Below are 63,041 nucleotides of genomic sequence, written 5' to 3'. Positions count from 1 at the left end.
TCTGTGTGTGTGCGCGCGCGTGCGTGCGTGCGTGCGTGTGTGTGTGTGTGTGTGTGTGTGTGTGTCTGTGTGTGTGCGTGTGCAGGGTGCAAACGGGGCCAGTGAGTAGGCGGCGAGTACACTACGCCGAGAAGCGATACATGGGCATGAAGCTTGAGCCGGTGTGCGCAACGACCTGCGCTACTGCACTAATAGCCTTGACAGAGCACTAGGTCCGGCTCGACAGGGCATGCAGCCCGCCGGTGGACGCCTGAATGTGCGCGACAGAGATGAACCCCGCGTCGTCGCCTCTGTAGCCTGGATAGAGCTCCACCAGTGCTCGTGATGAACCCCATGTATGTGTTGGTGATGGCGCTCTCCGTCTACTTTCTCCACCGGCTATCAGAGAGTAGAGATCACATTGTGGATTTGTGCTTTCTTCAGAGATGTGCTCCTGTCGTTGTTGGTTGTCGAATTTGTGATGCAATCCGTCCCTATGTCGATGTCTTAACCACTTCGTACTTCCGCACAATTAGCATAACAAAGCAGCTGCCGCAATTTACCCATTGATTTCTTGGAGTGATTCAAACCTAGGAAAGCCTGCTACTTGTGCAAGCAACAGGGTAAGAAGTTTCACTTTTCTTACTAATGCACCTCAATTCGTAAGGTTAGAACAATGTCAGATTACTTTACGTTGGTTTTCTAATTTCTACATATTCCTTTCTTACAGACTTTGCCTTCAAGCAATTCTAATTATCTAGGTAGTATGGAACGCAGGAAAATTATGTATCTATTTGGGTGTACTCGTGCTCTACTATGTCAAATTGAGGAGAAATAATTATTTTATTCACCCATCCTATTTTTTATCTATAATGATGATCATTTTTCCATGTTGTGATCTTTGCTCCAGTTGTGCTAATACCATGTTTATCATGTTTACCATGTTTTATCTTAAAAATTGGCTTCTATTTTGTTTCTAACCTATATATCATCATGGTTACTTTCTCCAAACATGATTTAGCTGCAGCATTGGTCAACTGGCTTGAACACAGCTCACATGAGTCATCGCCAAATGACCCTTTTCTGAAATTCACTGAGAGAGGAGTTACTCCATGTCAGTATGTACATACAGATGCAAGCAATGGATAAACTCATGCAAACCATGTCTATTAGGCCTTCAGTATATTTTGGAATGAGATGACACGTTGTATGACAGGTAACAAGCAACTGAAGCAAGAAGATTTTTGTAATTTCTTGGAAAGAATGAGCCCCTGAACCCAGGATGCATGGCGAAGGATCCAATATGTCAGGACCAATGAGGGAATTGCAGAGCTTCATATACAGTTGCCTTCTTCAAGTGTCTAGATTACATGAAACATGTTTCTTCAAGTGTCAACACACTACAGGAAATAAGTTTCTTATGAAAGTAGTCAAACCTGGATACCAATTCATTGGAACCATTATATTCCTTATAGAAGTAATGCAATATATTCTCTCTCTTATGCTTACTTGAAATACCGTTGTGGCTCTGTACTTTGCTTCTCATATTGCAAGGATAACACATTGTATGCCTATTCTCTCTCTTAGCTGTAGCAAGGATGGAGCGGGAAAGTGTGGTGGACCTTCTAACATTCATATTGTACATGTACGAGCTATGGGCCATTATTGTTTATCATATGAATTGTAAATGTAGTGACACTGAAGTTTATATCATATCCGCAACTTTCTTTATTTCAAAAGTGATGATATACTGACACATTATGTTGATCTACAAATCTGGTAGCCGTGACCTTGATATTCCCTGTAGAGCGAGCAAAAAAATAGAATAAAAAGGTTCATTAGAGAATTATTACAATTGGCGATTGAATGCAAGTGGCAGTGATTTTACATCTATGTGTGGGAGCTTGATGAAAGATTACTTGCAAAGTATATATACAAGTGAAAAATAACATTTATTTAGATGAGCTATTACCGGAGCAGATATATTGTATTTCTAGCTAAAGTTAACATTGCTATGCTAAATTATTTCACTATGCGACAACTCTAGGGAAAGAAACATACATATAAGCCTAATCTTAAATGTATGGAAATGTTGAAGCTTCAGCTCTGCGGTCCAGCTTTTGTGGAGGACCCGCACCATTTGGGACTTCTGTTGGATGAGGGGTTGGCCACGAACATAGCATAGGTCGACGGCGGGGAGGGGGTCTATGTTGGTGAAGAGGGTGACGCTAGGAAGCAGGCCAATGGTGTGAAAGAGGGTGATGGAGGGAGGAGGACGACGGGAGGAGAGGGAGGCAATGGCGGGGCGACGACACAAATAGAATTAAGGTGGAGGGCTGGTGGCTGGATAGTGGCGGGCTTGTGAGAATGGAACAATAGTGACGTCATCGATAGCGCTTTGTGGCGGACTTGTGAGAAGGAAACAATGCCGACGTCATGGATAGTGCTTCGACCGGGTTCATGGAAAGGAAAATACACAAGTATAAAGCCACTTGGCGATGGCACTATCATCGTAAATATATTAAGCTCTGTGATTTCGACTTCACGAAGATAAGCTTCGGCAACTTCACCAAATTGTACTATGAGAGGCCCCTGATTCGTGTAGTTGGTGAAGCATGGCGTTGAAGGAGATCCGAACAACCCCTAAACTAAAATTGTGCTCTTGGACATCAACATATCAAACTGAAAAAAGACTGATTGATGCGCCTAAGCAGTCAATGGTTGAATAAAATTTTGTAGGTCTACCTCATGATACTATCCATGTATTTCATCTTTAAGAAGTCATTCAAGTAACTTAATCATTTGTTTGATTCATTTAGCTGCATTGTCACCCATAGCAACGCACGGGCATATTTACTAGTAATAATAAAGCACGGATTGAGTCTCCGGGTTCGCCGTCACAATACGCTTCTTCCCATGAATTTACACTTTCAGCTATATTATTTTCTATATCCGAGGTGGTACTATTTTACCTGCGGTTGAGATTAAAGAGGACCTGACCCAAAACTTAACCGCGTCTGTGTGGGTATACGTTCGCACCAAGCCAGCTTAATTTGGGCCGAGCCGCCAGCCCATCACTGCTTTCTCCCCGTTCGTGCCTCCCTGTCCCTCACAATCTGGACTATTTTCTTGTCTTTCTTCAAAAAAGAAAAGAAAAAGAGTCGTACTCTCTTCCTAAAAAAAGTAAAACGATCCCCTCAAAAGAAAAACGATCAGGACTCTCGCTTCCAGTCAAGTCGAACCCTCCTAAAATACGCCGCTTGTGACGAGGAGAAATAGCAGGCGAGTTGCTGGACGAGGAGACATATAAGCCACGGCGAACGGAAGAGCCACGCCAAGGCTAATGGCGACGAAGCAACCATCATCATGATCCTCTCCCGCCCAGGCGTGAGATCACGTCCTTGCACGTGCCGAGGCCCGAGGCCAACACCAACGAGGCCCTCGATGTTGGGATCCCTTCTTCCCCGAGACCGCATCACAACACGAGGACCGCCGGCCGCACAGCGAGGCCAGAGCCAACCAAAGGCGGCGACCCGATCAGCAAGAGCAGTACAGAAAATTTGGTCCGTCCCGATCCTCACATGGATTCGTGTACGAGAAGGATTGGTCCAATATCACTCATGTTTTTCCCATGATCATACATTCTTCTTTTTCTGTGTGATCGTGGTTTTGTTACAGCCGCATCCAATCTGGTCTCCCTCCCTGATTAGATCGGTTCCTCCTCGATTATATATCTCCACAAATCAACACTTCCACAACTGTCTAGCCATTGACGTCGTCTTTCTCACTGCAAACGATGTCTCAAGTTATCTTCCCAAGCTGTCTTTCCGTTGGAACGGAACCACACGGCCGTCGGCCTTCGCTCTAGGTCGAGCTTCATCTGGACCAGACCAACCCGTGTGATTCCTCCGGCGGCCTTCTCCGCCACTCAGCGCCATCTTCGTTGGATGATCCCGCTCCCGCCTGAGCGCGTCCTCACTGTTGCTACCGGCCATCATAATCTCACGGCCTCCCATCCCCACAAAGCATCCTGGTATGGGAAGTGGGCAGCACACGGTCACAGAAGTGAGCGGCTTTGGCGCAGATCAACGGAGGCGCTGGTCGGGAGGGCGTGGTGTGGGCTCGCCAGAGGAGATGGACGGGGATGACCGGACGAGGACCGGCTGGTGTGGGGACGGCAGGGGAGGAGAGAGGGACGGCTGCTCTATATGTGCGCTGCTGATGTGCTGCTGTTAGCTGCACCATACTGCTGCTTCCCTGTTGTTTGTTGAGTGATGTTGTTGTTATTGCTGCTGCTAATTTGATGTGGAGGACGCGCAGGGATCGACGGGGAGCGACCGAGCGATTTATCTGTGACCTAAATTTGACAGGTAAAATTAAGCTGGTCTGTTGGCTGCTGGCTGACTTCATGTGATGCTATAGTGCGCTATGAAGAAGTAGCGAGGTTTACATACAGGACCATGAACCTTTTCATGTATTGGATTTTATGATAAAATATTGATTCCTTGACCCCATTCTTACGGTTTATTTGGCAATTGATATTGGGATATGTGGAACTACAATGTCTACTCGGTAAGTACCCTTACCGCGGTATCTTTTCTAAGTGCTAAATCACTTATTGCTAGCAAGAACTCCTTTTACCAGCAAAGCCAGTGTGCGAGTGTGTGCAGAGATGTCTCAACAGGAGAATAGCTCAGTCCTGAGCTATACATTTGATGGAGATGTCTACATAATTTGGACTTAAAATTACAGTGTAGAATTGCTTGCATCTTGCTAATTCAAATTTACTTACTATTTTGTAAACTCTATGACAACTCTAAACAGCATATGTTGTACAATGTTTTCCAAGAAGTTTATTTGGATTTGATTGTGTCACTTCAATGTGAGATGGTGGTAAATACTGGTCACTAAATAATATATCACAGTTGATGTTTAACTTTTGTAAGCTAGATCGCATGTATTGTATGTGCAATTTCAGAGACAATAACTAATTGTCATGCATACACATATTTTTTCTATTACAGCATATAGCAACTTAAAGGTTGTTGAGTGTTTTTTTTCCTTTCTCTTTCCATCCCACCCTTGGCGACGGACTTCCATGAAAGCTCTCGAACCTACGGTCATGCCAGTTTCCCAACCCGCATTTTCTTTCGTTGCAACGCACAACCGGTTTCTCATCCCATGTTTTCTCCCGGTGCAATGCACGGGCTCTTTTGCTAGTATTATTTTTTATAAATAATAAAGCACGGATTAACTTTGTCGGATTCACCGTCACAATACACTTCTTCCCGTGAATTTACGCTTTCGGTTTTTTTTATCTATATTATTTTCTACGTCCGAGGTGACACTATTCATGTTTACCGTCATCTAAATCAAGGCGCCTCCGATAAGTTTAATGTACGCACTCCCAACCCGTCCGTGTGCTGCGGCAGGTGGCCCAGCCCACCTATCCTCCTGATCCCGACGAGTCAGGCCAGGGCTGGCACGCACTCCAAACCTGCATGTGTGCTTCGGCTGGTGGCCCAGCCCAGCCATATATCCTGATCCTGAAGAGCCAGGTCGAGGCTGGTATTAGGTGATGTTGCCATGTTATTAAATTAATTATAAAGTTTGGTCAATTCACATGTTAAATAGTCCCACATCGCCAAACTTACATCCAATACATCCAATTTATATACATCTTTGATTTTTCTAGGTGTTAAGAAGCCATCTAGGAATAAGGAATGATCTTAAGGAAGGAAAAAGAGGCCAAAGGGAACAAAATAAAGGATGAATGAACTTCAAATTAGGAATGGATGGAACCGGAACGGAAGAAAAAAGGTCACTGTGGTGGCGTCCTCACCGGAGGAAGCAGAGGTGCGGGGCGGATGTCGGAGTAAGTGACCACGGGAAGCCTAGCTCTCCCTGGCCTTTCTGAAAAAATTACGAGCCGATCCGGCTCTCAAGGATCCAAGACATGGGGCCGCCTTTCCCTGGTCGCCTATTGGAAGGCGGCCCGACTTCAGCCCTCATGAAGAAAGCCGCGGGAGGGCCGGCTCCTAAGAGCCGGCTGCGAGAAGGCCGGTTCCCGTAAAGCGATCAAGACCGTACCCTCGAAGTCTGCATCCACCTAACGGCGATGTGAGGGGCGTGGCTACAGTGAAGCATGTCACCCCCGAATCCCGGAGCGCGCCTGGCACAATGCGCCGTACGGGTGGCCATGACCCGTTCGGCGCAGCACTGTTGCCACGTTGACCCTGATGTCATCCACGACGGGCTACCAGTACGGCCCACGGGCGGTGGGCCCCTTCGGGCAGAGAGACACCCGAAGGCGGCCTGGCCTCCCCCAGTCGGCCCAAGACGGAGCCGGCTTGCCACCCCCTCAAAGGAGACGCTCCATTAAGGAGACAAGACGTGGTGAGGCTACAGTGGTCACCCGCCGGACGGCAGCACCGTAGCCACGCTTAGCTCGGCGAAGCCCTCGTCACCAAGATTGAGCAACAACAACCAGCCACCGACAAGGCCCTGGACAGTGGGGCCTGCCTGTCGACCAAGGGGCCGGCAGCCGGTGGGACCCGCTAGCCGGCGGGCCCCAGCAGCCGGCGCAGAAGCCGGAGAGCGTAGACACAGACGGCTGGGCCCCGCGCCCAGCCGGATTACCGTTGTACCCCGGGGGGTAGGCCTATATAAACCCCCCGGAACACCCATGCAAAGTGTTGATCCCTGCTAGTTTTAGACACCACGTAGGAAGGAGAAGAGAGCAAGCAGAGCCCTTCTTCCTCCTCTCGCCAAACAGCTCAAGGAGCACCGTGTCGCTACTTGTTCATCGAGTGATCATGCGGAGACCCCGCAGAGCAGCAGTAGGGGTGTTATCTCCACGGAGAGCCCCGAAGCTGGGTAAGATTCGCCGGCGTGCATGTCTTCGCCTCATCCCATTTCTAGGCACCGGCGATGTTTTACTGGCTCCCACAATGATAAGCCACCCGTTGGCATATGTCGCACCTACCACCCGACATTTGGCGCCCACCATGGGGCTAGGTGCACCGTCGTCCGAAGACCTGTTCTGGACGGGAACCCTCTTCCTCCCCCGCGAGCGTAGCCAGCCCGGCACGCCCGATGGCGCTTGCCACGACGCGCTGCAAGGCGTCACCAACGCCTGCGCAGCGAGCAGCCTCGCCGATCTCCTCGACAAGACCCTCATCTCCGACGAGCTCGCCTCCGACGCGGGCACCGACCACCTCGTCAACCTCCTCGGCCGGCTCCATGTCTCCAGCGAGCCTGCCGTGGACTTGAAGTCGGTTGGCTCCATCGATCCGATGCCTGTCGACTCCGACACGGCCTCATTCGACACCTTCCCCACCAACATCACGATCTACAACGACCCGCTTCCCCGAGCCGATGGCTGCGACGTTGTCACCACCGAGGTGATGGTCATCGGCCACGACGGCGCAGCCGACGAGAGCGCCCACGACGCCCCGCACGCGGCGGTCCACGACTTGTCCATCCCCCTCCCGGCCGACGCCGACGCTGAAGCACTGGAGGCTCGCCGCCTCGCCCTCCTCGTGGAGGGCCGGAAGTTGGTTTCCATGAGACGCCTCGCTGAGGCCCACCGACACGAGGCCGACCGCGCCGCCTTTGGCACGCCGCCCCCAGGCGGGCCTAGCCGGGCCGGCGTTGTCAGACAGCGCGGCGCTGTCGTTGCCGACACGTTAGAGGTCGATCGCCCAGTCTACGCCACTCCACTCGAGAACCTGTGTGCCGCCCAGGCGGCCGTAGACGAGCTAGACGGACTGGGGGCCGAAGAACTCCCCCACATGACCCGACGCATCCAGCAGCTGATCGACGCAGCCGCGCAGCGGCACGAAGCCGACGCCCGCGCGGAAAGCCCTCCCCCGCGCCGAGATCACGGCGCGACGTCCCGGACGCCGACTGCGGGTAGAGACCGCGCGCGGCGCGAGAAAGAGCCGGCTGCCAGCCGAAGCCAAACCCGGATCTCCATCGAGCGAGACGCAGAAGGCCACCCTCGGGCCGTGGAGTGGCGGGGCAACCCGCCTCCGCCTCGGCCCCGTGGAGAGAGATATACCACCCCACCGCCTGTTGCGCATCCGACTCTCAGCGGACGGCTAGGTCGCCGCGAAGGAGCCGGCGAGAACGACGCCCGCCATCGGATCGACCGCCTGGCGCGATCCCTGGCGCTGGAAGAAGAAGACGATGTCGGTCCGCCTTGCTTCGGCCCTCGCATCCGCGACGAGCCCTTCCCCAAAGGGTTCTCGCTCCCAAGAGACATGCCCAAGTATAACGGTTCCGTGAAGCCGGAAGATTGGTTGATCGACTACTCCACGGCGGTTAGCATAGCCAACGGCAACCGGCGCGTTGCCGTGAAGTACATGCCCCTCATGCTGCAAGGCACGGCGCGGACCTGGCTCAACAGCCTCAAACCACACAGCATCAACAGCTGGCTAGATTTCACAGAAGTTTTCGTCCGCAACTTCATCAGCACCTACAAGTGGGCTCCCAAGCCCAGACAGCTCTCCTTGTGCGTACAAGGCCCCGCCGAGTCAACTCGCGACTACCTCACGCGTTGGGTCGAGCTCCGCAACTCTTGCGAAGGGGTGCACGAGGTGCAAGCCATAGAATACTTCACTGCCGGGTGCCGAGAGGGCACCCTCCTCAAGCACAAGCTCCTCTGCGACGAGCCGACTACCCTCGACGAGCTTCTGGACATAGCGGACAAGTACGCTACCGCCGACTCCTCAATGAAGACCAAGCTCTGGGTAGACGCGTCCGGAAAAGTACTCAACCCGGCGCCCAAGACGCCGGCTCGGGATTCCGTCCGACGCCCACACTCGGACGACCACAAGCGCAAGGGCCCCGCGCCGCCTCCTGCCAGTCGGCAGGTGGCCACAGTCGAAGACGTGCCGCCCGAAGGGCGGCCCGCGCCCAAGAAAACCAAGGGCGGCAGGCCGGCTTGGCAGCCGGCCTTCTCCTACGAGCAAACTCTCGACGCCCCATGCAAGTTCCACAGCGGCGCGAAGCCGTCCAACCACACAACCCGGAAGTGCCATTGGCTCACCCGAATCTCCAAAGGCGAAGGGCTCGCGCCGCCTCCGCCTGCCGGTCCGCCGCCTCCGACTCCGCAGCCGCCGGCCGCTCGGCCCGCAGTCGGAGCCGTGCATGATGAGTTCCCCGACGAGCATGCCGCCTATATCGTCTTTACAAGCCAGCCCGAAGACCGGCGCAGCAAACGCCGAGAGAACCAGGAAGTCAGCATGGTTGCTGCCAACCCCGCCGAGCACATGCACTGGTTAGAAAAACCTATCAGCTGGAGCCGGGCCGACCACCCAGAGATGATGCCATCTCCCGGCTCTTATGCATTGGTTCTGGATGCCACCCTTGCAACGGATAGACGCGCCGCTCGCTTCTCCCGTGTGTTGATAGACGGCGGGAGCAGCATCAACATCTTGTACCGCGACACCCTGGAGAAGCTGGACGTCAAGACAAAGCAACTCATACCTACTCGGACAGTATTCCATGGCATCGTACCCGGCCTGTCCTGCGCCCCCATTGGCAAGATCAAGATTGATGTACTTTTTGGGGACAAGGAGCATTTCCGCCGGGAAGCGATCTGGTTTGAAGTGGTGGACCTGGAGAGCCCTTACCATGCATTTCTTGGCCGACCTGCCTTGGCCAAATTCATGGCAGTTCCCCACTATGCATACCTCAAGATGAAGATACCAAGCACCAAAGGCGTCATCACCGTAGCCGGCGATTACAAGAAGTCCTCCGAGTGCGCAGTAGCCAGCAGCCGGCTGGCCGAGTCCCTTGTGATTGCCGAAGAGAAGAAGATGTTGGACCGGGTCGTGGCCATGGCCGGCAAGCAGTCGACCCTGTCCCCCGATCCCAAGGAGCATGATGCCCAAGAATCTTTCCAGCCGGCCAAGGAGACGAAGAAGATACCTCTTGACCCCGAGCACCCAGAGAGGTTTGCCGTCATCGGGTCAAACCTAAACAGCAAATAGGAAGGCGAGCTCGCCGACTTCCTCCGTGAGAATCGGGACATCTTTGCATGGTCCTCCAAGGACATGCCGGGTGTTCCGAAGGAATTCGCCGAGCACAAATTACACGTCCAAGAAGACGCCAAACCAGTCAAACAACCCCTCCGCTGACTGTCGGAGGAGAAATGCAGGATTGTGGGAGAGGAGATAGCCCGGCTTCTGGCAGCCGGCTTCATTATGGAAGTTTTCTTTCCAGAGTGGCTCGCCAACCCGGTCCTCGTGCTAAAGAAGAACAACAAGTGGCGCATGTGTATAGACTACACGAGCCTCAACAAGGCCTGCCCCAAAGATCCCTTCGCCCTGCCAAGGATTGACCAAGTGATAGACTCCACGACCGGATGCGAGCTATTGAGTTTCTTGGATTCTTACTCAGGGTATCACCAGATAAAGTTAGATCCGGCTGACCGCCTGAAGACCGCCTTCATCACGCCATTCGGAGCCTTCTGCTACTTGATTATGACATTCGGCTTGAGAAATGCCGGTGCCACTTTTCAGCGTTGCATGCAGAAGTGCCTCCTCAAGCAACTCGGCAGAAATGCCCACGTCTACGTAGACGACATTGTGGTGAAGATGGAGAAGCGCGGCACCTTGCTGGAAGACCTCAAGGAAACATTTGAGAACCTACGCCGGTTCCAAATCAAGCTTAACCCCGAGAAATGCGTGTTCGGAGTGCCAGCCAGCCAGCTCCTAGGCTTCCTGGTCTCCGAACGCGGCATCAAATGCAACCCAGTAAAGATCAAGGCCATTGAGAGAATGGCGATTCCCACCAAACTTCGAGACGTCCAGAAGTTTACCGGATGCTTGGCCTCCCTGAACCGCTTCATCAGCCGGCTCGGAGAGAAAGCTCTTCCTCTCTACCGCCTCATGAAGAAGACCAACCACTTCGAGTGGAATGACCAAGCCGATCAAGCTTTTCACGAGCTGAAGAAGATGCTGGCCACGCCGCCTGTCCTGGCGGCGCCGACTGAGAAAGAGCCCATGCTCCTCTACATTGCCGCAACCAGCCGAGTGGTCAGCACCGTCATCGTAGTCCAACGCCCAGAAGAAGGCCGAGCCCAGCCGGTCCAGAGGCCGATGTACTATTTGAGCGAGGTGCTGTCTACCTCGAAGCAGAACTACCCGCACTACCAGAAGATGTGCTACGGCGTGTACTTCACCGCCAAGAAGCTGAAGCCCTACTTCCAAGAACATTCCATCACGGTTGTATGCACCACCCCGCTGGCCGAGATCATAGGCAGCCGGGATGCATCCGGCCGGGTGGCGAAATAGGCCATCGAGCTGGCCCCTTACGCGATCTTCTACCAGCCTCGTACCGCCATCAAATCCCAAGCATTGGCCGACTTCCTCGTCGACTGGGCCGAGACCCAGTACCTGTCGCCGGCTCCCGACTCCACTCATTGGCACATGCACTTCGATGGGTTCAAGATGCGCACCGGCTTGGGAGCCGGCATCGTCCTCACCTCTCCAAAAGGCGACAAGCTCAGATACACGCTGCAAATCCACTTTGCCGCCTCCAACAATGTAGCCGAGTATGAGGCACTCATACACGGGCTCCGGCTTGCCAAAGAGCTCGGCATTCGCCGGATCCTATGTTATGGCGACTCAGACTTGGTGGTCCAACAATCATCCGGCGACTGGGACGCCAAGGACGCAAATATGGAAAGCTACCGCTTCCTCGTTCAGCAGATCAGTGGGTATTTTGAAGGATGCGAGTTCCTCCACGTACCGCGAGCCGACAACAAACCAGCTGATGCTCTGGCTCGAATAGGATCCACCCGGCAAGCAATACCAATCGGCGTCTCTCTACAACGCCTCCTCAAGCCGTCTATCAAGCCGTCTCCAGAGTCCGATTCCATCTTCGTGCCGCCTGACCCCGACGCGGCCGGGTCCGGCTCGAAGAGCCAAGCAGGTGGCCCGGCGACTTCGATAGTCGGCCAGGGGGTATCAGCAGGCGGCTCGGGGACTTCCGTAGTTACGCCCGACCCGGGGACTGCCTCACCCGGCTCGGGGACTGCGGTAGTCGGCCCGGAAACTACACCAACACAACAGGCGGCGGCCGACTCCAGCATTTCACCGCCCAGCCCGCCCGCCCTGGTCGCAGTAGCCGTTTTGGCAATAGAAGAAGTTGCAGCTTCGTCATGGGCTCAATCCATCCTCAACTTCCTAATAAACCAAGATCTGTCGGCTGACGAAGTAGAGGCAAGACAAGTACAACGCCGAGTCGGAGCATACACAATCGTCAACAGAGAGCTCGTCAGGCGCAGTGTCACTGGAGTCCTCCAGCGATGCGTCGAGCAAGAGAAGGGCATTGCAATCCTCAGAGACATCCACCAAGGAGAATGCGGCCACCATGCGGCCTCAAGATCACTCGTCGCCAAAGCCTTCCGCCATGGTTTCTTTTGGCCGACTGCTTTGGATGACGCCAAGGAGTTAGTCAAACATTGCAAAGGGTGCCAACTCTTCAGCTCCAAGCAACACATGCCGGCTTCAGCACTCAAGACCATTCCCCTCACTTGGCCCTTCGCCATTTGGGGACTGGACATGGTGGGTCCATTCAAGACGGCGCGCGGCGGCATGACACATCTGCTTTTCGCCATGGACAAATTCATCAAATGGATTGAAGCAAAGCCGATCAAGAAGCTGAATGGGCCGACTGCCATCACATTTATCGCAGATATAACAACTCGGTACGGCGTGCCACACAGCATCATCACCGACAATGGCACAAATTTCGCCAAGGGAGCCTTGGCACGTTTCTGTGGGACGCAAGGCATCCGGTTGGATCTAGCATCCGTCGCCCACCCGTAGTCAAACGGCTAGGTCGAGCGAGCCAACGGCCTCATCCTTTCCGGCATCAAGCCCCGACTGATCGTACCACTGGAGCGTTCAGCCGGCTGTTGGCTCGATGAGCTGCCGGCTGTCCTCTAGAGTCTGCGCACTACACCAAACTAGTCAACCGGCTTCACCCCTTTCTTCCTCGTGTATGGCGCCGAGGCGGTCATCCCAACTGACATCGAGTTCGACTCGCCTCGAGTAACCATGTACACGGAAGCGGAGGCCAAGGAAGCACGAGAAGACGGCGTCGACCTGCTGGAAGAAAGCCAGCTGTTAGCCCTCAGCCGGTCCGCCATCTATCAGCAGGGCCTGCACCGCTACCACAGCCGGAAGGTCAAGCCAAGATCCTTCCAAGAGGGCGATCTTGTGCTCTGGCTGATCCAGCGAACAGCCGGCCAGCACAAGCTCTCGGCCCCTTGGGAGGGCCCCTTTGTCATCAGCAGAGCCTTAGGCAATGACTCCTACTACCTGATCGACGCGCAGAAGCCGAAGGCACGAAAGAGAGACGACTCCGGCAAAGAGTCAGAACGACCATGGAACGCCAACCTCCTCCGAAGGTTTTACAGCTGAAATACAGTACGTATCACGCTAACTTTTGTACTAAGTACGAGACAATAGGGCCCCCGAGGAGAGCTCGGGGACTGCCATCTTTTGTCTATAAATCAAAAGTATCATATGGCCTTGTCATTGCATTCACTTTTTTCCGTCCGGCACCGGGTTCGACTAGTCGACCCGGGGACTGGCCGCCTGGAGTTATATTAGAAGTCCTACCCGCAGTCAGACAAGTAGTGTGCCGGCTCCCAAGCCTTCTCTTGCCAAAAGTCGCAGTTCGAAGAACCGGCTGTCCGGCTGACAAGAGTTAAGGGCAGGAATGGGTGCCCACACGAAAAACGGCTAGGGACTAACCGACTAATATAACAAAAGCCAGTTTTTCTCCCACCGCCGACCGGCTACCAGAGTAGCCGGCCGGCCGGCTTCCATTCACTTCACTTCAATCCAAGAAAGCTCGAGTACTTGCCTCCCCAAATGGGGAAGGCGGCAAAGGAAACAGCCTAAGGATAAAAAGCATACGTGAATGGAAACCAAACATGCACAAGTTAATATTTACATAAAAGACCTTCAAAAGGCCAGCATTCAACATAGTTTGGATACACCCTCAGTGGGTGGAACTGCAGAAGCTTAATAAAATTGTTCAGAAGGCAACAGGCAGGAAAAAACAAGGACGGCAGATTAAGCCGGCGGAGCGACTGACGAGCCGGGCAGGTCGGTGGAGACGGCAGTGCCGGCTGGAGGAGCGGCCGGCTGGCGAACCTCAGCATGATCACCGCCTCCCGCAAAGGGCGCGCTTGCGCGCGCCCCGTTGCTGGAGGCACGGTCAGGTTGAGGCTGGCTGGCTGTCCCACCGGCCGGCTCGACGTCTTCGCTTTCCTCTCCTTCGTCGTCTTCGCCTTCGTCGCTGGAGGCGATTTCTTCTGCCGAGTCTTCACCCGCCGCCGGGTCCAGCCCGAACCACTCCTCCAGCTGGGCAACGCCATCATCATTAATCTCGGGAGCGAAGACGCCAATGTCAGTACACTCGGCGATTGTCGATGCGCGCTGGGCGATAGCCGGCCGCACCTCCGCTAGCTCTTCGTCAGCCTCCAGCCGCCAGGTGCGCAGCTGGTCCAGGTTCAGCCCCAGATACCAAGCTCGGACGAACACCAGCGCCCGCCCAGCTCCAAGCCGGGCCGCCGACGCCTTCGAGGCCTCGAAGCGGCCAACCGCAACCTCCAGCCAGTCGGCAGTCCGACTCGGGGTGCGGGGAATCGTCTCGCTTGGCCAGAGGGCGGCCAACACCTGTGCTCCGGCGCGCTGGAGGCGGCGGAGCATACGATGAGCCGGCTGGAGCCGCGCTTGGACCGCCAAGAGTTGCTCTTCGAGCGACCGACTCGCTCCGGCGCGACTTCAGCCCCCGCCTGCCGGCGCGCTTCGCGATGGGCCTCGATAGTTTGGGCGGCGAAGACGGAGTAGCCAGAAAAGTAGTCTGCATAGAGAATAAAAAGCAGCTCAAGTCAGAACACAAGTCAGGCGGCAAGGGGCAGGCAAGGAGCGAGAAAGGCGGCTTACCGTCGATTAAATCCTCAATACGGCCGAAGCCTTCATTCAGCGCTTGCCTGGTCTCAGCCCAGCCCGCCGCTTCAGTCTCGAACTCGGCCTTCAGGGCGGCTTCGTTATCCTGCGCCTTCTTCAGAGCCGCCTTGTGGCTCTCCTCCTGGTCAGCCAGCTTCTTGGCCAGGCGGTCACGCTCCAGGACCAAGGCGTCGTACTCGGTTTCCTTGGCACAAAGGGCGGCCTGCGCCTCGCTGAGCTGCCCCCTTAAGTCGGCATTGGCTTCTGTGAGCACGAAAGACAAAAGAAAAACCAGTAAGGTGAAGTCATCAGGAAAGATCCGACCCGACTGCTCAGAAGTCGGCCCGAATCTCGGGGACTACACCCAGTGGGTGCGCTGACGCGCCCCCACAAGAGATGAACGAAATCAAGTACGTACTCCGGCTGCTGATCAGGTCTTCGGCTCTCCGACCCAGCTCCTGAGCCTGGGAGTTGAAGGCGGCAGCGCGGAGGTTATGATACTCCTGGAAGATTAGACAGGAGGTGAGAATAAGGTAGTCGTCAAGGAAGATCCGACCCGACTGCTCAGCAGTCGGCCCGAATCTTGGGGACTACACCCAGTGGGTGCGCTGACGCGCCCCCACGGAAGAAATCAAGAGAACAAAACAACCAAAGATAGAAGACTCACCCGGATGACGGCCCGTGTCGCGAGGAACTCCTGGGTGTATTGCTGCAACGAGGCGGCTTGGGTCTGAAGCCGGTTCCGAACCTCTTGGGCCGCCACATTCAGCTTGCCCGTCCTGCCGCTGGGAGTCCACTCGGACGTGCCGGTGCTGGCCGCCTCCAAGGCCTCCGCCGTCTGGCTGGCACCCGTAGCTCGGTGCGGCTTCGGCGCAGCGGTGCCTCCCCCTGCGCGCCGGCGCATTGCCGGCTGCACCTCGAGGCCGGCTCCTGCTTCCGGCTCACCCCCGGCCGGCTGCTCTGGCGCCGCAGCCAACTGGCCGCCTTGGCCCGCTCCGGTTGGCGCTGCCGACGGCGCCCCCTCCACGAAGATCACGGAGTCCTCCCTCCGCTCCATCACCGGCGGTTCTTGGTCGACCTCCTCCAGCGGAGGCACAGGAATGTTGGGGGCCATGGCGCGGAGGGGAATGGCTAGCAGCGGAGGCTGGTTGTGCGAAGCCTCCGCCTCCTTCTCCGCAGCTGCCGCCTCCGCCCGGGCCTTGGCTGCTGCATCGGCCCGCTCCTTCGTCGCCTGGGCGGCCCTTTGCTCCGCCGCCTCCCGCTCCTCCCGCACCTCTCGTGCGTTCCCGCTCCGTGGCCTCCCTGAGGTCAGCGCGGGGATCCACGCGGCGGGAGCCCGAAGACCCTCCAGTCGGCCCGACTACGGAGCCGCCCGGACCCCGCTCAAGGGAAAGCGGTGCCCTGTCCGGCGAGCAAAGAAAGGTTTAGAAGAGTTTTCAATCGAAAAGAACAACAAAAAATATGTGGCCAAGCATTCGACGACTTACGCTGAGATCGCCTACGGCTGCTTCACCGCCTTGCGGAAGCGGGCCGCCTTCGCGGCCGCCTCATCTCGCTTGGTCGCCGCTGCGGAAGCCTTGGACTTCTTCGGCCGGCTGCCGAAGAGGATCGACACGGCGCGACGCTTCTGGGCGCCGCCGCCAGCAGCCGGCGCGGCGGACGAGCTCGTGCCTTGATGATCAGGCGTCGGCTGGCGGCGCGGGGCGACTTCGACCTCGGCATCATCCGGCCAGTTCTCGAAGCCGGCCGTGAGCCCCGCGCCTCCGGCCTCGTCGCTTTCCCCCACGATGGCGTCTTCCATGGTGGCCGCTCCCAAGTCCGGGTCGTCGACGTCGTCCACCGTGCGGTCAGGGACGAGCTGGCGCTCTATCCCTACGGCCCCGGTCGTCGGCGGAAGGAGAGGGTTCTGCTAGGGCAAACCGACTGATCAGAGGCCGGCTATCATGAGGCCGACTACCAAAGGAAGAAAAGAAGAAAGAACTTACGGCAGGCGGAGGGTTGGCGCGGGAATACGGCTCCTTGCCGTATCGCCAATCCTTGGCGAGCTTGCAGTTGGAGATATAGTTCACCATGTAGGAGACCTCCGCATGAGGCATCTCCCTGGTGCTCAGCCGGCTTGGGTCGAAGCGGCCGCTCATCTGACAAACCATGTGAGGCCGGCTTTGGAGGGGAAGAACCCGGCGCTCCACGAAGGCGGCCACCAAGTCGGCTCCGGTCAGGCCCTCCGACTGGATCATCACCCGAAGCGGGGAGACGGCTGCGTTCCCGGCCTGAGACAACGACCTGGCCCGGTAGCTCCACGAAGGTCGCCTCCCAGCCGGCGGGCCGGCTTCATAAGCCGGCAGGTTGACGTAGTCGCCTTGCTGCGCGACATTCTTCACGTAAAAGTATGACTTCTGCTAGAGCTTCACCGACTGGATCAGCGGGATGGGCGGGAACGGGTTGTTCTCGGTCGCCCGCCTCATGGCAATAAAGGCTCCGCAAGGGGCGGGCACGCCCGCGACGACGGTGCCGAGCTTGCTTTGGAAGAATTCCGCCCAGAGCTCGAGCGTGGGAGGACCCCAAGGAAGCCTTCCCACAGCATGACGAAGGCCGATAGCAGCATCACCGCGTTGGGCGTGAGGTGATGCGGCTGAAGGTTGTAGAATTCGAGGAAGGCTCGGAGGAACCCGCTCGCCGGAAGGCCGAAGCCGCGCAGGCAGTGCGAGCGGAAGATCACCTGCTCGCCCTCCTCCGGTGCCGGCGAAATCTCCTTCTCCGGCGCTAGACGAACCCGAACGAAGTCCTCGCCGGGCAGGCGTCGTGTCTGGCGGAGGAACGCGACGTAGTCCTCATGGACGTTGGAGCCATCCCACAAGCTTGACAGCGCCATGGGGCAGCGCGGCGAGAAGCAAGACGATGCGGCGACGGAACGAAACGACGGCGGAACGGCGCGGCAAAGAGCTGCTGCGGGGAAGAGAAGGAGAAGGAGGGCGAGAAGGGGCGGAGTGAGGGAGAGCGCGCGAGCCTCTACCGCTCCCCCTCCTCCTCCTACTTATAGACCGCGCGGTGGAGCCGAGGAGGCGCGGCATGGGGGAACGTGGGGATCAACTACGCCCACTCCCCCACGTCCCGCGATTATTGTGCCTTGATGGCAGAATAAAACCGCCGCGGGAAGGCGAGCGGTCCATGTGGGCCGCGGAAGATCCGCGCTCGGACCGAGACCTGCGAGTGGCGGGCCCGGGCCTGCGGCGGCGTCCCGTCGCGCGCGTGCGTTGGCAGGATTTCCTCCCCACGTGGCCCGCGTTCCCGCCTACGAGAAACGAAGCTTTTCCGAAGACGGCGCGCACAAGCAAAGCCGGCCCCTCAGGATAGGAAGCTGACCAAGCTTCTCGTCCCTTTATCAGCCTCGAAGCTCGCCCAGCTTCGGGGACTACTGTCGGAGTAAGTGACCACGGGTAGCCTAGCCGGCTCCCCCTGGCCTTTCTGAAAAAATTACGAGCCGATCCGGCTCTCAAGGATCCAAGACATGGGGCCGCCTTCCCCTGGGCGGCTATCTCCCAGGCCGGCTATTGGAAGGCGGCCCGACTTCAGCCCTCATGAAGAAAGCCGCGGGAGGGCCGGCTCCTAAAAGCCGGCTGCGAGAAGGCCGACTCCAAGGAGCCGGCTCCCATAAAGCGATCAAGACCGTACCCTCGAAGTCTGCATCCACCTAACGGCGATGTGACGGGGCGTGGCTACAGTGAAGCCTGCCACCCCTGAATCTCGGAGCGCGCCTGGCACAGTGAGGCCATGACCCGTTCGGCGCAGCACTGTTGCCACGTTGACCCTGATGTCATCCACGACGGGCTACCAGTATGGCCCACGGGCGGTGGGCCCCTTCGGGCAGAGAGACACCCGAAGGCGGCCTGGCCTCCCCCAGTCGGCCCAAGACGGAGCCGGCTCTCTCCAGCCGGCTTGCCACCCCCTCGAAGGAGACGCCCCATTAAGGAGACAAGACGCGGTGAGGCTACAGTGGTCACCCGCCGGACGGCAGCACTGTAGCCATGCTTACCTCGGCGAAGCCCACGTCACCAAGATTGAGCAACAACAACCAGCCACCGACAAGGCCCTGGACAGTGGGGCCTGCCTGTCGACCAAGGGGCCGGCAGTCGGTGGGACCCGCTAGCCGGCGGGCCCCAGCAGCCGACGCAGAAGCCGGAGAGCGTAAACACAGACGGCTGGGCCCCGCGCCCAGCTGGATTACCGTTGTACCTCCGGGGGGTAGGCCTATATAAACCCCCCGGAACACCCATGCAAAGTGTTGATCCCTGCTAGTTTTAGACACCACGTAGGGAGGAGAAGAGAGCAAGCAGAGCCCTTCTTCCTCCTCTCGCCAAACAGCTCAAGGAGCACCGTGTCGCTACTTGTTCATCAAGTGATCATGCGGAGACCCCGCAGAGCAGCAGTAGGGGTGTTATCTCCTCGGAGAGCACCGAAGCTGGGTAAGATTCGCCGGCGTGCATGTCTTCGCCTCATCCCGTTTCCAGGCACCAGCGATGTTTTACTGGCTCCCACAATGATAAGCCACCCGTTGGCATATGTCGCACCTACCACCCGACAGCGGAGAAGAAGAGCAACGCTGTGTGGATAAGAGGGAGCTCTCTTGGTGTGGATTTTTGATGCTTTGCTTTCTTTTTTAATGGTTGTTGAACCGACCAGAAGCTGCTGGATCAACTATGTGTGCTACAAATTGCAAAAAAAAAGTTCTAAATGAGCACCGGCTATATAATTTTTTTCTTCTGAATTTACTTCATGTTGTTTGTTGTTACTGTCATAGTTTAATGTTCATGCCTACCACATCTTATCATTATCAAATAAAATAATTAAAAGTGAGTGAAATATTGGAATTAAAAGTGCACTAATCCTGATCCCAACGAGGCCCGGTGATGTTGTCTAGGGAAGTGGCCATGTTGGCGTGAGGGGTGTCCTCCTACTACTGTAGACAACATGTCAACAAAAGAGCGCCAAGCATTATAAACTCTTTACCTTTCGGCCATCATATTTTTGAAGTGGGAAATTATAAATATGAATATAGTGATTGCCAGATATAGGAACTAATATATGATCTACTGAAGCGGTTACATGTATGCGAATGATGCGCAAGCCACTGATCTACCAGATCGATAAATGTTCAGATTTCTGTATTTATTTTTTACGCAGGGTTGTTGAATATCAACAACTTATTATACATAATCCAATTTCTTTTGAGCCGGTGAAGGAGTAGGTTTTATTAACAAAGAAGAAGATTACAAGCTTTTGAAATACAATGGGATCTTTTGGAATACAATGGGATCTTTGTAAAGTGGATCCTTACGAGTCTTACAACCAATTTGATTGGAAAATCTAATTATTTGACCATGACCTGCAACTCTTCAATAACACAAGGAGTCTTTTTTTTTGAGAATCTCACAAAGCTTTATTACTGAATCATAATGTTCATAGGTACAAAAAGAAGATCGCCGGGTTGTCCTAGCCAAGTGTGTCGGCCAAACCCTAAAGATAACACATGCTTTGCGAGATTATGGGCCTCCGTATTGGAGGTCCTATACTCATGAGTAAACGAACATGAAATAAAGGTAGTTGCTCTAGCCTTGATTTCCTCGACAATGGCTCCAAATTCCGCTAAGCTTCCCTGTCTGATTGCATCTACCATCACCTTGCAATCAGAGGCAACAAGTAAATGGTTGATATAGAGATCTTCTGAAAGTGCTAATGCCTCCCGAACAGCTAGTGCTTCTAGCACCTGGGGGTTGTGCAGTCCTCTGAAAACGAGAGCTGACGCTCCCATGAACAAACCTCTCTCATCCCTGCAAACCACACCAACTGCGCCAAACGTACCTGGGCGTGACACGGCCGCGTCCACATTGAGTTTGTAGTAATCTGTTGGTGGTGGAATCCACGTACGGGGTCGTGGTACTGCTATCCCATGTGCTTCCTCCTTCTTCTTCAAAAACTCTATGTCTGATAAGTAAGCTTTGATGAAGTTGTCAGTGGCAAACGGAGTCTGGTATATATCCTCATGTATAGCTTTCCGTCTTGCACTCCAAATCGCCCATAAAGTAACAATCATCAACTGAAATTGCTCCGGTGGAAGAGAGTCATTCATGGCAAAGAGCCACAGCCGTGCGTCAGGTTCTGAGGTTGCCCACATGTGCTCGACCATCTCGGCTTCTGAAAGTGCCCACACACACCTAGACACATTACACTCCAGCAAAGAATGCCGCCAGCTATCCTGCCCTCCGCATAGGGAGCAAGCACTCGTAGTGGCCATATGACGATGGTTTAGGACATCTCCCGTAGGGAGTGAGTGTTGCGCCAATCGCCAAGTAAAAAAGCGCAGTTTCGGTGGCACTGACATGTTCCATAGCGAGTTCCACCCCCTCATCTCATGTTCAGAGTTGGAAGGATCCTCCCTTTCCTCCAGCCATGCCTCGCGCCCAATCTTGATCTTGACAATCATCTTATAAGCTGACCGTACAGAAAAACGCCCCCTTGGATCATCATTCCACGCCCAGAAATCGTCCACAAGCCGTGTACAGAGCGATATTTGCAAGATCGCCTCCACATCAATGGGTATGAACACCTTTCTAAGCAAGTCCTCTCGCCACGCAGCTCTAGTGTGGTCGATCAGATCAGAAACCAGTTGCGGTGGGTCAGCAACTAAGGAGGCTACCGGCTTCATCATTTCGTCCCTTGGGATCCAACTATGTTGCCATATGTTCGTGGTAGTTCCATCACCAATACGCCGGATAGCTCCTTGGGTGATAATATCTCTCCCATCAAGTATAGATCGCCACACCTGAGAAGGATGTGGACCTAGTTGAGCTTCAAGGACTGTACATTGTGGAAAATATGATGCTTTAAGGATCTGTGCACTAAGAGAGGAGGGATCATTCAATAATCTCCAAATTTGCCGAGACAAAAGTGCCAAGTTGAAGATTTCTATATCCCAAAAGCCAAGTCCTCCCAAACTTTTCGGTCGGGTCATCAAATCCCAAGCTACCCAACATGGTTTCCTCTTGCCTCTCTTGCTCCCCCACCAAAACTGACGAATGAGTGACGTAATGCTTCCACAAAGGCCTCGAGGTAATCTGAAGCAAGACATCGAAAACACTGGTAAAGCTTGAGCCACAGATTTTATGAGAACCTCCTTTCCTGCCACTGATAAAAGTTTCTCCATCCATCCCTTTATCCTTTCCCAAACTCTGTCTCGTAAATATTTGAAGGTGCCATTTTTGGACTGTCCAACATCGGTCGGCAGACCCAAATACTTTTCACTCAAAGACTCATTCTGCACATTAAGTATATTCTTTATCTCCACCCTAAGGGTCTCCGGGCATCCCTTACTGAAAAATATGGACGATTTATCATAGTTTACCCTTTGGCCCGAAGCCAAGCAATATGCATCAAGTAGGTTTGAAACCTCATTTGCCCCCTGGACACTAGACTTGAAAAGCAGCAGGCTGTCATCTGCAAACAAAAGGTGGTTCACTACCGGAGCCGTGGGCGCCACCTTTATGCCACCGAGCACTAATGACTGAGAACTGTGTTTTAAAAGGCACGAAAGGCCCTCCGCTGCAATCAAGAATAAGTAAGGGGAAATAGGATCTCCCTGCCTGATACCCCTGGAAGGTGAGAAGCTCTCTAATCTTTCTCCATTAAACAAGACCGAGAATGAAACAGAAGTGATCATGCTCATAACTGTATGGATCCAATCTGGTGCAAAGCCAAGCTTAACCATAATTGCCTTTAGATAAGGCCACTCTAGTCTGTCATATGCCTTCATCATATCAAGCTTAAGTGCACAAAAACTGTTTGTCTTGGATCTGTTTCTCTTCATGAAGTGCAAACATTCATACGCACAAATAATATTATCCGTGATCAACCTCCCGGGAACAAAGGCTGATTGCTCCTTTGAGATAATATCTGGCAATATCAACTTCAATCTATTCGACACCACTTTAGAAGCTATTTTATAAATCACATTGCAAAGGCTGATAGGCCTAAACTGGGTAAGGAGAGTGGGATTTTGTACCTTGGGTATCAACACGAGTACCGTATCATTAATGCTTGCAGCAGTCTCCTCTCCACGGACGATCTGAAGCACCACTTTAGTTACTTCATCCCCACAAATATCCCAGTGGCGCTGATAGAAGTGTGCAGGAAAACCATCTGGCCCCGGTGCCTTCGTAGGAAACATCTGAAACAGGGCCTGCTTTACTTCCTCATTTGTGTAAGGAGCGCAAAGCGAAGCATTCATCTCTAGTGTCACTTTACGAGGCACATGTTGTAATACATCATCTACCCCCTGTACACCTTCCGTCGTGTACAAGGTTTTATAGAAATCTGTCACAAGTTGTTTCATCTCAGCCTTGTCCTCTACTCTTATACCCAACGCATTGTGTAGGGCTCGAATCATATTCTTCCTACGCCGCATATTTGCTCTCATGTGAAAAAAATTTGTGTTGCGATCACCCGCAGTCAGCCACTGTATGCGCGATCTTTGTCTCCACATTAACTCCTCCCTATGATAGAGCTCAACCAGTCGTTCATTCAACTTTTGCTCAAGGTGATTTGGAGCAGTCCTAGACGGAACACTCCGAAGCCTCTCTAGCTCCGCTTTTGCCTTCTTGATCTCCTTCCTAACACTTCCAAAAGTTGCATCCTCCCATGCCGAGAGGTTCTTTGACAGAAGCTCCAATTTTCTGCGAATCCCCTCAACTCCTTGATCCGCTTGCAGTTCGCTCCATCCTGAGCTGATAGTGTCACGCCATGATTCATGTGACTCCCACATCACTTCGTACCGGAAGCTCGGTTTAGGGCGTGGTAAAACCTCTTCAAACTGCACGAGTATTGGTCCATGATCCGAGGACGCCGAAGTTAAGTTGTAACCTTGGCCATAGGGAAAAGAGCCGCCCAATCAGCTGTGGCCATCCCTCTGTCAAGCCTCACGTGGGTGTAGGATCCCCCGGTCACTTTTTTCTCAAAGGTCCAAAATCTGCCATGATAGCCCAAGTCCATCAACATGCAAACATCAACCGCATCCCGGAAACCTTGTATTTGTGCATTACTCCGATTAGCAGCTCCCTCATGTTCATCAGGACGTAAAACTTCGTTAAAATCGCCCAAACACAGCCAAGGGAGGTTGCTGAAAGACGCCAACCCCTTTAGGAGATCCCATGTTTGGTGTCTCAGTTGTGTCTGGGCCTCGCCATACACGCATGTCAACCTCCATGGGTCTTTCCCTTCCTCTACCACCTTTGCATCAATATGATAAACAGAATCACCCAAGATCTCAACCTTTATTGTATTATTCCAAAAAATCCCTATTCGGCCTAGGTCCGGCTCCTCGGGATGCAACTGGGCCATTTTTTCGGCGCCGGCGCGAAAAAATCGTCTGAGAAGGCCTTTCTGGGGCGCGGCTGGAGATGCTCTTAGCTTTTGGGAGGGTCCTTGCCTCCTTGGCCATGTCTACTGGAACCGCTTGTTTAACTTCAAACCCTGTAGGATGCAGAAAAATCAGTATTACGCCCAACTCAGAAACTTCGCAGTGGTTGCATCCGGAAATACCTAAGTTGCTAATTAGTACCACAGTACAGCAGTGCCGTTGCTTATGGAAGTCGTAGCAAGCTAGCCCGTTCTAGGCAAACAGTCTCAGCAAACTTGGTAAGGCAAGCCCTGCTTGCTCCCCCAGCATACTTATGAGCGTCAAACAATACGGCTGGCGTGATAGCACAATGCTGAATAAAGTCTCCACACACGTCTGCAATGTGCTCCTTCCTTTGCATGATGATGGGCTGCGCCCCCAAACATAAAACCTAGCCGGTCCCATTGTATCTTCTTCCTTCTGAACCTTAGCACTTCCTTGATTGATGGAAATGATAGAGAAAACCGGGTGGCTAGGCAGTTTCTGCATTGGAAGGCTCAGCTCCAACCTTCCACTTCTCAAATTCTGCAACACTCAACAGAAATGAGCTTGCGTTTCGATGCCCCCCACCTCCGAATTCCTGGAAACAGAATCAAACGCAATACTTAACAGCAGTCTTGACGCACACCCATTCGCAAGCTAAGGTAGTTCAACACTGGAGATCCATAAGCAGAAAAGGTACCTGGGAGATAGAAGTCGTGTCTTCTTGTCCCAAACTTCTCAGGCTGATTTTTAGCATCTCGTCGTTATTCAACTCGGGGACTTTATATACTACAGCGCCAATAGCTCTGAGAAAAATAGAGCGCAACTGGCATTATAAACTGAGACAACATGGTGCAGTGAAGTCGAAATTATATCTTAGATAATGAATAAGAAATAATGCAGAAGAGAGACCATGGGTTCAATAGACAAATTGGGGAATGTGAAACTTGCCTCAGATTGGAATTCCGACTCTTGTTAGCGAGCTGATTTCCGAGTTCGCTTCTCAGCATTGAAATAGCATCAGCATTGACAGCCTAAGGGACAACAGAACCAGTACTATTGATGATAATGAAGAAACAAAGACAGTAAAAAGCTTATCCTAAGTTAAGAGGACCAGACATTAGAATGTGTGTGGATAAACAAAATATCCACTGAAGGATTCCTGTTTAAATTTATCAGTTGATACAAAAAAAAAATTCTTGAAGGGCCAGAATCTGAAGGGGTTATCTGCAGAACCCTTCCTACCAGATGCACTTCCACATCACAAAGCTTTGGCAGATTGATTAGTACCATTTATCTTCAGCACAAGGGTAAGATGTGCTCAACAGTACGATCATAAGCCAAATAGACATCTCTAACAATACAGGAAACATATCATTTGGACGAAACACACTGCCAATCATAAAGGAGAATGTTGATATTCTACTATAAATCAAACTAACCACATCAATCAGGTAGAAAAATAGATTTTACCCGAGATAAATAATTACTAACAGATAATGGAAGTTAATGTTATGACAGTTGTGATTACGCAACAATAATTCCAGTGCGTCTTTATGTAGTACCACACTTTCAATCTTTCACATACATCACCATGGGATGTTGACATAACATGGAGAAAACTTATCGCACATAGAACAAAAGTTCACAGAGAATAATCAAGAAACAAACAGAGGATAGGGATATTTATTTTACCAGACAATTCCCAAACTGGCCACATCCTAGTGCAATTTCAAAGGACTTCTGCAAACAATCATCAATTAATGTTTGCTTCTGCGATAATGTTACTTGTCCCCGAGAAATGACTTGCTCGGGATCCAACTCCAGCAACTGCAATCAGACCAGCACAGTTTTACAGAAAGGTAATGGTAATAAGCTTTAGAAGTACAAAAGGAATATCAGTATCTAAGGTATGTCAGCTGATGTCAGTGCTTTCCGACATCTCTACAATAAAGGATGTAATCATCAAGCACTAGAAGTTAAATTATCAGTCAAGATTCAACTGGTCCGGCTCGGCCCGTTGGACGGTGGACCGCACCTTGCTTTTGTTACCATCTGGGTAACCGGACGGCCCTGAAAACCTTCAGGGTCCAACAGGCGCAAACCCCTTCGAACCTCGGGTCAAACCGCACCTAGCTCACCAGAATACTTCCACCGCGTGATGGGTGGAGCATGGAGCAAGGCACGCCGCTGGCCACCGGAATAAACTCGTCGGAGAGGGCCGCTCACCCCTGCCGACTGCCGTCTTCTCCATGATCTGCCTCTCCTTTTCCCGGTCAGTCTCTGGGCTCCCCACCGCCAGAGCAGGTTAGCCGTCAGTCGCCGGGACTCCGCGACGCGCGGGGGTGCTCGCAGCTGGGGAGTGCCTCCACGGAGTAGATTAGAAAAACCAGTTTCAAGCAAGATCTGATACCCTTGACGGACTCCCAGGAATGAGAGAGCAAGTACAAGGACAATCTTATTTTCTAAGTCCCCATGTACAGCATCAATTAAACCTCCTACCAGTTTCTTTGTCATCTTCTTCTCCTGGTGTATAGAACCAGCCAACAAGTTGAACTGCAGCCATAGCCGAGCAAACAACAGCAGCATGTACTAGCTAGGGGCAGACCTACGAACCTAAAGGTGCCCCATTATCCTGAGAGACGAGGTGCGGGCCGAACCTTTAACCTAAATTATCCTAATAGGTTCAGAGATGGTAACAACAGCAGCAGCGTTCTCTAAGTTTTATCACACTATGTTGGGTCGACACAGTGCAGCCCAACTACCCAAACCAGGTTCCATGGATGGAGCACGTCGCTCGCCCATGGCAAATGCACTCGCACTGCGCAAGCCTGCTTCCTTCTGTTGTAATCCTCCCATTGTATACTCACGTATAAATACCTTGTCAGTAATGAATATAGGTACACGATGATTTACACTATTAATCTTGCTATCTGACAACCTCTTCCACTCTTCCGCCATGTCCAGCGACCCCAATGCTCGCAACCTCAGCGGCAGCTGCCAAAGTTCCTCCAGTCATGGCTTTCCCTGCTGCTCCCATGATGAATATGTTGGCCTCTCTCGGTGACGCCTTCACATCGAGCATGACGGCATCACTTCCTCTCACTGCATCTGTCACCAACTCCGACGTGCGTGCCAGCCCTAGCAAGCCGTCCATGCACCACATCAACATGACCTACTACATCGACTTCAAGCTCAATCTATCAGCAAACAACTACTCCAAGTGGTGTCGACTCATGTACTTCGTCCTCTCCAAATACAATGTGTAGAACCACGTCCAAGTGGAGATGGATCCACAGCAAGAGAGCGCCGAGTGGCGCCATGATGACATCACCATTGTCCTCTGGTTCTACACCACCATCTCCGACAAGCTCTTTGACGTCGTCAAGTGGCCTCTCCATCGCCGCCTACTGCCGGCGGCTGAAGTCCCTCGCCGCCGTAGACAAAGCCGCGTTGGACAAAACCCTATGCTACAGATGATCCATGGGCTCAACCGACGTTTCCAGGTGATGGACACTGTGCTCCCTATGCACATCCCTTTCTCAACCTTCATGCGAGTTCTCTCATGTCTTCTGCTTGAAGAGATCACACTCATTTAGTGTGAACGTGGCGAGAGCTCCTGCCGTTATCATGGAGGAGCTCTCTACGCGTTCACACTCGATAAGAATGATGTTAATCTCTTCAAGCACACGCGAGTCTCACCTGCACAAAGGTCGGGAAAGGGATCTGCATAAGGAGCACCGTGACCATCCCTGGAAACGTTGGTTGCGTTCTCAGATCATCTGCAGCGTGAGGGTTTGTCCAACACGGGTTCGTCGGCATCGGCAACGGACTTTAGTCGGCGACTGTAGGGGACGATTAGAGGTCGCCCTGGACAGTGGCGCAAAACTCCGAATTGAGATGGATAGCACGCCATGGCTGGTTGTCGCAGAAGAAGGTGTGAAGTTGATTCCACATGCGGTACGTTGTGTTGTGTGGAGACATGACAACGTCAAATAGCTCGTGGGAGATGGTGGCGTAGAACTAGAGAACAACGGTGATGTCGTGATGGCGCCACTCAACGCTCTCTATCCGTGTACAGTATCTGGAGAAGACGGGGTACATGGCTTGACGGTACTTGGAGTGGTTGTTCACCACCGGATCTAGTAGATGATGTTGATGTGGTGTATGGATGGTGGGGGCATGCTAGGGCCAATGCGCAGGTCTGAGCTGGTGACTCCCTTGGCGAGAGGAAGGGGCGCCGTCATGCCCGATGTGAAGGCGTCACCAAGAGAGGCCAGCAGGTTCACCATGGGAGCAGCAGGGGAAGTAGTGATTGGAGGAACTTCAGCAATTGTGGCCATAATGTCAGCAAAAAGTCACTGAGGTTGCTATCAATCACTGGACATGATGAAAGAGTGGAAGAGGTTGTAAGCTCTAATACCAAGAAGTGTACTCACCGTGTACCTATATTCATCAAACAAGGTATTATACATGAGTATCCAACCGGAGGATTTTAACAAAAGGAGGTATGTGTGCTACGTGCACGCAGAGCATGGCGTGACGTGAGCACGCTGGCGTGGGCGATCGGTGTGCTCCATCCATGTCGCCCGGTTCAATAGTTGGGCTGCACTGTGTCTATTCGTCCAACAACCCTCATGCACTAAAAGATAAATTATCAGGAAACAACACCATTTCTAAGTTTGATCAAGGTATGATGCTAAGTTGTGAATGAGTGTTCAAGCAATTATTTCACTAAACAGCAACCTGAAGTGGTTATCATATAACTAAAATAACAAAGACCAATATTCAATGCAATATAGAGTGATAAAAGATGGTGAACATCCATGTTCAAGTGAAAGGAGGAAGTGCTACTGCAGAAAACCATACTACTACTAACAAGTAAATCATCACCTGATCAAATAACTTCCCATTTGAATTGACATTAAATTCAATGTTCAGATCTTTGAGGCCACTGCTGAAGGCCTTGCTATTCGGAATAGTCCATCTCCACAGATCTCCATCCTCAATAAACTTGAAAAGCTTGTGCACCATTTCAAGCTTGTTTTCAGGTAGATATTTCATTTCAGTTACAGAATTACCACTTCCATGATTCCGTGAAGTACTAGCTTCTGTTAATAACTTGTTCCTAAAGTAGTCGAATGCAATTGTTGCTCCACTGCGTTGCATGTCAATCACCTTATTCACGTTTTCTCCAAGTGTGGCACTCCCACACAGACTTTCCATGGCAGTCTTATGATGGTCTAAGATTGTTACACTGAAAAGGGTAAAACGATGTAAGTGTCCCCAAGCGACATTCTCCCAACTGAAAACATGGTAATAAATCAAGGTTGTGTGCATCAATCGATGAAGAGGCCAGGGGCATGCCTCCTTTTTGAAAAGAAAAAGAGTGACAATCTCACACAACTTTCGGGAGAAGCCTTATGATGGTCCAAGATTGTTACAGTGGAAAAGATAAACAACTATAAGTACCCTAGTATTACCAAGAAAATATTATAGTGCACAGCTTCACAGTTCCACAATATTCAAAATATTGAAGGCCACAGTGTGTTACAAACATTTGAGAATGCCCTGCTAGTGTGCATAAAATTAGGAAGAATCACATCCAAATGAATCTAAGATTAACCACACGGTTCACATCAAACAATGTAAATAATGCAACATAAAGGGAAACGGTCAGAGATGAATCTTTACAGACCTCTGAACTTTCGGGGCTATATCAGCAACAAAACCAGGAGGCCCTACGAAGTCAAGAAGGTAAACGTCTTCGATTTCATCAAACGGAAGACCATCGCTCCTGCAAAAGGAAACCCATAAGATCAAGGTTATAACAGGAGAAACACAATATCGTCGTTTTTCTTTTAAGGTACAAGATCATCGCTTTCGGTCTGCTCTGCCAAGGCTTGCATAGCATGACAACAAACACTAATGAGTTCTGCGTGATATTTTCGACCATTCCAATCAGCCACGACTAATGATGTATTGAAATTTAAAGGAAGATACTCCATCCAGTTCAGACTATGCCCAACTTTGTCTCAAGATAATATGACTCCAGAGCATGGGTCCTTCTTATGTGAAATATAATTTCTAACTTGAGATGATTTTTTTGGTCGGGATACAGATTGCACAAAAAATTGGCATGCATCTAGCTTAAACGACCTAACGACGCCAGGATTTGCCAAAGTGAAACTACACCTGAACACTGCAAAGGTAACGCCGTAACGCCCTATCAAATCTTACTAACACTGACTGTCAAAGTGAGCACCTGAAAAGAGCGTGAACCGTACAGATTTGATATCGTGCATTGATCTTATGGTAGGTCAGGTCTGAAGTTCGGAAAGACTACCTGATGGGGTCATAGACGGTGTTGGGGAAGAAGCGGACGGGGAGGGCGGCGGCGGAGAAGTAGAGGTGGGCGGCGAGCGCGGCGAATGCGCCGTCCGGGCACGGGTAGTGGTACAGCACGGCCGATACCTTCCGCGCGGAACCGGCGGCGCCGGCCATATGTATTGCGGCGCCGAGGCGGATGGCGAGCTTAGACGGGAAAAGCGGCGCGGCTGGGGCGGCGCGGCGGGCGGTTGAGTGGGTTTCCTGGTTTCGTGGTTTTGGCAACGACGAAAATAACGTAGCTCCAGTAAATAAATCTTTCCGTAAAGTCATTTTACGGGATGACCGTCTAATTTGGAGAATTTTTCTAAAAGCATCTCTAACAGACCCCGTATAATTTTGCCAGGCCGTGTTTTTTTGCGGGTTTTACGGGACGGTCAAAAAATCCGACTCAACCAGGTCCGGTAAAAACGGCCCAGCCCATAAAGATTCCGCGATTCCGGTATATATGCGGGCTCCGCAACGATTTAGGGTTCCCATCCTTCTTTTCCACATCCATCTTCAGTGACCGCTGTGTTACTTTCATTCCGGCATCAAATCGAGCGACTTTCGGCGTCGTTTTTCGGCGAGGTTAGGCACCCGAGGCGAGAGGAGATATCGTGCGCGAGATCCGGGAGGGGTGGCCGAGGGGGGCTCGGCGATGACCCACCCCGCAAGTGCCGCCACGACGCGGTGGCCGGTAGCTCCTCCCTCCGCCCGCTACTGGAGGAATGGCGGAAGGAGCAGACGTGCATCTGTGGCGCCCGCTCCCGCAGCGCTGGCGCACGGGCGTGGAGAAATTTCAACCGGCTCGACCGCATATTCTCCCCCACGCTCAAGCGTCTCCGAGCGGCGGAGAATGTGTGGTTCGAGGCCAAGGTGGTCGCCGCCGTCGAAGATGAAGCTCCAGGCGTGCACATCCTGGTGTTGTTCGAGGAGTACAAGCTCGCGCAAGTCCTCTCCAACACCCTCATGTACCACCACCTCCATGGCAACCCGCCTCGTGACGACGAAGATGACGGCGATGAGTAGATCTAATATGCTAATATGCACCCTGTTTAAGTATGAACTATTTAATTTCCATTCGTATTAAGTATGAATCCTGGTATGCTATGTTTGAACTATGGTGATCTAGTTTGAGCGTGAATTGCAAGTTGAATATGCAGTATCGATATGAAGGATCTATTCTGACTAAGCGTTCAACGTCCAGCAAAAATTGTTTCAGGATACCGTAAATGAGTTTTGCGAGATTGCCGGTTGCGGGATCGGCTAGAGATGCTCTAACATCTATTTTTCTTCATTCCCTTAAAACTTTTTTATAAATATTATTTTGGTATTGTTTTTTTTTTGAAAAAAAAAGGCAAAACCTTCGGCCTGTGCATCAATCGATGCATGCAGCCATCTTATTAAAAATAGAGTAGCAAAGTCTTAGGGTCACAAGAGACCCATAATCATAGTGCAAAACAAAATAAAACATAAAAAAGATGCCACATCCGGCGATACAGAGCAGACTACGATGCTTGTACACCTAGCCTATTATCAACTCGTCATCCAAATCGGCTGAAGATAGCCCGTGCTACCGTCTCCCAACAGTTGCATCCAATTACCAAAAGCACTCTGGAGTCCACGTGAGTGAGTAATGACCACATACGGATTTCTGGTATTCCATATCACCCAAAGTAGTGCACATATCCTTATCCGAATATGTTTCCTTGTATGTAAGTCCACTCCATTGAGCCGCGTCACAAATAACGTGTTTATACTCGTTGGGGGATGGACGTTAAAATCTATACGAATTGAGCGCCATAATAGTTTTGCAAGTGGACACTTGAGAAATAGGTGTTTAATCGTTTCATTGTGATCACAAAAACAACATCTGAAGTTACCGATCCAACTTCTTTTTAGCAAGTTATCTTTGGTCAATAAGACTCCTTTGTGAACGAACCACATGAAAATCTTAATTCGGAGCGGAAATTTAATCTTTCAAGTGTATAATGACCTAGGCAGTGGCCCGGAATCAATTAAGTCCAGATACATAGATTTCACTGAAAATATCCCGTTCGCAACTAACTTCCAGTGAATCGTATCCTCATGGTCAGTTGAACTTCCATCAACCCGCGGACAAGATGCAGCCACTCGTTTCAACGTTCCCCCACTAGGGATCTCCTAATTTGGATATTAAGCGGTACCAAATTTAATATTATGGCGACATATTCTTCCTTTCGTTGCACAATATTATAAAGTGATTGATATTGTAGAGCCAGAGGCACCTCCCCTAGCCATGTATCCTCCCAGAATCTAGTAGTGATCCCTTTACCTACAGTGAACTTCACCCGTTGGAAGAAGGTGACCTTTGTCCTCATTAACCCTTTCCAAAAAGGTGAGTCTATAGGTCTAGCTGTAACTTGGGCCAAAGTCTTAGTGCGTAAGTACTTATTCCGCAATATTTGTACCCACATACCCTCGGTCTCCATTGACAGCCTGTATAGCCATTTGCTAAGCAAGCATATGTTCTTTACCTCTAAGTTCTCGATCCCTAGCCCACCTTGGACCTTTGGTCTGCAGATAATATCCCATCGGGCCAATTGGTATTTCTTCTTAGCCTCATCACTTTTCCAAAAGAAGTGCTACCTGCGTTGGTTTTCCCCAAAGAGGAAGGGATGATGCAGCAAAGTAGCGTAAGTATTTTCCTTAGTTTTTGAGAACCAAGGTATCAATCCAGTAGGAGGCTACACGTGAGTCCCTCGTACCTGCACAAAACAAATAAATCCTCGCAACCAACGCAAATAGGGTTGTCAATCCCTATAGGGCCACCTACGAGAGTGAGATCTGATAGATATGATAACATAAGATTTTTGGTATTTTTATGATAAAGATGCAAAGTAAAATAAAAGCAAAGTAAATAGAAAAGTAAATAACTAAGTAGTAGGAGATTGATATGATAAAGATAGACACAGGGGCCATAGGTTTCACTAGTGGCTTCTCTCGAGAGCATAAATATTCTACAGTGGGTGAACAAATTACTGTTGAGAAATTGACAGAATTGAGCATAGTTATGAGAATATCTAGGTATGATCATGTATATAGGCATCACGTCCGAGACAAGTAGACCGACTCCTGCCTGCATCTACTACTATTACTCCACTCATCGACCGCTATCCAGCATGCATCTAGAGTATTAAGTTAAAAACAGAGTAACGCCTTAAGCAAGATGACATGATGTAGAGGAATAGACTCATGCAATATGAAGAAAACCCCATCTTGTTATCCTCGATGGCAAAAATACAATACGTGCTTGTTGGGGAACGTAGTAATTTCAAAAAAATTCCTACGCACACGCAAGATCATGGTGATGCATAGCAACGAGAGGGGAGAGTGGTGTCTACGTACCCTCGTAGACCGGCAACGGAAGTGTTGACACAACGTAGAGGAAGTAGTCGTACGTCTTCCCGATCCGACCGATCCAAATACCGAACGTACGACACCTCCGAGTTCTGCACACGTTTAACTCGGTGACGTCCCTCGAGTTCCGATCCAGCAAAACGTTGAGGGAGAGTTTCGTCAGCACGACGGTGATGATGTTCTACCGACGCAGGGCTTCACCTAAGCACCGCTACGATATGACCGAGGTGGAATATGGTGGAAGGGGGCACCGCACACGGCTAAGGAACGGTCACGAGGATCAACTTGTGTGTCATGGGGTGCCCCTTGCCTCAGTATATAAAGGAGGGAGAGGGGGAGGTGCAGCCGGCCCTATGGGTGCGCTTGGAGGAGTCCTACTCCAATCGGGAGTAGGACTCCCCCCTCTTGCCTTGTTGGAAAAGGAAGGAGGAAGGGAGAAAGAGGAAAGCCCCCCCCCCTTCCTTGTCCTATTCGGACTAGGGGGGAGGGGGCGCGCGGCCTGCCCTGGCCGGCCCTCCTCTTCTCCCTTATGGCCCATGTAGGCCCAATAACCCCCGGGGGATTCCGGTAACCCTCCGGTACTCCGATAAAATCCCGATTTCACCTGGAACGTTTCCGATATCCAAATATAGGCTTCCAGTATATCAATCTTTATGTCTCGACCATTTCGAGACTCCTCGTCATGTACGTGATCACATCCGGGACTCCGAACAACCTTTGGTACATCAAAACACAAAAACCCTAATTACGATCGTCACTGAACTTTAAGCGTGCGGACCCTACGGGTTCGAGAACTATGTAGACATGACCGAGACACTTCTCCGGTAAATAACCAATAGCGGAACATGGATGCTCATATTGGCTCCTACATATTCTACGAAGATCTTTATCGGTCAGACCGCATAACAACATACGTTGTTCCCTTTGTCATCGGTATGTTACTTGCCCGAGATTCGATCGTCGGTATCTCAATACCTAGTTCAATCTCGTTACCGGCAAGTCTCTTTACTCGTTCCGTAATACATCATCCTACAACTAACTTATTAGTTGCAATGCTTGCAAGGCTTGAGTGATGTGCATTACCGAGAGGGCCCAGAGATACCTCCCCGACAATCGGAGTGACAAATCCTAATCTCGAAATACGCCAACCCAACAAGTACCTTCAGAGACACCGGTAGAGCACCTCTATAATCACCCAGTTACGTTGTGATGTTTGGTAGCACACAAAGTGTTCCTCCAGTAACCGGGAGTTGCATAATCTCATAGTCATAGGCACATGTATAAGTTATGAAGAAAGCAATAGCAACAAACTAAACGATCAAGTGCTAAGCCAACGGAATGGGTCAAGTCAATCACATCATTCTCCTAATGATGTGATCCCATTAATCAAATGAAAACTCATGTCTATGGTTAGGAAACATAACCATCTTTGATTAACGAGCTAGTCAAGTAGAGGCATACTAGCGACTCTCTGTTTTTGTCTATGTATTCACACATGTATTATGTTTCCGGTTAATACAATTCTAGCATGAATAATAAACATTTATCATGATATAAGGAAATAAATAATAACTTTATTATTGCCTCTAGGGCATATTTCCTTCAGTCTCCCACTTGCACTAGAGTCAATAATCTAGATTACACAGTAATGATTCTAACACCCATGGAGCCTTGGTGCTGATCATGTTTTGCTCGTGGAAGAGGCTTAGTCAGCAGGTCTGCAACATTCAGATCCGTATGTATCTTGCAAATTTCTATGTCTCCCACTTGGACTAAATCCCGAATGGAATTGAAGCGTCTCTTGATGTGTTTGGTTCTCTTGTGAAATCTGGATTCCTTCGCCAAGGCAATTGCACCAGTATTATCACAAAAGATTTTCATTGGACCCGATGCACTAGGTATGACACCTAGATCGGATATGAACTCCTTCATCCAGACTCCTTCATTTGCTGCAGCTATGTACTCCGCTTCACATGTAGATCTCGCCACGACGCCTTGTTTAGAACTGCACCAACTGACAGCTCCACCGTTCAGTAAAAACACGTATCTGGTTTGCGATTTAGAATCGTCCGGATTAGTGTCAAAGCTTGCATCAACGTAACCATTTACGATGAGCTCTTTGTCATCTCCATATACGAGAAACATATCCTTAGTACTTTTCAGGTATTTCAGGATGTTCTTGACCGCTGTCCAGTGATCCACTCCTGGATTACTTGGTACCTCCCTGCTAGACTTATAGCAAGGCACACATCAGGTCTGGTACACAGCATTGCATACATGATAGAGCCTATGGCTGAAGCATAGGGAACATCTTTCATTTTCTCTCTATCTTCTGCGGTGGTCGGACATTGAGTCTTACTCAACTTCACACCTTGTAACACAGGCAAGAACCCTTTCTTTGCTTGATCCATTTTGAACTTCTTCAAAACCTTGTCAAGGTATGTGCTTTGTGAAAGTCCAATTAAGCGTTTTGATCTATCTCTATAGATCTTAATGCCCAATATGTAAGCAGCTTCACCGAGGTCTTTCATTGAAAAACTGTTATTCAAGTATCCCTTTATGCTATCCAGAAATTCTATATCATTTCCAATCAATAATATGTCATCCACATATAATATCAGAAATGCTACAGAGCTCCCACTCACTTTCTTGTAAATACAGGCTTCTCCAAAAGTCTATACAAAACCAAATGCTTTGATCACACTATCAAAGCGTTTATTCCAACTCCGAGAGGCTTGCACCAGTCCATAAATGGATCGCTGGAGCTTGCACACTTTGTTAGCTCCCTTTGGATCGACAAAACCTTCTGGTTGCATCATATACAACTCTTCTTCCAGAAATCCATTCAGGAATGCAGTTTTGACATCCATTTGACAAATTTCATAATCATAAAATGCGGCAATTGCTAACATGATTCGGACAGACTTAAGCATCGCTAGGGGTGAGAAGGTCTCATCGTAGTCAATCCCTTGAACTTGTCGAAAACCTTTTGCAACAAGTCGAGCTTTGTAGACAGTAACATTACCGTCGGCGTCAGTCTTCTTCTTGAAGATCCATTTATTCTCAACTGTTTGCCGATTAACGGGCAAGTCAACCAAAGTCCACACTTTGTTCTCATACATGGATCCCATCTCAGATTTCATGGCTTTTGGCCATTTTGCGGAATCTGGGCTCACCATCGCTTCTTCATAGTTCGTAGGTTCATCATGATCTAGTAGCATGACTTCCAGAACAGGATTACCGTACCACTCTGGTGCGGATCTTACTCTAGTTGATCTACGAGGTTCAGTAGTAACTTGATCTGAAGTTTCATGATCATTATCATTAGCTTCATCACTAATTGGTGTAGGTGTCACAGAAACCGGTTTCTGTGATGTACTACTTTCCAATAAGGGAGCAGGTACAGTTACCTCATCAAGTTCTACTTTTCTCCCACTCACTTCTTTCGAGAGAAACTCCTTCTCTAGAAAAACTCCAAATTTAGCAACAAAAGTTTTGCCTTCGGATCTGTGATAGAAGGTGTACCCAACTGTCTCCTTTGGGTATCCTATGAAGATACATTTCTCCGATTTGGGTTCGAGCTTATCAGGTTGAAGCTTTTTCACATAAGCATCGCAGCCCCAAACTTTCAAAAACGGCAGCTTTGGTTTCTTGCCAAACCACAGTTCATAAGGCGTCGTCTCAACGGATTTCGATGGTGTTCTATTTAACGTGAATGCAGCCGTCTCTAAAGCATAACCCCAAAACGATAACGATAAATCAGTAAGAGACATCATAGATCGCACCATATCTAATAAAGTATGATTACGACGTTCGGACACACCATTACGTTGTGGTGTTCCGGGTGGCGTGAGTTGTGAAACTATTCCTCATTGTTTCAAATGTAGACCAAACTCGTAACTCAAATATTCTCCTCCACGATCAGATCGTAGAAACTTTATTTTCTTGTTACGATGATTTTCAACTTCACTCTGAAATTCTTTGAACTTTTCAAATGTTTCAGACTTATGTTTCATTAAGTAGACATACCCATATCTGCTTAAATCATCTGTGAAGGTGAGAAAATAACGATATCCGCCACGAGCCTCAACATTCATTGGACCACATACATCTGTATGTATGATTTCCAACAAATCCGTTAGCTCTCTCCATAGTACCAGAGAACGACGTTTTAGTCATCTTACCCATGAGGCACAGTTCGCAAGTACCAAGTGATTCATAATCAAGTAGTTCCAAAAGTCCATTAGTATGGAGTTTCTTCATGCGCTTTACACCGATATAACCTAAACGGCAGTGCCACAAATAAGTTACACTATCATTATCAACTCTGCATCTTTTGATTTCAACATTATGAATATGTGTATCACTACTATCGAGATTCATCAAAAAATAGACCACTCTTCAAGGGTGCATGACCATAAAAGATATTACTCATATAAATAGAACAACCATTATTCTCTGATTTAAATGAATAACCGTCTCGCATCAAACAAGATCCAGATATAATGTTCATGCTCAACTCTGGCACCAAATAACAATTATTTAGGTCTAATACTAATCCCGAAGGTAGATGTAGAGGTAGCGTGCCGACCACGATCACATCGACTTTGGAACCATTTCCCACGCGCATCGTCACCTCGTCCTTAGTCAATCTTCGCTTAATACGTAGCCCCTGTTTCGAGTTGCAAATGTTAGCAACAAAACCAGTATCAAATACCCAGGTGCTACTGCGAGCATTAGTAAGGTACACATCAATAACATGTATATCACATATACCTTTGTTCACTTTGCCATCCTTCTTATCCGCCAAATACTTGGGGCAGTTCCGCTTCCAGTGACCAGTCTGCTTGCAGTAGAAGCACTCAGTCTCAGGCTTAGGTCCAGACTTGGGTATCTTCTCCTGAGCAGCAACTTGTTTGCTATTCTTCTTGAAGTTTCCTTTCTTCTTTCCTTTGCCCTTTTTCTTGAAACTGGTGGTCTTATTGACCATCAACACTTGATGCTCCTTCTTGATTTCTACCTCCGCGGCTTTTAGCATCGCGAAGAGCTCAGGAATAGTTTTATTCATCCCTTGCATATTATAGTTCATCACGAAGCTTTTGTAGCTTGGTGGCAGTGATTGAAGAACTCTATCAATGACACTATCAACAGGAAGATTAACCCCCAATTGAGTCAAGTGATTATGATACCCAAACATTTTGAGTATATGTTCACTGACAGAACTATTCTCCTCCATCTTGCAGCTATAGAACTTATTGGAGACTTCATATCTCTCAATCCGTGCATTTGCTTGAAATATTAACTTCAACTCCTGGAACATCTCATATGCTCCATGATGTTCAAAATGTCGTTGAAGACCCGGTTCTAAGCCGTAAAGCATGGCACACTGAACTATCGAGTAGTCATCATCTTTGCTCTGCCAGACGTTCATAACATCTGGTGTCGCTCCTGCAGCAGGCTTGGCACTTAGCGGTGCTTCTAGGACGTAATTCTTCTGTGCAGCAATGAGGATAATCCTCAAGTTACGGACCCAGTCCATGTAATTGCTACCATCATCTTTCAACTTTGCTTTCTCAAGGAACACATTAAAATTCAACGGAACAACAACACGAGCCATCTATCTACAATCAAACATAGACAAGCAAGATACTATCAGGTACTAAGTTCATGATAACTTTAAGTTCAATTAATCATATTACTTAAGAACTCCCACTTAGAAAGATATCCCTCTAATCCTCCAAGTGATCACGTGATCCAAATCAACTAAACCATGTTCGATCATCACGTGAGATGGAGTAGTATCAATGGTGAACATCAATATGTTGATCATATCTACTATATGATTCATGCTCGACCTTTCGGTCTCCGTGTTCCGAGGCCATATCTGTTATATGCTAGGCTCGTCAAGTTAAACCTGAGTATTCCGCGTGTGCAACTGTTTTGCACCCGTTGTATTTGAACGTAGAGCCTATCACACCCGATCATCACGTGGTGTCTCAGCACGAAGAACTTTCGCAACAGTGCATACTCAGGGAGAACACTTATACTTTGATAATTTAGTGAGGGATCATCTTATAATGCTATCGTCAATCAAAGCAAGATAAGATGCATAAAAGATAAACATCACATGCAATCAATATAAGTGATATGATATGGCCATCATCATCTTGTGCTTGTGATCTCCATCTCCGAAGCACCTTCATGATCACCATCGTCACCGGCGCGACACCTTGATCACCATCGTAGCATCGTTGTCGTCTCGCCAATTTTATGCTTCCACGACTATCGCTACCGCTTAGTGATAAAGTAAAGCATTACAGCGCAATTGCATTGCATACAATAAAGCGACAACCATATGGCTCCTGCCAGTTGCCGATAACTCGGTTACAAAACATGATCATTTCATACAATAAAATTTAGCATCATGTCTTGACCATATCACATCACAACATGCCCTGCAGAAACAAGTTAGACGTCCTCTACTTTGTTGTTGCAAGTTTTACGTGGCTGCTACGGGCTTAGCAAGAACCGTTCTTACCTACGCATCAAAACCACAATGATAGTTTGTCAAGTTGGTGTTGTTTTAACCTTCGCAAGGACCGGGCGTAGCCACACTTGGTTCAACTAAAGTTGGAGAAACTGACACCCGCCAGCCACCTGTGTGCAAAGCACGTCGGTAGAACCAGTCTCATGTAAGCGTACGCGTAATGTCGGTCTGGGCCGCTTCATCCAACAATACCGCCGAACCAAAGTATGACATGCTGGTAAGCAGTATGACTTATATCGCCCACAACTCACTTGTGTTCTACTCGTGCACAACATCAACACATAAAACCTAGGCTCGGATACCACTATTGGGGAACGTAGTAATTTCAAAAAAATTCCTACGCACACGCAAGATCATGGTGATGCATAGCAACGAGAGGGGAGAGTGTTGTCTACGTACCCTCGTAGACCGGCAACGGAAGTGTTGACACAACATAGAGGAAGTAGTTGTACGTCTTCCCGATCCGACCGATCCAAGTACCGAACGTACGTCACCTCCGAGTTCTGCACACGTTCAACTCAGTGACGTCCCTCGAGTTCCGATCCAGCAAAATGTTGAGGGAGAGTTTCGTCAGCACGACGGCGTGATGACGGTGATGATGTTCTATCGACGCAGGGCTTCGCCTAAGCACCGCTACTATATGACCGAGGTGGAATATGGTGGAAGGGGGCACCACACACAGCTAAGGAACGATCACGAGGATCAACTTGTGTGTCATGGGGTGCCCCCTTGCCTTAGTATATAAAGGAGGGAGAGGGGGAGGTGCGACCGGCCCTATGGGTGCGCCTGGAGGAGTCCTACTCCAACCGGGAGTAGGACTCCCCCCTCTCGCCTTGTTGGAAAAGGAAGGAGGAAGGGAGAAAGAAGAAAGGGGGGCACCGCGCCTCCTTCCTTGTTCTATTCGGACTAGGGGGGAGGGGGCACGCGGCCTGCCCTGGCCGGCCCTCCTCTTCTCCCTTATGGCCCATGTAGGCCCAATAACCCCCGGGGGGGGGGGTTCCGGTAACCCCCCAGTACTCCGGTAAAATCCCGATTTCACCCGGAACGTTTCCGATATCCAAATATAGGCTTCCAATATATCAATCTTTATGTCTCGACCATTTCGAGACTCCTCGTCATGTCCGTGATCACATCCGGGACTCCGAACAACCTTTGGTACATCAAAACACAAAAACCCTAATTACGATCGTCACCGAACTTTAAGCGTGCGGACCCTACGGGTTCGAGAACTATGTAGACATGACCGAGACACTTCTCCGGTCAATAACCAATAGCGGAACCTGGATGCTCATATTGGCTCCTACATATTCTATGAAGATCTTTATCAGTCAGAGCGCATAACAACATACATTGTTCCCTTTGTCATCGATATGTTACTTGCCCGAGATTCGATCGTCGGTATCTCAATACCTAGTTCAATCTCGTTACCAGCAAGTCTCTTTACTCGTTCCCTAATACATCATCCTGCAACTAACTTATTAGTTGCAATGCTTGCAAGGCTTGAGTGATGTGCATTACCGAGAGGGCCCAGAGATACCTCCCCGACAATCGGAGTGAAAAATCCTAATCTCAAAATACGCCAACCCAACAAGTACCTTCGGAGACACCTGTAGAGCACCTTTATAATCACCCAGTTACTTGTGACGTTTGGTAGCACACAAAGTGTTCCTCCGGTAACCGGGAGTTACATAATCTCATAGTCATAGGCACATGTATAAGTTATGAAGAAAGCAATAGCAACAAACTAAACGATCAAGTGCTAAGCCAATGGAATGGGTCAAGTCAATCACATCATTCTCCTAATGATGTGATCCCGTTAATCAAATGACAACTCATGTCTATGGTTAGGAAACATAACCATCTTTGATTAACGAGCTAGTCAAGTAGAGGCATACTAGTGACTCTCTATTTTTGTCTATGTATTAACACATGTATTATGTTTCCGGTTAATACAATTCTAGCATGAATAATAAACATTTATCATGACATAAGGAAATAAATAATAACTTTATTATTGCCTCTAGGGCATATTTCCTTCAGTGCCTTGCTGCCCTTACTGTCACCGGGAAAGGACACCGCAAGATTGAACACAAAGCTAAGCACTTCTCCCATTGCAAGAAAGATCAATCTAGTAGGCCAAACCAAACTGATAATTCGAAGAGACTTGCAAAGATAACCAATCATACATAAAAGAATTCAGAGAAGATTCAAATATTATTCATAGATAGACTTGATCATAAACCCACAATTCATCGGTCTCAACAAACACACCGCAAAAAGAAGATTGCATCGAATAGATCTCCAAAAGAGAGGGGGAGAACATTGTATTGAGATCCAAAAAGAGAGAAGAAGCCATCTAGCTACTAACTATGGACCCGTAGGTCTGAAGTAAACTACTCACACTTCATCGGAGAGGCTATGGTGTTGATGTAGAAGCCCTCCGTGATCGATGCCCCCTCCGACGGAGCTCCGGAACAGGCCCCAAGATGGGATCTCGTGGATACAGAAAGTTACTGCGGTGGAATTAGGGTTTTGGCTCATGTTCTGATCGTTTGGGATACGTGGGTATATATAGGAGGAAGAAGTATGTCGGTGGAGCAATAGGGGCCCCACGAGGGTGGAGGGCACGCCTGGGGGGGGGGGGGGCAGGCGCGCCCCCCTACCTCGTGGCCTCCTGTTAGTTGGCTTGACGTAGGGTCCAAGTCTCCTGAGTTGTATTCGGTGACAAAATCACGTTCCCGAAGGTTTCATTCCGTTTGGACTCTGTTTGATATTCCTTTTCTTCGAAACCCTAAAATAGGCAAAAAAAACAGCAATTCTGGGCTGGGCCTCCGGTTAATAGGTTAGTCCCAAAAATAATATAAAAGTGGATAATAAAGCCCAATAATGTCCAAAACAGTAGATAATATAGCATGGAGCAATAAAAAATTATAGATACGTTGGAGACGTATCAAGCATCCCCAAGCTTAATTCCTGCCCGTCCTCGAGTAGGTAAATGATAAAAACAGAATTTTTGATGCGGAGTGCTACTTGGCATAATTTTAATGTAATTCTTCTTAATTGTGGTATGAATATTCAAATTCGAAAGATTCAAGACAAAAGTTCATATTGACATAAAAATGATAATACTTCAAGCATACTAACTAAGAAATTATGTCTTCTCAAAATAACATGGCCAAAGAAAGTTCATCCCTACAAAATCATATGGTTTAGTCATGTTTCATTTTCGTCACACAAGAATGCTATCATCATGCACAACCCCGATGACAAGCCAAGCAATTGTTTCATACTTTAGTAATCTCAAACCTATAAACTTTCACGCAATATATGAGCGCGAGCCATGGACATAGCACTATAGGTGGAATAGAATATAATGAGGGGGGTTATGTGGAGAAGACAAAAAGGAGGAAGTCTCACATCAACGAGGCTAATCAATGGGCTATGGAGATGCCCACCGATTGATGTTAATGCAAGGAGTAGGGATTGCCATGCAACGGATGCACTAGAGCTATAAATGTATGAAAGCTCAACAAAAGAAACTAGTGGGTGTGCATCCAACTTGCTTGCTCACGAAGACCTAGGGCACTTGAGGAGGCCCATTGTCGGAATATACAAGCCAAGTTCTATAATTAAAAATTCCCACTAGTATATGAAAGTGATAACATGAGAGACTCTCTACTATGAATATCATGGTGCTAATTTGAAGCACAAGTGTGGCAAAGGATAGTAACATTGTCCCTTCTCTCTTTTTCTCTCATTTTTTGGGCCTTTTCTTTTTTATGGCCTTTCTCCCTTTTTTGGGCCTTCTCTTTTTTATGGCCTTTCCTCTTTTTTTATATATATTCCTCACTTGGGACAATGCTCTAGAAAATGATGATCATCACACTTCTATTTTTTTACAACTCAATGATTACAACTCACTACTAGAACAAAAGATGACTCTATATGAATGCCTTCGGCGGTGTAGCGGGATATGCAATGAACCAAGAGTGACATGTATGAAAGAATTATGAACGGTGGCTTTGCCAAAAATACTATGTCAACTACATGATCATGCTAAGCAATATGACAATGATGAATGTGTCATGATGAACGGAATGATGGAAAGTTGCATGGCAATATATCTCGGAATGGCTATGGGAATGCCATAATAGGTAGGTATGGTGGCTGTTTTGAGGAAGATATAAGGAGGTTTATGTGTGAAAGAGTGTATCATATCACGGGGTTTGGATGCACCAGCGAAGTTTGCGCCAACTCTCAATGTGAGAAAGGGCAATGCACGGTACCGAAGAGGCTAGCAAGGATGGAAGGGTGAGAGTGCGTATAATCCATGGACTCAACATTAGTCATAAAGAACTCACATACTTATTGCAAAAATCTACTAGTCATCAGAAACCTCGGTACTACGCGCATGCTCCTAGGGGGATAGACCTAGGTAGGAAAAGACCATCGCTCGTCCCCGACCGCCACTCATAAGGAAGACAATCAAATAACACCTCATGTTTCAAATTTGTTGCATAACGTTCACCATACGTGCATGCTATGGGACTTGCAAACCTCAACACATGTATTTCTCAATTTCACAACTACTCAACTAGCACGAGTTTGATATTATTACCTCCATGTCTCAAAACAATCATCAAGCATCAAACTTCTCTTAGTATTCGACACACTCATAGGGAAGTTTTATTATTAATCTTGCATACCAAGCATATTAGGATTTTAAGTAAATTACCATGCTATTTAAGACTCTCAAAATAATCTAAGTGAAGCATGAGAGATCAATAGTTTCTATAAAACAAATCCACCACCACGCTCTAAAAGATATAAGTGAAGCACTAGAATAAAATTATATAGCTCAAAAGATATAAGCGAAGCACATAGAGTATTCTAACAAATTCCAAATCACATATGGCTCTCTAAAAAGGTGTGTATGGCAAGGATGATTGTGGTAAACTAATAAGCAAAGACTCAAATCATACAAGACTCTCCAAGCAAAACACATATCATGTGGTAAATAAAAATATAGCTCCAAGTAAAGTTACCGATAGTAGTAGACGAAAGAGGGGATGCCTTCCGGGGCATCCCCAAGCTTTGGATTTTAGGTGTCCTTAGATTATCTTGGGGGTGCCATGGGCATCCCCAAGCTTAGGCTATTGCCACTCCTTGTTCCATAATCCATCAAATCTTTACCCAAAACTTGAAAACTTCACAACACAAAACTTAAAGTAGAAAATCTCGTGAGCTCCGTTAGCGAAAGAAAACAAAAGACCACTTCAAGGTACTGTAATGAACTCATTATTTATTTATATGGGTGTTATACCTACTGTATTCCAACTTATCTATGGTTTATAAACTAATTTACTAGCCATAGATTCATCAAAATAAGCAAACAACACACGAAAAACAGAATCTGTCAAAAACAGAACAGTCTGTAGTAACATGTAGCTAGCGCAAGATCTGGAACCCGAAAAGTTCTAAAATAAATTGATGGACGTGAGGAATTTATCTATTAATAATCTGCAAAAAGAATTAACTAAATAACACTTTCCAAATATAAATGACAGCAGTTCTCGTGAACGCTAAAGTTTCTGTTTTTTACAGCAAGTTCGACAAGACTTTCCCCAAGTCTTCCTAACAGTTCTACTTGGCACAAACACTAATTAAACACAAAAAACACAACCAAAACAGAGGCTAGATAATTTATTTATTACCAAGCATGAGCAAAAAGCAAGGAATAAAAATAAAATTGGGTTGCCTCCCAACAAGCGCTATCGTTTAACGCCCCTAGCTAGGCATAACAAGCAAGAATAGATCTAGGTATTGTCATCTTTGGTAGGCAATCCATAAGTGGCTCTCATAATAGATTCATAAGGTAATTTAATTTTCTTTCTAGGAAAGTGTTCCATGCCTTTCCTTGACGGAAATTGGAATCTAATATTTCCTTCCTTCATATGAATAATTGCACCAATCATTCTAAGGAAAGGTCTACCAAGAATAATAGGACATGAAGGATTGCAATCTATGTCAAGAACAATAAAATCTACGGGCACATAATTCCTATTTGCAACAATAAGAACATCATTAATTCTTCCCATAGGTTTCTTAATAGTGGAATCCGCAAGGTGCAAGTTTAGAGAGCAATCATCAAAATCACGGAAACCTAACAAATCACACAAATTCTTTGGAATCGTGGAAACACTAGCACCCAAATCACATAAAGCATAGCATTCATGATCTTTAATTTTAATTTTAATAGTTGGTTCCCACTCATCATAAAGTTTTCTAGGGATAGAAACTTCCAATTCGAGTTTTTCTTCATAAGATTGCATCAAGGCATCAACGATATGTTTAGTAAACGCTTTATTTTTGACTATAAGCATGAGGAGAATTTAGCACGGATTGCAACAAGGAAATACAATCAATCAAAGAGAAATTTTCATAGTTAATTTCCTTGAAATCCATAATGGTGGGTTTAGCAACATCTAGGGTTTTAATTTCTTCAATCCCACTTTTATCAAATTTAGCATCAAGATCAAAAGATTCAGAATTCTTGGAACGCCTTCTAGGTAAAGGTGGATCATATTCAGTCCCATCATTATTAAGATCATATTGCAAAACAAAGATTTAATAGGGGACACATCAATAACTTTTAGATCTTCATCATTATTTTCATAGAAACTCGGTTTAGCGGCCATATTATTAACTAAGGTAGCTTGCTTATCCGAAATTTCAGCAGTTAATTTCTCAAGATGAGCAAGTTGGGATCTTAAACCATCAAATTCTTTAGACATATCATCAAGTTCTTTATTCATAAAACCCATAAAACTTTTCTGTTCTTTAAGCTCGTTTCTGAAGAAACTATTATGCTCAGATTGCAAAACCATGATACTCCTAACATTGCTTTCGATCTCTACTAATCTTTTAAGGTGAATATCACCAAATTTAGTATTATCTTGAGCCATCGCGACAAACAAGTAAACTAACCCACAAGCAAAAAAAAGCGAGCGGACAAAAAGGGCAAATAGAGAGAGAGAGGGCGAATAAAACGGCAAGGGTGAATTGGGGGGAGAGGAAAATGAGAGGCAAATGGAAAATAATGTAATGCGGGAGATAAGGGTATGTGATGGGTACTTGGTATGTTAACTTTTGCGTAGACCTCCCTGGCAACGGCGCCAGAAATCCTTCTTGCTACCTCTTTTAGCACTGCGTTGGTTTTCCCCGAAGCGGAAGGGATGATGCAGCAAAGTAGCGTAAGTATTTCCCTCGGTTTTTGAGAACCAAGGTATCAATCCAGTAGGAGGCTACACGCGAGTCCCTCGTACCTGCACAAAACAAATAAGTCCTCGCAACCAACGCAAATAGGGGTTGTCAATCCCTATAGGGCCACTTACGAGAGTGAGATCTGATAGATATGATAAGATAATTTTTTGGTATTTTTATGATAAAGATGCAAAGTAAAATAAAAGCAAAGTAAATAGCAAAGTAAATAACTAAGCAGTAGGAGATTGATATGATAACGATAGACTCGGGGGCCATAGGTTTCACTAGTGGCTTCTCTCGAGAGCATAAGTATTCTACGGCGGGTGAACAAATTACTGTTGAGCAATTGACAGAATTGAGCATAGTTATGAGAATATCTAGGTATGATCATGTATATAGGCATCACGTCCGAGACAAGTAGACCGACTCCTGCCTGCATCTACTACTATTACTCCACTCATCGACCGCTATCCATCATGCATCTAGAGTATTAAGTTAAAAACAGGGTAACGCCTTAAGCAAGATGACATGATGTAGAGGGATAGACTCATGCAATATGAAGAAAACCCCATCTTGTTATACTCGATGGCAACAATACAATACATGCCTTGCTGCCCTTACTGTCACCGGGAAAGGACACCGCAAGATTGAACCCAAAGCTAAGCACTTCTCCCATTGCAAGAAAGATCAATCTAGTAGGCCAAACCAAACTAATAATTCGAAGAGACTTGCAAAGATAACCAATCATACATAAAAGAATTCAGAGAGGATTTAAATATTATTCATAGATAGACTTGATCATAAACCCACAATTCATCGGTCTCAACAAACACACCGCAAAAAGAAGATTACATCGAATAGAACTCCACAAGAGAGGGGGAGAACATTGTATTGAGATCCAAAAAGAGAGAAGAAGCCATCTAGCTACTAACTATGGACCCGTAGGTCTGAAGTAAACTACTCACACTTCATCGGAGAGGCTATGGTGTTGATGTAGAAGCCCTCCGTGATCGATGCCCCCTCCGGCGGAGCTCCGGAACAGGCCCCAAGATGGGATCTCGTGCATACAGAAAGTTACGACGGTGGAATTAGGGTTTTGGCTCCTGTTCTGATCGTTTGGGGGTACGTGGGTATATATAGGAGGAAGAAGTACGTCGGTGGAGCAATAGGGGCCCCACGAGGGTGGAGGGCGCGCCCCCCTACCTCGTGGCCTCCTGTTAGTTGGCTTGACATAGGGTCCAAGTCTCCTGGGTTGTATTCGGTGAGAAAATCACGTTCCCGAAGGTTTCATTCCGTTTGGACTCCGTTTGATATTCCTTTTCTTCGAAACCCTAAAACAGGCAAAAAACAGCAATTCTGGGCTGGGCCTCCGATTAATAGGTTAGTCCCAAAAATAATATAAAAGTGGATAATAAAGCCCAATAATGCCCAAAATAGTAGATAATATAGCATGGAGCAATCAAAAATTATAAATACGTTGGAGACGTATCAAGAAGCGGGATCGATAGAAGTTTAATCTTTTCTGCACTCCTACCGGCACTTCAAAGAAAGACATAAGGAGCATTGGGAAGCTCGTCAAAACCTAATTTATCAAAACCAGCCGACCTTCATAAGACATTAGCTTGCCCTTCTAGCAGCTTAATCTTTTTTCAAATCTACCTTCTATACATTTCCATTCCTTGTTCATTAAACGCCTATGGTGGATTGGGATCCCTAGGTAACTATTGTTGGGGAACGTAGCATGCAATTTCAAAAAATTTCTATGCTCACGCAAGATCTATCTAGGAGATGCATAGCAACGGGAGGGGGAGAGTGTGTCTACGTACCCTCATAGACCAAAAGCGGAAGCGTTTAACAACGCGGTTGATGTAGTCGAACTTCTTCTCGTTCCGACTGATCAAGCACCGAACATATGGCACCTCCGAGTTCTGTACACGTTTAGCTCGATGACGTCCCTCAAACTCTTGATCCAGCAAAGTGTCAAGGGAGAGTTCCGTCAGCACGATGGCGTGGTTATGGTGATGGTGAAGTGATCCGTGCAGGATTCGCCTAAGCACTATGAAGATATGACCGGAGGCATAGACTGTAGAGGGGGGCGCCGCACACGGCTAACAATTGTTGGTGTGTCTTCTAGCGGTGCCCCCCTTCATATATATAGGTTGGAGGGGAGGAGAGACAGCTAAGGGGGTGCCCCAAGTAGGAGGAATCCTACTTGGGGTCCTCCCAATTCGGCCTCCCCCTTTCCTATTCCTATTCGGAGTAGGAAGGGAAGAGGAGGAAGGGGGAATCCTATTCCCTTTTTCCTTTCCTCCTTCCCCTTTTCTACTGTAAATTGGCCAGCCCATGTGGGAGGATCTCACCAGCCCCTTTGTGGCTGGTGTGTTTCCCCTCTTGGCCCATAAGGCCCATATCTTTTGTCGGGGGTGCCTGGAACCCCTTCCGGTGACCCGATATGTACCCGGTACCCTTCGGAACACTTCTAGTGTCCGAATACCATCGTCCTATATATCAATCTTTACCTCTCGACCATTTCGAGACTCCTCGTCATGCCCATGATCTCATCCGGGACTTCGAACAACATTCGGTCACCAAATCACATAACTCATATAATACAAAATCGTCATCGGACGTTAAGCATGCGGACCCTACGGGTTCGAGAACTATGTAGACATGACCGAGACACTTCTCCGGTCAATAACCAATAGCGGAACCTGGATGCTCATATTGGCTCCTACATATTCTACGAAGATCTTTATCGGTCAAACCGTTATGACAACATATGTTATTCCCTTTGTCATCGATATGTTACTTGCCCGAGATTCGATCGTCGGTATCTTCATACCTAGTTCAATATCGTTACCGGCAAGTCTCTTTACTCATTCTGTAATACATCATCCTGCAACTAACTCATTAGTCACTTTACTTGCAAGGCTTCTTCTGATGTGCATTACCGAGAGGGCCCAGAGATACCTCTCCGATACTCGGAGTGACAAATCCTAATCTCGATTCACGCCAACCCAACAAGACACCTTCGAAGATACCTGTAGAGCATCTTTATAACCACCCAGTTACATTATGACGTTTGATAGCACACAAGGCATTCCTCCGGTATTCGGGAGTTGCATAATCTCATAGTCGAAGGAATATGTATTTGACATGAAGAAAGCGATAGCAATAAAACTAAACGATCAATATGCTATGCTAACGGATGGGTCTTGTCCATCACATCATTCTCCTAATGATGTGATCCTGTTCATCAAATGACAACACATGTCCATGGTTAGGAAACTTAACCATCTTTGATTAACGAGCTAGTCTAGTAGAGGCTACTAGGGACACAATGTTTTGTCTATGTATCCACACATGTATCAAGTTTTCGGTTAATACAATTCTAGCATGAATAATAAACATTTATCATGATATAAGGAAATATTAAATAACAACTTTATTATTGCCTCTATGGCATATTTCCTTCAACTATCAGTAAGGAACCCATTTTGCAGTCGAACAAATGGCTGTACTTATCTTGTTCCTATTTTGCTCTCCCGAAATAAAACATTTTGCTTTTGATAAAATTTATTTTTAGTCCAGACAATTTCTCAAATAGGCAAATCACAAGCTTCATATTCCTGGCTTTTGAGAGCTCACGCTCCATGAAAATAATGGTATTGTTAGCGTATTGTAGAATGGATACCCCCTCTTTACCACGTGGGGAACTAGTCCTCCTACTTGGCCATTCTCTTTAGCCCGACCGATGAGGACTGCCAACATATCTGCTACTATGTTGAACAGCACAGGAGACATGGAGTCCCCCCTGTATTAGCCCCTTGTGTGTCTGAAAATAATGCCTCGTGTCATCATTTACTTTTATCCCAACACTACCCTTCTGTATGAATGCATCCACCTCAGATCTCCAGGACTCATTGAACTCCTTCGTACGTAAGGCTGATTGGTTGTATCTGTGTTGATTTTTCCCCGAAGAGGAGAGGATGATGCAGCACAACAACGGTAAGTATTTTCCCCAATTATGAAACCAAGGTTATCAATCCAGTAGAAGAATCAAGCAACACTATGTAAACAACACCTGAACACAAATAACAAATACTTGCAACCAATGCAGAAGAGGGGTTGTCAATCCCTAATCGGTATTGAGATAGATTAAATCACATGAGATTGGATAAATAGATCTTGCTAAAACACAAACTAAAACAAGTGAAGGAAAAGTGCAGCAAGGTATTTTTAGGTTTTTGGAATAATAGATCTAAAAATAATATGATAGGAAATAGACCCGGGGGTCGTAGATTTCACTAGTGGTTTCTCTCGAGAAAGTAGAATATGGTGGGTAAAGAAATTGTTGTTGGGCAACTAATAGAAGAACAAATAATTATGAAGATATCCAAGGCAGTGTTCATGTATATAGGCATCACATCCAAGATTAGTAGACCGACTCCTGCCTGCATCTACTACTATTACTCCACACATCAACTGCTATCCAGAATGCATCTAGTGTATAAAGTTCTTGGGAAAACGGAGTAATGCAATAAGAACGATGACATGATGTAGACAAGATCTACTCATGTAGGAATAGACCCCATCTTTTTGTCCTTAATGGCAATGATACATGTGTGTCATGTCTCCTTCTGTCACTGAGAATAAGCACCACAAGATTGAACCCATCACAAAGCACCTCTTCCCCTTGCAAGAAAAAACAATCTAGTTGGCCAAACCAAACCGAAGTTTCGGAGAAGAAATACGAGGCTATAATAATCATGCATAAAATTGTTCAACAAAGACTCGAATAATATTCATGGATAGATCTGATCATAGACTCACAATTCATCGGATCCCAACAAACGCACCACAAAAAGTCATTACATCGAATAGGTCTGTGATAAACTACTGACACATCATCGGAGGAGCACCAATGAGGATGATGAACCCCTCCTTGATCATTTCCCCCTCCGGCAAGGCGTCAGAATAGGGCTCTAGATTGGATCTCGTGGTTCTGGAACTTGCGGTGGCTGGAATTGTGTTTCGACGACTCCCCTAGGGTTTCTGGAATATATGAGTATTTATAGAGCTGAGAAGCGGTGGAGAAGCTTCTCGTGGGATCCAGAAGGCACCAGGGAGTGCCTGGGGCCTCTGGCGTGCCCTGGTGTCTTGTGGGCCCCACGGACCTCCTCTGCTACACCTCCTGGGCTCCCTGGGTCTCTTCTGGGCAGAAAAAGTCTCCACAAAGTTTCATGGCATTTGGACTCCGTTTGGTATTGATATTATGTGAAGTAAAAAATAAGCAAAAAACAGCAACTGGCACTGGGCACCATGTCAATAGGTTAGTCCCAAAAAAGGATATAAAGTTGCTAGTAAATGAATATAAAACATCCAATATTGATAATATAACAACATGGAACAAATAAAAATTATAGATATGTTCGAGACGTACCAAAGGCTTGCTGGAGGAAGGGCCGTATCAAAGGCTTGCTGGAGGAAGGGCCATTTGACCTTATCATACGCTTTCTCAAAGTCCACTTTGAGTATAGCACCATCTAGTTTCTTCTTGTGGATTTCATGGAGAGTTTCATGTAGGAAGACAACCCCTTCGAGGATGTGTCGTCGTGGCATGTGATACGTCTCCAACGTATCTATAATTTATGAAGTATGCATGCCATGTTTACAACAAATTTATATGGTTTTGGTATGATTTTATTAGAACTAACCCGGACTGATGTCGTTTTCAGTAGAACTACCGTGGTCTCGTTTTTTGTGGGGAAATAAAAGTTCTCAGAATGAGCTGACATTTTATGGTGATTTCTTATGGACCAAAGGAGACCCCTGAAGCACCAGACCTGGGCCAGGAAGTGGACGAGGAGGCCACGAGCCCTCTAGGCGCGCCCTACCCCCAGGGCGCTAGCTCAGGGCTTGTGGGCCCCTTGGGCACCTCCTTGACAGGAGACCGACGCCAAAAATTCTTATAAATATAGAAACCTCCGAAAAGAACCCTAGATTGGAAGTTCCACGGCCGCAAGCCTTTGTAGCCACGAAAACCAATCGAGAGCCTGTTTTGGCACCCTGCCGGAGGGGCAAACCATCACCAGAGACCATCTTCATCATCCCGGCGCCTCCATGACGAGGAGGGAGTAGTTCACCCTCGGTGCTGAGGGTATGTACTAGTAGCTATGTATTTGATCTCCCTCTCGTATTCTTGATCTAGCACGATCTTGATGTACCGTGAGCTTTGTTACTATAGTTGGATCTTATGGTGTTCTTCCCCCTCCACCTTCTTGTGATGAATTGAGTCTTGCTCTTTGAGGTTTCGTTATGTTGGATTGAGTATTGCATTTGAGAACACTTGATGTATGTCTTGCGATGGGATATCTGTGGTGAAAATGGGTTGTTCTATTGATTCATGATAACCCACAAGTATAGGGGATCAGTTGTAGCCTCTTTTGATAAGTAAGAGTGTCGAACCCAACAAGGAGCTAAAGGTAGAACAAATTCCCTCAAGTTCTATCGACCACCGATACAACTCTACGCACGCTTAACGTTCGCTTTACCTAGAACAAGTATGAAACTAGAAGTACTTTGTAGGTGTTGTAGGCTAGGTCTGCAAGATAATAAAGAGCACGTAAATAAAATCTAGGGGCTGTTTAGATAAAGACACAACTAAGTTAGTTTTAGTAGAGAGATTTTTATCACAAGAAAGTTATTTCTCCCTATGCAATTAATAACTAGATCGATAATCATTATTGCAATTTTATATGAGGGCGAGGCAAGCTAACATACTTTCTCTTCTTGGATCATATGCACTTATGATTGGAACTCTAGCAAACATCCGTAACTACTAAAGATCATTAAGGTAAAACCCAACCATATCATTAAAGTATCAAGTCCTCTTTATTCCCATGCGCGATAACCCACTTACCTGTGTTTGTGTTTCTGTCACTCACGCAACGCAGACAATAAGCAAACCATGAACATATTGAAAACCCTATAGCGGGGATCCCTCACGCTTGTGCGACACGGAGAGCACCATAGGACATCACCAATAATAAAACGTGCAACTCAAACCAATCATGATCATCAATGAACCCATATGACAAAATGGATCTACTCAAACATCATAGGATAGCCATACATCATTGGGAAATACTATACAGCGTTGATCATCATGTTTAAGTAGAGATTACAGCAGGGAGAAGAGGTGTTACACCGCTGCATAGAGGGGGAGAGAGTTGGTGATGGTGGTGGTGAAGTTGTTGGTGTAGATCGCGGTCACGATGATGGCCCCGACGGCGTTCCGGCGCCACCGGGGGAGAGGGGGAGAGAGACCCTCTTCTTCTTCTTCCTTGACCTTCCCCCTAGATGGGAGAAGGGTTTCCCTTCTGGTCCTTGGCTTCCATGGCGGCGGAGGGGCGGGAGCCCCTCCGAGATTGGATCTCTCTCTCTCTATTTCCTTCTGTTTCCGCGCTCTCGGATTTTGGCCTTTCACCGTTTCTTAAATTCCTAGAGATCCATAACTTCGATTGGGCTGAAATTTTAACACGATTTTTATCCGGATAGTAGCTTTCTTGCGCTAGAAGAAGGGCACCAACCACCTTATGAAGTGGCCACAAGGACCAGGGGCACGCCTACCCCCTCTATTCTTTGGGAGAGATACCTTTTACCTCTATTCTTTCTTATTTTCTTCTTCTTCACCACACCATGTGTGGGTTTAATTAATTTTTTTCAAGCTTACTGTTGAAGAGATTGATTGGATAGGAAGCTCCTCCTCGTTACCTGATTCATCATAATAAACACTAGGAGGGTATTGGGAAACATTTTCCCTTTCATTAGTACTCTCTTCATATTCCATTTGTTTTCTTGACTTTAGATATTTGGCAATATAAGGATTCTCAATGCAATCTACCGCACAAAACATATAAATTTCCTCTACATCAAAATCAAGAAATCTCTTGGGATTTGGAAAACCCTCAGTTATATGTTTCATTTCTTCATACCCCAAAAGAAGACTAAGCTCTTTATGATGCTCAAGGGAAATGAAGTTATCACAATTTTTGGACACAATTTGATCATGAAACAATTTGCATTGGATATTTAAATGACCATGTTCATTGCAAAGTTCACAAGGATGGCAAAAATACATCTTTCTGCACAATCATCTAGCCTCTCTTGCAACTTTTTCATTTCTAAATATTTATGCTTCTTACAAAATCTATCTTCCCTTTTTGTTGTGCAAAGGCACTCCCAATTCACTACACAAAAAGTGACATGCTTATAAGAAACATTTTTGTCATGACTTGTGCAATCATCATTAGCATTTTGGATATACAAAGAATTCACACTAACAACATTGTAATCATGCTCATCACTCAAATATTTTGTGCCAAGCATTTTATTGACTTCTTCTTCTAACAATTGAGCACAATTTCCCGAACTATCATTTTCAAGAAAGATATTATAGAGATGATCAATAATATGATGCAACCTAAATTCCATTTTTTATGTAGTTTTCTTTTATGAACTGCTACCTCCTGAGCATGCGTTGGTTTTCCCTTGAAGAGGAAAGGGTGATGCAGCAAAGTAGCGTAAGTATTTCCCTTAGTTTTTGAGAACCAAGGTATCAATCCAGTAGGAGACTACACGCAAGTCCCTCGTACCTACACAAACAAATAAGAACCTTGCAACCAACGCGATAAAGGGGTTGTCAATCCCTTCACGGCCACTTGCAAAAGTGAGATCTGATAAAGATAATAAGATAAATATTTTTGGTATTTTTGTTCTATATATTGGAAAATAAAGATTGCAAAATAAAAGGCGGCAGAAATAGCAAGTAGATAAGAAAATAATATGATGGAAAGACCCTGGGGCCATAGGTTTCACTAGTGGCTTCTCTCAAGATAGCAAATTCTACGGTGGGTGAACAAATTACTGTCGAGCAATTGATAGAAAAGCACATAGTTATGATAATATCTAGGCATGATCATGTATATAGGCATCACGTCTGCGACATGTAGACCGAAATGATTCTGCATCTACTACTATTACTCCACACATCGACCAGTATCCAACATGCATCTAGAGTATTAAGTTCATAAGAATAGAGTAACGCATTAGGCAAGATGACATGATGTAGAGGGATAAATTCAAGAAATGTGATATAAACCCCATCTTTTTACCCTCGATGGCAACAATACAATACTTGCCTTGCTGCCCTTGCTGTCATTGGGAAAGGACACCGCAAGATTGAACCCAAAGCTAAGCACTTCTCCCATTGTAAGAAAGATCAATCTAGTAGGCCAAACCAAACTGATAATTCGAAGATACTTCATAGATAATCTTGATCATAAACCCACAATTCATCGGATCTCGACAAACACACCGCAAAAGAATTACATCGAATAGATCTCCAAGAGAGTCGAGCAGAACTTTATATTGAGATCCAAAGAGAGAGAAGAAGCCATCTAGCTAATAACTATGGATCCGAAGGTATGTGGTAAACTACTCACACATCATCAGAGAGGCTATGGTGTTGATGTAGAAGCCCTCCGTGATCGATTCCCTCTCCGGCGGAGCGCCGGAAAAGGCCCCAAGATGGGATCTCACGGCTACAGAAGGTTGCAGCAGTGGAAATAGGGTTTCGTGGTGCTCTCGGATGTTTTCGGGGTATATGAGTATATATATAGGCGAAAGAAGTAGGTCGGTGGGGCCACGAGGGGCCCACGAGGGTGGGGGCACGCCTACCCCCTGGGCGCGCCCTCCTACCTCATGACCGCCTTGTTGCTTCCTTGACGTCCACTCCAAGTCTCCTGGATTGCGTTTGTTCCAAAAATAACTCTCCCGAAGGTTTCATTCTGTTTGGATTTCGTTCGGTATTCCTTTTCTGCGAAACACTGAAATAGGCAAAAAACAGCAATTTGCACTGGGCCTTTAGTTTGTAGGTTAGTCTCAAAAATAATATAAAATTGCATAAGAAATCCCATTAAACATCCAGAACAGATAATATAATAGCATGGAACAATCAAAAATTATAGATACGTTGGAGACGTATCAAGCATCCAAGCTTAATTCCTGCTCATCCTCGAGTAGGTAAATGATAAAAACAGAATTTTCGATGTGGAATGCTACCTAGCATAATTCTCAATGTAATTTTCTTTATTGTGGCATGAATGTTCAGACCCTAAAGATTCAAGAAAAAAGTTTAATATTGACATAAAAATAATAATACTTCAAGCATACTAACAAAGCAATCATGTCTTCTCAAAATAACATGGCCAAAGAAAGTTATCCCTACAAAATTATATAGTCTGGCTATGCTCAATCTTCATCACACAAAGTATTTAATCATGCACAACCCCGATGACAAGTCAAGCAATTGTTTCATACTTTTGATGTTCTCAAACTTTTTTAATCTTCACGCAATATATGAGCGTGAGCCATGGACATAGCACTATATGTGGAATAGAATGGTGGTTGTGGAGAAGACAAAAAAAGGAGAAGACAGTCTCACATCAACTGGGCGTATCAACGGGCTATGGAGATGCCCATCAATAGATATCAATGTGAGTGAGTAGGGATTGCCATGCAACGGATGCACTAGAGCTATAAGTGTATGAAAGCTCAACAAAAAAACTAAGTGGGTGTGCATCCAACTCGCTTGCTCACGAAGACCTAGGGCATTTTGAGGAAGCCCATCATTGGAATATACAAGTCAAGTTCTATAATGTAAAATTCCCACTAGCATATGAAAGTGACCACATAGGATATTCTCTATCATGAAGATCATAGTGCTACTTTGAAGCACAAGTGTGGTGAAAGGATAGTAACATTGTCCCTTCTCTCTTTTTCTCTCATTTATCTTTTTTGGGCATTTTCCTTTTTTGGCCTCTTTTTTTTCTTTTATCTTTTTTTCTTTTTGTCCGGAGTCTCATCCCGACTTGTGGGTGAATCATAGTCTCCATCGTCCTTTCCTCACTTGGGACAATGCTCTAATAATGATGATCATCACACTTTTATTTACTTACATCTCAAGAATTACAACTCGATACTTAGAACAAAATATGACTCTATGTGAATGCCTCCGGCGGTGTACCGGAATGTGCAATGAATCAAGAGTGACATGTATGAAAGAATTATAAAGGTGGCTTTGCCACAAATACGATGTCAACTACATGATCATGCAAAGCAATCTGACAATGATGTAGCGTGTCATAACAAACAGAACGGTGGTAAGTTGCATGGCAATATATCTCGGAATGGCTATGGAAATGACATAATAGGTAGGTATGGTGGCTGTTTTGAGGAAGGTATATGGTGGGTGTATGATACCGGCGAAAGGTGCGCGGTATTAGAGAGGCTAGCAATGGTGGAAGGGTGAGAGTGCGTATAATCCATGGACTCAACATTAGTCATAAAGAACTCACATACTTATTGCAAAAATCTATTAGTTATCGAAATGAAGTACTACGCGCATGCTCCTAGGGGGATAGATTGGTAGGAAATGACCATCGCTCGTCCCCGACCGCCACTCATAAGGAAGACAATCAATAAATAAATCATGCTCCGACTTCATCACATAACGGTTCACCATACGTGCATGCTACGGGAATCACAAACTTTAGAACAATTATTTATCAAATTCACAACTACTCAACTAGCATGACTCTAATATCACCATCTTCATATCTCAAAACAATCATAAAGAATCAAACTTCTCATAGCATTCGATGCACTTTATATGATAGTTTTTATTATACCCAACTTGGATGTTCATCACATTAGGACTAATTTTATAGCCAAAGAAAATTACCATGCTGTTCTATAATACTCTCAAAATAATATAAGTGAAGCGTGAGAGATCAATAATTTCAATAAAATAAAACCACCACCGTGCTCTTAAAAAGATATAAGTGAAGCACTAGAGCAAAATTATCTAGCTCAAAAGATATAAGTGAAGCACATAGAGTATTTTAATAAATCTTGATTCATGTGTGTCTCTAAAAAAGGTGTATATAGAAAGGATGATTGTGGTAAACTAATAAGCAAAGACTCAAATCATACAAGATGCTCCAAGCAAAACACATATCATGTGGTGAATAAAAATAAAGCCTCAAGTAAAATTACCGATGGACGAAGACGAAAGAGGGGATGCCTTCCGGGGCATCCCCAAGCTTAGGCTTTTGGTTGTCCTTGAATTTTACCTTGGGGTGCCATGGGCATCCCCAAGCTTAGGCTCTTGCCACTCCTTATTCCAAAATCCATCAAACCTTTACCCAAAACTTGAAAACTTCACAACACAAAACTCAACAGAAAATCTCATGAGCTCCGTTAGTATAAGAAAACAAACCACCACTTCAAGGTACTGTAATGAACTCATTCTTTATTTATATTGGTGTTAAACCTAATTTATTCCAACTTATCTATGGTTCATACCCCCGATACTAGCCATAGATTCATCAAAATAAGAAAACAACACACGAAAAACAGAATCTGTCAAAAACAGAACAATCTGTAGTAATATGTAGGTTTCGAATACTTCTGTAACCACAAAAATTCTGAAATAAGTTGGTGGACATGAGGAATTTGTCTATTAATCATATTCAAAAAGAATCAACCCTATTGCGCTCTCCAGTAAAAAATGGAAGCTAATCTCGTGAGTGCTAAAGTTTCAGTTTTTTACAGCAAGATCGCAAAGACTTCCCCCAAGTCCTCCCAAAGGTTCTAATTGGCACAAACACTAATTAAAAACATAAAACCACATCTAAACAGAAGCTAGATGAATTATTTATTCCTAAACAGGAACAAAAAGCAAAAAACAAAAATAAAATTGGGTTGCCTCCCAACAAGCGCTATCGTTTAACGCCCTAGCTAGGCATTGATAATTTCAATGATGCTCACATGAAAGACAACAATTGAAGCACAAAGAGAGCATCATGAAACACGTGACAACCACATATAAGTCTAACATACTTCCTATGCATAGGAATTTTATAAGCAAACAAATTATCAAGACAAGCAAAAACTAGCATATGCATGGAAGAAAAAAGAAACAATAGCAATCTCAACATAACGAGAGGTAATTGTAGCGACCAGACCTCAAACGGTCCAATCTCTATGCTCATGTGTCATGCCTAGATCAGTAATGCTGACACCACACAATACTTGAAGGATTTATAACCGAGTAGCAATCACACACTTATTACATCGAGTGTCTCAAAAGAGAACTTATTACAATAAATATGGCTTAAGGCCATCTAATAACGATAATAGCGGAAGGCTTGGAAAATAAGTGAGTCCATCAACTTCAACGGCATCACTAAGTATAGAACCACGACCTAAGGCACCTTAATCATCGTCTGAAAAGTCTGCAACATTAACGTTGCAGCCCGAAACGGGTCAGCACATGGAATATGCTGGCAATGTAACACATAGAGAGTAATAAAAGAATATGGCTATTCTATATGCATATATGGCTGGTGGAAAGCTCTATGGTTACAGTTTTGCGTAAAGCCAATTTTTCCCTACTGCAAAGGAATAAATTTTATTTAACTATCATGGTACTTGTTAAACATTGAGAATGGTTGACAGCATTCTCAATCCCAATTAAGCAACATCATTAAAAAACCAACAAAATTAATTAGAGTAACATGATGATATTCACATGATAATCCAAGCACTAGATACTCACGATGTCCATAACCGGGGACACGGCTAACCATGATTAGTTTATACACTCTGCAGAGGTTTGCGCACTTTTCCCCACAAGACCCGATCTCCTCCGTTGGATTTCTCGCACTACAAGGTGTTTGAGAAACGGATGACCGAGACATAGTCTTTCAGAAGCGCTAGCACCTTACGAACGGGTAGACCGTACCAACCTACATCCCCTACATCTGCTAGTCTACCACTGTAAGAGTTCGGACGACTTAGTCAACTATGCTAGAGCCCATAGTAGCTTGTGGCTGCACACGGAAGTTTCTAGCATGAATAATCTCATGATCCCTTTGAGCCTGGGTGGCGGTCCAAAAGAAAACAGGCAATCGCTGGAATACCCAGGTGCCTCAATCCACCCAGATGTGTGTTTAGGTTGCCACCTTAAATAAACCATTAATTATCAATCTCACATCTGTCATCGATACATTCACCCAATCCACGTCTACTAGCATAGCATAGCAATAATAAGCAAACGTAGAGTAACTCCCAAAGGTTTTGATAATAAACAGGTAATAGGTTCTACCTCAACTACTCCCCAAACCCACAATTTAATTAGATCCTAATCATGCAATGTGTGAGGACTGATCTAATGCAATAAAACTGGGTAGTAGGAGATATGATCAAAGTGTTACTTGCCTTGCCGATGATTCGGAAAACCTAGCGATTTGAAGTAGCAAGCGGCGCACTCTGGGTACTCTATCGCAAACAAACAAGCATACAATAAGTACTTAACTAATGCACAGGTAAAACTCAAACAAGAGATCTAACCAGAAAGTTCAACTTAAGAACTCCGGTTGGCAAAAAGAATCAAAATGAACGAAGCAACGAAAGACAAACGGCAAAAGAAACAAGCTTTGTTTACTATTCTGGACCTAGGGTAATTTTTCCAGTGGCAAAAACTTGTTTGAGTTGGTTAAACTAAAAGAGGGTTTCGAGACAAAACTCCAAGCGCTTGAATCGCCTGATTCCGATAAACGAGCGAAAAGTTAAACTAAAACGAACATCGAATCAGGGATCGCGATCAGAAAAACCGCGGATTTAATCCGAGAAAAAGAAAAACGACGAACATGTTAATGAACAAACATTCATTAACAGGAACTAAACAAAAAACGCATTCGTTAAAACGAACGGACGAGCGGGCGCTCGCTAAATAAATAAACCGGAGAAAAACCGATCTATTTAAAAAAAACGAAAACTAGGGTTTTCAAAAAAAACCGAAACAACTTTTTCTCAAAAACCGGCCGGCGGCTACCTCGACAGCAGCGCTCCGGCGAGGCTCCGGCGGGGCGGTGGGTGGCGCGAGGCGACGGGGGCGGCGGCTCCGGGCGGCGCGGGGCGGCGGCAGGCGCGAGGCGGCGGCGGGTTG

General features: G+C 47.1%; 1 protein-coding gene across 1 annotated transcript; it reads right to left on the bottom strand.

The window, feature by feature from the left end:
* Window positions 1–24,488: 24,488 nt before the first annotated feature.
* On the bottom strand, window positions 24,489–30,969 carry LOC119317453. The gene is made up of 7 exons (XM_037591912.1): window positions 30,734–30,969; window positions 30,086–30,184; window positions 29,281–29,644; window positions 26,083–26,217; window positions 25,339–25,421; window positions 25,088–25,193; window positions 24,489–24,985 (listed from the first exon to the last, which is right to left on the bottom strand). The coding sequence occupies exons 1-7, from the start codon at window positions 30,889–30,891 to the stop codon at window positions 24,878–24,880; spliced, it is 1,053 nt and encodes a 350-aa protein (XP_037447809.1). The 5' UTR covers window positions 30,892–30,969; the 3' UTR covers window positions 24,489–24,877.
* Window positions 30,970–63,041: the final 32,072 nt, after the last annotated feature.

This window comes from Triticum dicoccoides, chromosome 6A (genome assembly GCF_002162155.2).
Source record: "Triticum dicoccoides isolate Atlit2015 ecotype Zavitan chromosome 6A, WEW_v2.0, whole genome shotgun sequence".
Classification (NCBI taxonomy): Eukaryota; Viridiplantae; Streptophyta; class Magnoliopsida; order Poales; family Poaceae; genus Triticum; species Triticum dicoccoides.
This window is presented reverse-complemented; position numbering and strand designations above follow the sequence as displayed.

Coding starts and splice junctions, on each gene's coding strand:
- LOC119317453 (XM_037591912.1), bottom strand. CDS start 30,891: ATGGCCGGCGCCGCCGGTTCCGCGCGGAAGGTATCGGCCGTGCTGTAC. Junction 26,218..29,280: donor ATGGGAAGTTATTTGATCAG/GTGATGATTTAC, acceptor GTCTGATTGCAG/TTGCTGGAGTTGGATCCCGA. Junction 25,194..25,338: donor AGTCGGAATTCCAATCTGAG/GCAAGTTTCACA, acceptor TATTTTTCTCAG/AGCTATTGGCGCTGTAGTAT.